Below are 71,389 nucleotides of genomic sequence, written 5' to 3' on the forward strand. Positions count from 1 at the left end.
CTGAAATCAATAAAAATATATTTTTTAAAAAGAAGCTATTTCTAAATGAATAAAATAAAATAAATACAGGATAAGTATCATTCAGAACCACCTGGAAGCTGGATGAATGGAGCCTACAACTAGAGACATAAGGAGGACAGGGCATGGTAGTTGGGGCGGAAGTACAGAACGGGCTGGTCCGGCATGTGAGGTTTTCTTAATCGGGAGGGAGACTGTCTCTCTGTGGAGGTCCCCTGAGAGGAACATGGGTCCCAGCCCCATGCCAGACCCCCTGCCCCGGGTTCCAGAGCTGCGAAGGGCAGGCCTGCTGGCTGCGATGAGGGTCAGGGACCGGGGTGACTGGGGACCACCTGGAGCCATGGAGTGGAAGCCACTGTGGAGCAGCCCCTTGTTCCCACCAGCTGGTCTGCCCCGGGGTCCCCACCGGGAAGGATGGGAGGAAGGAGATGCACAGACAATGGACTCTGGCAGCAGGAGACCTCACAAGATAAGAACATTGATTTGTCTCTCCCAACCCCTCCCATCTAAGCACGTCAGAATTCATTGAACATGGTCCAGCACCCTTTCTTGAGGTTGGCCAATTCCAGGGAGACCGGAGACCTCAGTGGAATCAGGGACGGCTTACCCTGGATCCTGATGATCAATCAGCCCACAAACGTGTAGTCCGTCCTGCTCTTGGGCCTGGTACGCCGTGATGGCTGCAAATGCCAGGCTAGGGCCCAGCCAGTGGGGGTCAGTGGCTGAGTGTTGACCTAGGAAATAGGGGGTCAGGGTTTGATTCCCTGTCAGTCACAGGCCCAGGTTCAGGGCTCCATCCCCAGTGAGTCATGTGCAGGAGGCAGCCAATCCATGATTCTCTCTCGTCATTATTTCTATCTCGCCTTCTCCCTCCTCTGTGAAATCAGTAAAGTATATATATTTATTTAAATAGATAGAATTCCATTAAAACATAGCATTTTTATGATATTTAACCCTGAGAAACCTGTCCAAGCAGTCCCCTCTAAAGGTTGCACACTTAGTTCTGAGAGGTGGCTGAGAAGGCTGCGGCATCCTGTTTTGGAGAAGAATTCAGGTCAAACCCTAACCAGGACACTGAACCTAACCATAGGCCTAGGCCTAAGCGGAGACGTAAACCTAATCCTGTCATAACTGGGCCCTAGCCCTAACAAAAACCATAACCATAGACCAAACCTAACCCTAACCCTATCCCTAACCCTAACCCTATCCCTAACACAAACCCTAACCCTAACCCTGACCCTATCCATAAACCTAACCCTAACCCTATCCCTAACCCTAACCCTATCCCTAACCCTAACCCTAACCCTAACCCTATCCCTAACCCTAACCCTAACCCTAACCCTATCCCTAACCCTAACCCTAACCCTAACCCTATCCCGAACCCGAACCTGAACCCTAGCCCAGGGTAAGGTGAGTGACAGGTGACTCCATCACCATTGTTACAATTTTTTCTGGAACTTCTGTGTCCAGGGGTGAGCTGCCTTGCTTGCGGGGCTGGTTCCCAGCACCCCGTGTCACCTCAGGGACCGAGGGAGGCTCAGCGGGTGCAGGCATCCCGGCCCCGGAATGTCTGCAAAAGGAGCGGATTGGCATCACCTCACGCTCTGAACACTGTCCTGTCGCAGGCCCCCCCGCCACGGGGTCGGGGTGCGGTGCAGAGGGCTGTGGGCGATCGAGGCCCTCCTCGGGGTGAAGACTAGCGGGCAAACCTGCCCTGGGGATCTGTGCAGAAGGGGGCGTGGGGGCCTTTTCCTGAGAATGCGGGGCGTTTCCAGTGAGAACAGGCCCCCTCCCCGCCCAGCTCCCAGAAAGTCCGCCCCCCTGGCCCCAATGGGGTCTGCGTCCCGGAGTCGGACGAAGAGGATCAAGTTATTTCCAACAACTTGCTTTCTGTCATAAACTGATTGGTTTTCTTATGGGGAAAAACACATAAAAGGGGAAAATAAAAATGACACTTGACGCCCAATTCCTACTGAAAACTTTAGGGTATGTTCTCCGGTCTTTAAAATATACTCTATGCACAGGTTTCCTCTCCAAATCGTCCACTTAGCACAACATCCTGGTCACTTCCCCATATCCTTAAATAATATCCTTAATAATAATAATAATAATAATAGCTGAGTAACAGTCTGTCTGGGGGGTGATAACAGCTCTAATTCCTGGACGTACAGGCTAGCCCCCAAAACGCTGAAGTAACTCCGAAATGGGACGCCTTTGAACCGAGCCTCGGCGGGGCTGACTGGGGCGCGCTCGCAGAAACAGGAAAACATCCTGAAAAGCCACGGCTGTGCCAAGGCTCTCCATTCACTGTTGTTTTGCAGTTACATTTTGGTTCGAGTTACATTCTTTAATTCATAAATTTGAATATTATTTAATGTTTATTGAATATTTGTACTTTATCTTCTTTGCCCATGAATATTGTTCATTATTGTCTTCTCACTGTTTTGCATTCACCTTTCACACAAAAATCAGGTTAACTCTGATATTTCCCACCAACACCTTCCGATGTACGACACGCAGTTTTCGTGTTTCTGTGGTCAGCCCCAATAATTGCTTATTTATTAGCCTCTCTTTAAGCATTTGTAGCGACAAAGCCCTCTTGCTTTTGTTATTTTTGCATAACTGTTAAATGCACGTGGAACTTATTTGGTATATTGGGAGAGCTGGGGATTATCTTTAATTTTTTCCACATGGTTGGTCCTAACATCATCTACTGACTAATCTCATTTTCTTCACGGGCCTTTACCGAGTATTAACTCCACCAGGGTCTGTGCTGGAGGCGTGGTGATAGCCGTCACCTGTTGATGGTTTCATTTGGCGACTGACATTTTTTTTCCCTTTATCCCCCTCAATGAGATAATGCTCTTAATGTACTTCTTTCCCCAAGTATTCTGGGCTGGATCAGCCTCCCAGGAGTTCCTTAGAAGGAGCACCATGCTACCCACAGCTCGTCTGAACACAGCGCGTGTTCAACTGAGCAGCGCCCTTGTCTCTGTCATAAACTGATCTGGTTTACAACTGCTCCCTGGGAAAATGCTCTTCAGCTTTGTGTGTGTGTGTGTGTGTGTGTGTGTGTTTTAATATTTTTTTTTATTGATTTCAGAGAGGAAGGGAAAGGGAGAGAGAGAGAGAAACGTCAATGATGAGAATCACTGATTGGCTGCCTCCTGCACGCCCCACACTGGGAATGGAGCCCACAACCCAGGCATGTGCCCTGACCGAGAATCAAACCACGACCTCGTGGTTCATAGGTCGACGCTCAGCCACTGAGCACGCTGCCCGGCGGAAAACGCTCTTTTGGAGCAGAGAAGCAAACAGGGCGGAATGGATTCAGAGCGAGGGCCTTGCTGGGCCACGGTGACAGAAAATTAACTCGTGGCCTGTCACCCTCTGAGGAAAGGCATTCTCTGTGCTTGGCTGGCCGCAATGGCTGCATTTAGCCACGTCCGTCTTCACTGCTCCCGGCAGAGAGACACCGGATGGGAGACACGCAGCAAAGGGTGTGAGCTCCCCGGTCACGGTATCAGTTCTCTCGGGTGCTGCTGCCTCCCCATCTGCAAAATGGGCTTCCAGACGGGACACCCTTCCAGCTCCAACACAGGGCAGCTGGCTGCGGGCACCGTCCACACCCTCAGAAACACTCACGCAGCCGCCGTGTCTTCCCTGAAGCCGGCGTTGGCCAGGACTTCCCAATAGCTCTAAGTTCAGCCTCTCAGCTTCCCAGGCGTTGAAGACCCCAGGGATGAAAGCTCCCCAAAGTGTGAAGCAGATAAACAGCAACAGTCGAATAGAAGACCAGGTTGTGGGCTTCTCCCCTCCCCCCACCCCCACCCCTCCATCCTCTCATTAGTCTAAGTTCTGACTGATTTAAACACTTGTTACACTTTTCCTGGAAACCTAATAGTTTGATTTGGAATATGGTCACGGAGCAAAACTTCTGCTGAGTGTAACGCAGAAACGGGGTTGCTAATGAGCGGGCCTGACTGAACAGGAAGCAAGGAAGAAAATACAAATTTTGGAAGAAAATAAGCAATTTCACAATGTTTCCATTTGCTCCAAATCCAACTTCATTGCTTCAAGGGACAGCCTGGAAATTTTCTCATGAAAGCGCAGTAAATATTCCTGGAGACCGTCTGTTTTCTGGCCTGCAAGAAATGGGTAGAAATGACAAATTTCCTAGAGCAACTTCTGGGAAATTTGTGTTGGTGCTACCTCTGTTTTAAACTCATTCTTTCCTCCAGCAAAAAACACACCAAATCATGCCACAGCGCAGAACAGAGCAGTACATCGCTGCTTCTTTAGTAAAAAGTGTATTTATTTATTTATACATTGTAAGTCTCTGTGGTTGCGGTTGCTTGTGTGTGAATACCAGTGTGTTTTGGGTACATTTTGGGATCATTTAAAAAGCTATTGCAAAAACCTTCCACCCCATTCTGATTTTTTTTAAAGGAAATTCTGATTTTACACCATTAATTGGCATTTTCAAAATGCCAAGCACCCAGTTTGAAGTCTACAAATAAAATGCGAGCCCAGCTGCCGCTGGCGCTTGCCTGCATTTAACACTTCATAAGCAGCTCGTTACACTGATAACACGTCACACAGTAACCCTGGCCTTCCAGCCCCGTCCACCAGGTGGGACTCTGGGCTGGGAACCCCGGCATTTACACTCCTGACCCGGGGGGTCTCCTAATTATGGGCACCCCGGGCTCCAGCCTGCACAGGGACAGGGGGAGGGGCAGAACCAGGGACGCTGGGAGCGGGTGGGAGGGGGACCCAGGACCACCCAGCACAGCCAGGCTGGCCTCACCCTTTCCCGACCCCCCGGGTCGCAGCGCAGCCCCTCGCTCTCCAGGCTCCTTCCTCTCGCAGAACCAGTTTCCCAAGAGCAGGCCTCGGTGATCCCGGGTCTGGGTGAATGCGCACCGCCCTGTCGCGGTCTGCAGGCGCCTCTCTGCCCACGTGCGCGCAGCGGCTCAGGAGCCAGAGAAGGGCGGGGCTTGGCTTTCGGATGCGCCGGCCCAGGTACAAGCTGTGCGAGCGGCGCCTCCAATGACAATCGGGGCGGCGGGGGGGGGGGGGGTCCCCCCTTCGCGGATGCTGACGGGCCCGCCCGTCCAGTCAGCAAAGAGGACGATGCCCCCCCCCCCCCCCGCGCTGTCAGCCTTTCCCAGAACCCGCTCCTTCGCCCCCCGCACCGGCCAGGGTCCCCGTCCCGCTTCTGCAAAAGCGGAAAACGGGGGCCGAAAGGAAAGGCAGGGATGGAATCGGCGTTCAGGTCCATCTGGGTCTCAGGACAGGCGAACACGGGGTGCGCACAGCGAGTTAGAGGCTCTCAAAGCCGGGCTCCGGGGCGTCACCCCCTCCCCACGCCACCCCCAGGCGGCGAGACCCCGGCTCCTCTCGCTCCTCCTGCAGGGCCCACGCCTGCGGACCTGGGGCGATTTCCAGGCCCGGGAGCTGGTGGGTGACGGGGGTGGCGGACCCCCGGCCGGTGCACCTCCGCGGGAGGCGCGCTGCAGGCTCCGCAGCCGGGGGCGCAGCGCCATCGCGTGGCCGGGCCGCGCAGCCCAGGCCGCGGGCTCCGCCCCCCACGGTGGTGAGCTGGGCGGCCGCGGAGGAACTAGGGTCCCTTTGGGAACCCCCTGGCTCCGCCTGGGCGCGGGCGGCCTGTGGCTGCAGCAGCAAAAGGAATGGCAGGTGGGGCCCTGCCTGGCGGGGACTCCTTGGGGGCCCTCACCCGGCGGGGCCGCGGGTTCGTCCCGCAGAAAAGGGCTCCCCCGCAAAGGGCCACCTCCTCCCTGGGACATGCGGGGCCCTGAGCCTCCTCTGGAACCCTTTTTGGGAACTGTCATTGCAGCGGACACAAGGCCAGGCCGCATGAAGGCTCTGCCGCTGGCCCGTTCTCAGGCGGCAAACACGTACCGAGCACCTACTGTGTGCCAGGCCCGAGGTGGGAGCTGAGGTCCGAGTGGCGCCGCCTGGAGTTTAAACCCGCAGGGAGCGCTCAGGAGCAGAGCAGCCGCTGCCCGGGCTCCTGGGTTCAGACTGTCCTAACCCGCTCGGTAGCCGCGTCCTAACCCGCTCGGTAGCCGCGTCCTCTAACGGTAACCCGTGAGGCCGGCCCGCAGACCCGCACACTCACCGCGGGCCCGCAGACAGGGATGGGCGACCGCGAGTCCGGTAACTGCGCCAACGCCCTGCGACCGGAACCGCGGCGCCCCCTGCTGGTGGCATCCCCGCTCTGCGATGTCCGTTCGCGGTTCCTGTGAATAAGGGGGTTCCTGCCTCCCCATCCACACCGCGGGCCCCAGCTTCTGTCCGCAGACCCCTGGGTTAGGAGGCGGACGTGAGCGGACAATCCCGATGCAGAAGCAGGTGCGCATGGACGTGCTGGCGTCAAACCGGAAGGAAAGGCTGAGCCAGGAGGGCAATCTGGGGTCCGCACTGCGAGGAGCCTGGTGCAGAGGTAGGCAATGGCCACCAGGGGGCCCAGCTCAGCCCGTAACCCCACCCCGTCTGAACACTTGACTCGCCTGCTAAGGACCCCAGTCTGAGCCCCACCCCCCAATTCTAAACCCAGACAGACTCATTTCTGTGCCTGCCTGGGTCCCGAAGGCACGGGGATTTGCAATGTTGCCGCTTGGGGCAACCCCGTCTGACAACAGCCATCGGCCGGGGGAGCAGAACCTCCCGGAGCTGAACCCGCAGCTGAAGCTCAGCATCTGGGTCCTTCCAGCCTCCGCCCACGTCCATCCCCTGGGACCCGGTCACTCCTGGGACCCGGTCACTCGAGGCCAGCAGGGAGGCACCTGTTCCCACCACCGGGCCCACCGGCCGCAGCACCACAGGCCGCCTTCTGGGGTGGCCGGGGAGCGCAGGGCTGGGTCGGAGGTGCCGTGTGGTTGGGTAGGAACCAGCGAGGCAGGCTTGTGGGGTGAAGTCAGAGCTGGCACCGGCAGGAACAACGCTGTTGACAAGAAGATTAACCAGACGAACTCGGTGCCCATCAGTTACCGCGCCGCCTCCTGGGGTCAGCTCGTCAGGCCTTTGCTAGTTTTTTCCCGTCTTTTTAAAAGAAAGCTTAATCTTTAAAAGGCAGCCAGCACACAGCTCACGGCGTGCCAGAGAGCAAGTCCCTGCAAGCAGGTTCTGGGAAGGGTTCCTGGAACCGCGGGCCTCGGGCTGGCACAGCCCTGAGCCGGGCGGGCCTCCTACCTGCACAGACCCAGCCCCGGAAGCTGGGCCCCGAACCCCCCACCAGGGACGCCCGCTGTGAGCTCTCCCGGTGGCTCCCTCTCTGCCGCCCACGGGTGAGTGTCCCTTGAGGGGCGGGCAGCGGCCACGCCGGGCCTCCTGGCTTAGGGGCTTCCACCACCAACACCTCCCTCGTTTCAAACGTCCTTTCTCCAGCACGCCCGCCCCACGTCCATGAGGACACGTGGCTCACCCGTCATCCGACAAACACGCACTGGCCTCCTCTGTGCCGCGACACGGGGGGCGTGACCTCCACACGCTGGGCCCAGGCAGGCCTTGCAGGGGGCGCCGAGGGGCACAGCAGCCAGTCAACTACACGCAGACGAGCTGCGTGCGCCTGGGTGGAGGCCTGGAAGGGCAGCCGAGGGGATGGTGGCGAGGGCCTGAGGGGCAGCGTTCGGGGAAAGGCCCGGGGGGCGGGAAGGTGCCTGGGGAGGGACAGGACTCTGAGGTGCGGCAGGCAGGGTGCTCTGCGAATGTCTGTTGACTGGATACAAACAGGCTTCCCACTTCTTGGTTCCTTTGTGTGAACTGGGTTCTTGGGGCCTTGTTAAAACGCAGACCCCAGCTCCACCGACTCCGCAGGGCCCAGAAAGCTGCACCTGAATAGCCCCCCCGTCCCCCCTCCCACCCCCGGCTGCTGTGGTTGGGCCTGCCTGAGGCTCCGGCCTGCCCAGGCAGCCCTCCCCTTCCGGCTGCGTCTGCCCACAGCCCCCTCCAGGCAGCCCGCTCAGTCCTGGGTGCTGCCGTCCTGCCAGCCTCCGAGGCTTGAGGCTGAGAAAGCCTCCGTCCAACTGTGGCCTCCCACCCGTCCGCAGCCCCCGGCCAGGCCCGAGGCGGCCGTCCGGCTCTGCAGTCTCCGGGCACCGAGGCTCCCAGGCCCAGGTCTCTGTCTGGCACGCAGATCCTGGGCCTCTGCACACCTCCCCGGACTGAAGAGACAGCGGCAGAGGCACAGCTTGTCTCTGAAGAGGTGTTGGGGGCCCTGGGGCCTAACATTTATAGGGAACCCCCTTTCCCAGCTGCACATGGAGGGACCAACCCAAAACACTCATGCCCCTCCCACGCCCATGGCCCTGGGCCTCCGGAGCCCCAACCCCGGGAGGGAGCGTCCTCAGGTCTGCTGGCCGGTCCCCTCCTAGGACAGGAAGCTCCCCGGGCTGACAGGCCTGCGCATCCCCATCCTGGGGCCACGGCCTCTGGGGCCGTGTGCAGAGGGCTGTGAGGCCACGTGGACGATGGGCATCGATGCTCTCCCCCCTACGCTGCCAGACAGACGTTCCAAGGGCAGTTCCCCAACGGGGAGCTCAGGGCTGCAGTGAGGCCACACCTCATGTCCCCGTCTCTGCTGCCCCCTGCTGCCCGGCGCAGGCTGGAGCGAGGCAGAAGCACGCTGGAAGGGTCTCTTTTACCCACGGGGAACCTGAGGCTCAGAGTGGGCAGGGGTTTCCTCCAGGCCACACAGCACGTCTCTGGATAACGGATCCTACAAGGAAGACGCGGGATGGGCAGCATCCGCCTGTCCTGGGAACTGGCTGACAGGCCGCTTCTGGCCCCACGTGGCCCTCGAGGTAGGAAGGTGGGTGGGGCTCCGCCTGGGCGGTTCAGTCCCAGGGATTCCCCTGCTCTAGGTGAGGAGTCGGGAGCAGCGTGGACTCTTACCATCCGACGCAGCTACCATTAAAACAGGATGGGCACGACGGGAAAACGCAGGAGTGGGAGGGGAGCCCCGTGCTTTCCTTCTACGTGGGCAGGTCTGTGCCGGGGAACGGCGACTCCCAGGCGCACAGCGGGCTGGTCGGAGCTTCTGCGGAGAACAGACTCCTCTGGCGGGTGGGAAGTTGTCTGACCTGGGCGACGCGGGCGCCACTCCGGGGAGACAAAGAGCCTCCCGGGGTCTCGGACTCGGGCGACAGTCCACGCAGATGTCAGGTGCAGAGGCTGGATCTCCCCAGACAGCGCTGATCTGAGCTCGCTCCCTCACCCACCCACTTGGCAACCGTTCCCTGAGCACCAAGCATGTCCCCTGCAGACGGAGCGAGCTGTTCGCGGCTGGTTCCTGCCCTGGTTGTGGGTCGGGGGTCGGGGCTGGGGGAGAGGACAGACGGTAGACCTGCAGTTGCACATGAAGTGAATCAACGGAGGGTCACTCGTCACGGAGCCTGAGGGGGGCAGGCGGTGCTCGACAGTCAGCCGCAGCACAGCCCTGGGAACACGCACGCCCGGACGGCCCCTCATGGCTCCAGTTCCTCACCGGAGGAGACAGGCCTGAGATCCTGTCTGCAGGTGGGCGTACGCCTGGGAGGGAAACCTCGAGAATGCGACCTCCTCCTCACCTCTGGAAGCCACACGCCGAACCCGCTCCGGCGACACAGAGCAGAGGCTCAGGGTCCAGGCGCTGGGTCCTGCTGCGAGCCGCACCCTCGGACCACAGCCTGGGATCTCTGGGTTCAGCGCGCGGCCTGGACTTCGGGGGGTGGGCGGCCGGCCGGACTCCTGAGGAGCCAGCACAGCGCCCGCCTCAGGCTCAGAGAACACAAGGCCTGGCCGGGACTTCCTGTTTATTTCTCGTTTCTGTACGTCATGGACATTGAATTCTCAGCAATAATTTGCAATAGTCACATCTCATGTTAAGAACAGAAAGACAAAATTAAAGCACAAAGATTTCAAAAAGGAGGCTTCCATAATGCGTCACAGGAGTTAACATTCAAATATCGAAGACCCCCGGTGTGGAACCGCGCACACAGGGTGAAACTCCCCGTGAGCTCGGGCGAAGCACGCGATGCAGGCCCTGCCGGGACTGGGTGCACGTGTGCTCCAGGTGAGGACACAGGGCGCTTTGGTGACCTCGGCACTGCTGCGCTCTGTCGTCTGTATCCTAGACGGCCGAACATAAGCACAGGCACACCACAGATCTGAGAACAGGTCTCCCAAACTCACCACAGGTTCTCCAAACATCTCTAAATGTAGCTGATGAGAAAAGTAATTCAGTTGCTTGAATTTTAAGTTTAAAGAAATTGAAAGTCTTTCCAGGGACTCTTAAAGCTCTCTCTCCACAAGTATAAAATGGTACACTCTCAAAATCGGAGCGCTCTCGCTCGCTCTTCTCTGAGACGCAGCTGTGCACAGGGGCTGGGGAGCTGGGGAGCGCTCGAGGACCTGGAGCGAAGTGTCCGTCAGTCTGGGCTGTGACCGTAACCGTGACCTCGGCCCGACGACGCCCGCCTCACCGGGCTGGCGAGGTCAGGTTTCCTGGCGCCTGCTCACCGGTCACTCTTCTGCCAGTTCCTGTTTGGGGGATTCCAGCTCATTCAATAAGTCTCTGCCGGCGGCTCCAGCTTTTGAAGCGAAAAGAACTGCTCCCTGTTTAAAACCGAGGCTCTTCAAGCTCCGGGCGTAGGGCGGAGACGAGTCTCTGTGAGCCGCAGTCAAGGAGCTGAAGGCGGCAGGCCTGCCCCCCCTACCCCCACCACCCAACTTCCCAGTGGGGAGGGCCGGCTCCACCCACAGGCGGAGGCACTGAGCCACTCCTGGCGTGACGTCACCGCACAGCACCAGCGGGGCCCATTCCTCCCCTAGAACAGCGGTCTCCAGCCTCCCGGACCTTAGGCACCACCAGTGTCCACGCTGGTTGGCGACCGCCGTCCTAGAAGATCCGCTAACGTCCTCCCAGGTCCCACGACCCAGCACAGCCCCCCGCCCCCCCCCCCCCCCCCCCCGGGAGAAAGCAGGAGCTGCGTGCCCGTCCGAGAGGCTGGCGTCTGGGGCAGAGAGAGGGCCAGGGAGAGGCTAGTCCAGGCCTGGCTGCGGCAGGAGCCTCATCTGGGCTTGGGGCTCCGCTGGGCTGATACCGCAGTGGCTCCCAGAACCAGCCGCTTCACCAGCACCGGGTGCAGGGCCCTGAGGAAGCTGGTAACAGAGGCGCACAGAACACGGTGTCTGCGGTGCAGTGAGACCACGTCACCGTCGAGGAAAGAGCAGGGACAACAGGCAGGGCCGCACACGGAGGGAGCGGGAGCCGGCATCTCAGCCCGTTCTCGTCCGAGAAGAGGCGGCATGTGCCCTGCTACGGGGACAGGCCGCCCGCGTGGCCCATGGCGGAAGCCCATCCACACCGCGGTCACGGTGGCTCCCCCATTTACTCCTGGAAATGTTTCCAGAGAAACATGCAGCCTCTCCGGAGGGCAGTGATCTGAAATAGCGCCACAGTCAAGTAGCAGGCTCCTTGCCTTCCCTAGAGGACCCTTGACCTCCTTTAAAGCTCAAACGTGGCATCACTGAGCCCGAGACCCTCCCCGACGGACTTCCTGCTCCCAGAGCTGCAGCAGCAAGGCCACCACCCCTCCCCCTCCTCCCCTCACGTCCCCTCTCGGCTCGGGGATCAGAACAGGATCTTTCTCGAGGAAATACAGCCCCTGCCCAGGCAGCGCGCCCGAGGGGTTCTACACCGACTCGTCCATCGCTTCCTCCTCAGCATCACCACCGGAAAGGATATCTGTGTCCTGGCCGACCTCCAGGGCCCCGTACTGGAGACAGGCCTCCACAAACAAGGCGGCGCGGTCGAAGTATCTCATGCTGCTCGACAGAACACACAGGGCAGGCCGGTCACTCGGCCTCGGGCAGAACGTCCGAGGGAACCCAGGCGCTGCGCAGTCTCACCGGCGCCTTTCTAAGCCCGGCTTCCGAGGAGAGGAGGCCCACTCAGCCCTCACCCGAGCCCCCTTCCACCAACACTGAAGAAGTGAGGAGTGGCCGAGACACAGAAACCTTCAGAGATGGGCCAGCGTGCCTGCACCACTGTCCAGGTGTAACACATCCTCTCTCCCCGTATTCACCTCCCCAACCTCCGACCTCTTAAACACATGAAATGTCCCCTAATGAGTCCTGGGCAACGCTCTTCAGACTCTCAGGGCGACCCTCCCCCTCCCCGCTGTCCCCTCCCCACGGCTCCCGGGCCTTCCCTCAGGTGCTCCACTCAAAGCTGAATGTGCCCACGTCTCTAAAGACTTCCCATATTCTTCAAGAGGCACCGTAGGTCTGACCAGGACACAGGCAGGAATAGAGCATAGCTCCCAGAGCAAACAAAGGGTTAATAGACATGGCCCTGCCCTGGCTGGTGTGGCTCAGTGGATAGAGTGTCAGCCTATAGGCCAAAGGGTCCCGGGTTCGATTCCAGTTAAGGGCACGTACCTTGGTTGCAGGCTCCTCCCCGGCCCAGGCCCTGACCAGGGCGCATGCAGGAGGCAACCAATCAATGTGTTTCTCTCACATCGATGTCTCTCTCTGTCTTCCACTCTCTCTAAAAATCAATGGAAAAATATCCTCGGGTGAAGGATTATAAACAAATAAAAATAAACATGGCCCTGGCTGGTGTAGCTCAGAGGGTGAGCCTCAACCTATGAACCAGGAGGTCACGGTTCGATTCCTGGTCAGGGCACATGCCCAGGTTGCCGACTCGGTCCCCAGTAGGGGACATGCAGGAGGCAGCCGATCAATGATTCTCTCTCATCATTAATGTGTGTCTCTCTCTCCCTAAAAAATCAATAAACTATTCTTTAAAAAAAAAAGTAATGACTAAACAATGGACCATCCCACTCCTTTTAGGGTGTTTAATCGATCTGGGATGCAAGCCTCTCCCCTCACCCCGGGCACTGAGTACCACCCCTCCCGCGTGGAGCCCCCGGGCGTGGGCAGTGACGGCAGCACGGGGCCCAGCCCGGGAGCGTCCGGTACCTGTGCAGCATCTCAGCCACGCTGGAGAAGCAGCCCAGGGAGAGGAGGACCAGGAGGGCCTTCGACTTCTGGTTGACTTGGGGAGAGCAAAGGTGGTCCACCCACCGCTTCAAAACATCGGCGCACTCTTCCGAGCTCAGACGGACCTGGAGAGACGCCGTGTGAGAAGGACATCTGCACAGACACAAGTACCGATCACGACACCGGTCCCGAGAGACCACGGCTGGGCGTGGCTTCACTGGCAACGCCCTGATGCCGCTGCTGACCACACCTGGGAGGGACAGGGCCGGCCTGCAGGGCGTGAGGCCGGCACCACGGCTGCAGCCGGCTCACACACCAGCAGGCAGAGGCGGCACGGCTCTCGCTCCAGCTGCGGTGGGAACTGCATCTTCCAGTGAGAAGCAATGCAGTCTGTGCTCAGGAGAGCAGGAGGGTGAGTTATAGGAAAGTATTTGCAAAGCAGCTCTGCAGCCAAACTGCTTCTAAATCTTGAGTATAAGGTTCAAGATTAAAGTTTCTACCCACGTGCTCAGGGCACCCACAGGAGCCCTACCTTTGCGAGCCATGCGGCCCGGCTCCACTCCCCGTAGGTCTGCAGGTAGCGGCAGGCATCGGCGGCCTTGTCAATCAGGCAGAGCAGCTGCACACCCTCTGGAAGACCCCAGGCAGTCCCGTGAGCCCCGCGCCCTCTGTCAGCCGCTGACAGTCAGATCACGCCTGACTTTACCTGGTCTTGTCATTTCACCTGCTGGAGACCCCTGGCTCAAGTTCTACGATGCTGCCACTCAAGTGGCCAGCAGGAAGCACAATCCAGCCCCACAAGTGAACAGGTCAAGCACTCCTCCCGCTCTGGTTTCAGCAGGTAGTCTGATTTGCCCAGGGTGTCCGATTGGTGCCCATTGTCTTGGCACTTATTTCCAGGGCCCCTTTCACTCCTAGAAAGTGCTCTGGCCCAGGCAATTAAATCAGAGCTATCTCCTGAAGAGCCAGCAATAACCCTCTGCTTCCCCAGCACCCATAGAAAGGCAGAAACGCCCCCAATGATCTCATCCTCTGCTGGGAGCGGCCCGACTTCCCAGGGCCCTGGTGAACAGGCCCCAGCTCGCTTACCTGCCAGCTTGCCGCTGGCGATCATGTTGGTGGCCACCAGCTTGATGGTGCTCTGGGAGGGGCCGGAGGAGGTGACGGTGGTGACCAGGCAGGCCTTCAGCGCATCGCAGTAGTAGTGCTGGTTGTCCGCGCTCGTCTCCAGCAGCAGCTGCACGGCCCTGTCTGTCTGGCAGGGACACGGTTCCTCCAATGACTCTCCTCCAACACCCCCCTCAGGCTCATCACCTGGACACTGACCCTCACAGCTGCAAGGGGACTTTCCTTTCCGAGAACTCCCAATGCTGTTTACGAGACGAACACTGAGCGTGCTCCCCGCTCCTCTGGGCAGCGTGACCCGCCTGGTCTACAGGAGCACCATCACGCTCAGCTGTTCTCTGCGCCATCGGCTCAGGCCACCAACACAACACACCGAGGCCTCACGCAGCACCATGAGGCCAAAATCACAAGCTGGGTCACCCTAGTTTCACTTTCTTAGATTTGCTGGTCTTACTTTGAGAGAAAGCCCACATTTATACTTATACTTTCAGAGAAATGCTATGGTATGTGTGCATGTACGAGAGAGAGAGAGAGAGAGAGGAGAGAGGAGAGAGGAGAGAGAGAGAGAGAGAGAGAGAGAGAGAGAGAGGGAGGGAGAGAGGGAGAGAGGGAGAGAGAGAGAGGGAGAAAGGGAGAGAGAGAGAGAGAGAGAGAGAGAGAGGGAGGGAGAGAGAGGGGGAGAGAGGGAGAGAGAGAGAGGGAGAAAGGGAGAGAGAGAGAGAGAGAGAGAGAGAGAGAGGAGAGAGAGAGAGAGAGAGAGAGAGAGAGAGAGAGAGAGAGAGAGAAAGAGGCGATGCTCTGAAATACTAATCAACCAGCAACTCCATGAGCATGAAAAGCTATAAAAACTGACGTACTTGTCCCAAGAGCAGAAGCTGGTCCGTGCACTTGCGCGTGTGATCGTAAGTTGACCGTTTCACCTCCTGCAGATTAACCCTTTCCAGCTGAAATTTCTAGAGAGGGGGAAAGGGAGAATTGAACCTGGATGAAAAGACTTTAATTATTTAAATTTTACTATACTTAGTAACTTTATTTTTACTGACGTCACTGACTTCTGAGTTATTAGCCAACTTTGCGGAAGGGCTGGGGCAGGAGCAGGTGAGCCTGCCGCCCACGCAGGCTGCGCTCAGACAGCACCTGCGGAGGGCGGGCGGGAAGCCCAGTGAGCGCTGAGTATGCCACAGGTTAAAGGTCAGGAAGCTGCCCTTTCGTATATAAAAAGCACATTCAAACCAAGAGAAAGAAATATTTGTTATTTACAGAAAATAATAAAAGAGAGAGAATAAACTTAAGTTAAAAATTTTTAGGCAAAGAAAAAAATAAAAGACTGCTAATAAAATATCCATGTGTATGAAAAAATCTAGAAACATTCATAAACGTTTCAAGTCCTGGTCCGGCCTTTTTTATGCAAATGTGGGCACGGGCGCATTCTACTTTGCGGGTTTTAACTTGGCTCCAGTTTCCCAAGTTGAAGAGACTCAGAAACACGGAAGTGATGGGGGACAGTGCTCAGGGTTTTCCTGTCTGCACTACGGCACCTGGAAGTAGGCGTTCTCACAGAGCACGTCATAGCAGATGTCCAGCGGGTTGCTCGCTCTGTCCCGAGGGGCAGCTTCCTGTGCAGCCGGGGTGCTGGCCGACGTCTCCTGGGACGAGCTGTGCAGGTAGTGGGCGGCCACGGTCCAGAAGTGCAGCTCCGACTCATCGCCGTAGAGCCTGCGGAGGCCAAGCCAAGCGTCCACTGAACCACCCGGCAGACGGCTGGACAGGCTCAGAGCACCTGAACCCCTGGGCTCAGTGCTGCCAAGTGAACCGGCGGTGGGGGGGGGGGTGGGGGAGGGGGGGGCGCGGCTCGAAGAAGGTGCTGAAGCAGCAAGTCCTCCAGCCCGGTGCCCGGCTCAAATACAGGGGCCTGGCCGCAGAGGGTCCCCTCAGCCCCAGACCTCTCCGTTCTGTGCCCAGAGCAGTGCCACCTAGAAGCCTGGGCCATAGCGCCTTTTCCTCGGAGCCACAGCACCACACGGAGGAGGCTCCTCTGGGTTAACTTCCTACACGAGGTCTGGGGACAACGTCAATCTGTCCTCCAGGGAGTGGAGGGAAGTGTCTTTTTCACAGGTGACAACTCCACTGTGCGGTGAAAGTACCGGTGATCGACTCCAATGTAACTCATCGGTATACTGAAGTACACGCCCTTTATAGCCGACACTGTAAAAAGCTGTCTGAGGAGGGAGCCTTTTCAATAGATAAGGCCTAGATCTCACGTTCAAATGTAATGTTTTTTCTATTTGTGTTACTACTTTAAAAACTGTTATATTAAAGGATAAACTACAATATATTTTTCTAATCTAAGAGAGTTTGGTCTTAACTAAAAATCCATAAAAGAAATGAGTTAACCAATTCTGTCTCTTATACAGAACTTTTTTTAAATATATGTTTTTTTAAAGATTGACCTTAGAGAGGAAGGGAGAGGGAGATAGAAACATTGATGAGAGAAACATCCCTGGGCCGTCTACTGCAAGCCCCCTCAGGGGGTTAAGCCCACAGCCCAGGCCCGTGCCCTGACTGGGAATCAACGCCACCCCTTGATGCCAGGACAAGACTCAGCCAGCTGGGCCACACGGGCCAGGCTCTCCACAGAATTCTTCAGAAAGTGTTACCTTGAAACCAGCAGGCATCTTTGCAGAAGAGTGAATTCTGGATCAAGCAAGAGTTTCTTTATGTCACTGCAGACGAATCAAAGGCAAGAAAAAACATTTAATTGAACAATAAAGCAAGGGGATAAATCAATAGGCTCTAGAAATGGAAATCCCACTCAAAGGCTGTGTTTAGAACTCATAGAAGTTCCTTTGCCACGTTCCTGGCATTACAGACACTTCCGGAGCCTAGAGTGTGTGTCTGGCCTGGAGAGGGTCCATCACACACAGGGCTGAGGCTCTGACTGTGGCTGACCTTCTTGCGACACTTAGACTCAGTTTTGAAAAAGGGAACAGCTGCCCAAGTACAGGAACGAGGATGTCGCTGACGATAAGACGACCCGCTAGTCACCAGCGGCAGCGCGTGCCTGAGAAGCGCATTCATCATTTGCTTCTGAAACTATCCGACGTAACATATTTAAGGAAGAAGGGCTAGTGTTTTTATAAACTGATATTTCTAAGATAGCAAAATATATATTCATAAAGGAGAGATATTCTTTAAACCTATCCTTTTCCATTTAAACACAAATGTTAACCTTTGACTAGAGCAAACAATAAGGTAATTATTTGGCATTTAACCCCAATAAAGCATTCTATTGTGGCGAACTATTAACTGTTACAATTAAGTGTAACAGACTCCAGATTGCACAAATGTGTTCGGTGTTACCAGAGCTCCTCTGGACCCGATGCTTCCGCTTGCTTTGCAACATCATTCCTACATAATCCACCTGCTCTTGGCTCACAGAGCACTGACTTCCTCGCCAGACTGTGCCCGGCCCTGGACGGAGAGCCCACTGTATGGAAGTGGGCACACAGACCGCCTGGGCATGTCCTCGCATGAGCTCGCGGGTTTGTGGTGGATGCAGCCTGAGCCAGGGGACGCTCGCCCCAGCTCTGCTCCTGCCCGGACAGGAGACCAGGGCCCCGGCCCCCAGGAACGTGCTGAGACAGGTCAGCGTCCCTTCCCAACCACCAGGCCCAGGGACACAAACCCCTGGGGGACACATGTCTCCCGGCCACGCTGTTTCCTGCACTGCAACTTGTCCTAATTTTAAACGGCCTAACGTACGGCAGGTTTTCTTCTCATCTTCTCATCTTCTAATAAAACATAACTGAGTGCTTACTTGGACAACGAATTCAACTGCTCTTGAAGGAGGCTCTTTATTTCTTCATTTTCTGGATAATCACTGCACAGAAGAGATTTTGAATGAGTTCATTATTTCTTCACTTACGACCATTTATTTATTCGCCAGAAAAAAAGTTGTGTTAATTAGAGAAATAACCTCTTTGTAGTCCTTGGTTAAAACCTGGCTGCAGAGCAAAACAGCAGCACTGTTCTCAGGGACCCACCCACCATCTTTGGTGTCGGCTTCTTCCTCATTGCGTCAAAACGAGGAAACGGGTAAAGAGAGCCCTCTGACTTTCAAGAAACCAGAAGACTTACCAGTGGGCGCCAAACCCACCAGGTTTAGATCATGTTAATAACAAGTTCAGCGATGACGAGCGGAGTGTGCGCCCTCCGCTCCACCAGAGGGCGCTCCTTCCAGGCAGACACTCCCTGAGAGCAGGCCTGTGGGAGCACCAGGTATTCCTTCCCCTGGAGAGAATGCCTGCCTTGCACCCCACACGGCACAAGTGCAGGGACACGTGTGGGTTTACACACAACTGCCAACAATCCTTCCTGTGGGTTCTTTTTTACAACGAGGCAGGTATTGAAATGTATGAAACAAAATACCTGAGGTAGGCCCATGCTTGGTGCTTTTAAAGATTTAAGCCTGGCCCCAAACCTCTCTTGGCCTCCACCAGCCGTCTCCACCCTCGTGATGCCTGCTCAGATGTGAGGGGCCACAGGGCTGCCGAGGGCAGCGCGGGCACCCGGCCCTGGCACACCCTCGGGGAGACCGAGGGCCAGGACCAGCAGACTGGCGGCTCGCTCCATGTGGTTGAGGGCCCAGCCCTCTCAGGTCCTGGAGTGCAGCCACTGCTGACTTTCACGGACGTCCTTCAGCCCCAAGGAGATGACAAAGGAAAACAGAAGTGCAGACACTCACACATGAGAAATATCCAACGAGTACTGTCCGCTCCATGGCTGGTGCAGCAAGAAAGCCTTCAAGGCGAGGGAGGCTCTTGGGACAAGGAGATACGGGCACCACACAGGCTCTGGGCACACACACAAAAAGTTGGTTTAAGATAACACAATTGTTATACTACTACTAGAGGCCTGGTGCGCGAATTCGTGCACCAGTGGGGTCCCTCGGCCCAGCCTGTGGGATTGGGCCGAAACTGGCTCTCTGACATCCCCCGAGGGGTCCCGGATTGCCAGAGGGTGCAGGCCAGGCTGAGGGACCCCACTGGTGCACGATCAAGGCCGGGGAGGGACGTGGGAGGTTGGCCAGCCAGGGAGGGACCACAGGAGGGCTCCAGGGTGTGTCCAGCCCATCTTGCTCAGTTCCAATCAGCCGGACCCAGCAGCAAGCTAACCTACTGGTTGCAGCTCTGCCCCTGGTGGTCAGTGCACATCATAGCAAGCAGTTGAGCAGCCTTAGCATAGCATTAGCATATTATGCTTTGATTGGTTGAACGGACGACCAGACGACCGGACACTTAGCATATTAGGCTTTTATTATATAGGATTAAACTTTAGCTATAGACAGTTTACAGAGTATGGTGGCAGGTGAGAGAGTGTGGCTGAAATAATCACCACTTAGACACACAAGTGGAGAGATTCTTCCTCAAACTAAAAATTTTCTCTTTCAAAGACCTGGTGTCCTGAGTGGTACAGGATAATTATCCCACCTGAGTGAAAGACCCAATGCAACAATCCAGCAGGTGCCATACCGCTCATTACTTGACCATTCTAGCAACCACACTCACCCATGCCATCTTCCCATTCGATGGCTGCTTTTCTGAGACCATTAAACCAGAGTGGCCCTCGCCCTGAGCTGCTGGCTGCAGGGCCAGGCCACTCGGGCCCAGTGTGTGCTCAGGCCTCACTGAGAAGGGGCCCTTGAACAAAGCCCCATCTTCCCCGGCTCTGGGCCCTGGAATCCCGACACGCAGTGGTTGGCTTACTTAGGACACACCAACAATCTGCCTGTTTTCAACAAGTTCCTGAGCAAACAAACAGGAGATCCAAACTCCAACCCCGACATCTGGACTCTGACTCCCTGCCGGGCCGCACCCCCACTCCCGCCTGGAGACAGTCCTCTGGGATCCGCTGCCCTCCCCCCCCCGCCCCCCCGCATCCTGCAGAGCCCTCTTCCGGGATCCCGTGGACAGGTGCACCCACAGCAGCAACAGGAATCCACACCCGTGCTGCCTCCCTGAGAGACGCAGCCCACGTGTGCTGTCCAGTCCCAGCCCCGGCCTCTGGCTCCTGAGCACCGGGAACACGGTCATACGGGGAAGCAGGTGAACTCGTCTCTCATTTAATTTTAATTAATTTACACTTAAAATATAACACCCGGCCAGTCATCTAGGAATACTGGGAAGAGTCTGGCTACAGCACTATGCTCCCAGCGGTAAGTTTTATAAAATCTAAATACGACTAACACGCATTTCAGCTGAGAACCGCCTCTGAACTGAGATACGCTCTACATGAAAATACACCGGAGTTTGAAGACTAAGTCCTGAAAAATGTAAACTATCTCATTAGTAATTTTTAATAATGATTTTATGTTAAAACGATATAATTTTATATATACTGGCTTAAATACAATTCTTATTAAAATCAACTTCATCTGTTTCTTTTTTAATGTGGTACCGGGAAATTTAAATTTATGTGGTCCGCTGTATTTCTATTGGACAGCACTGCTGTAGAACACTTTGTTCTATGTAGTTAAGTATAAATTAAGTCACAGATAAAATATTTTATGTGGACTTTTCAATTTCGAAGTTGGAAAGTCGTCAAGAGTATTTCTCATACTACTTTTTCCCACAACAGACAGTGTTACTATTGATCCAATGAAATTACCCAAAATGCAGTTCACACTCCACAGTCCTCTGCGACCCTCACGTCCCCGAGAGCTGTCTTCCTTTCAGAAACCCGGGGCCTCGTCAGGGCCCCGCCTGCACTGGCTGTCCTGTCTCTCGTCTCCGAGGCTACAGGACAGACCTCCCACTTTGCTTTTGATCTCACATGATGTTTTCATTTTTAAAGAGTCGTAAGATAGGCATCAAAATTCATTAACACTCTGAACACTTTCCAGAGCGACTTTCCAACGACAGAGGGTTGCCGGGACATGAGGCCGTCACTGCGAAGCAGCAGCCCACCCCAGAGCTGTGCCCTCTGATGAGCGCCCCTAAATTCCGAGTCAGCCCTTTTTGTGAATGCAAACTTCTCTCATCTTTGGAAAAAGATGACCCAGAAAAGGGTCAGAGAAGGCACGTGGGAAACTGGAGTTGGGGAATGACTGACACCTGCAATTACAAGAGCCCAGCATCTCCGCGTAGCAGCACCCCAGCTTCAACCCCTTCAGCCAGACCTCGGGAAGCAAGGACTGAGGGAGCAGAAGCCGCTCTCCCCCACAGGGAGCACCCTCCACGGAACAACGCTCCTTCCACAGAGTTCATACCAGTGAGCTCCTGCTCGTCCACCCGGACGCTCGTGGACTTCATGGACATCTCCAGGACGCGGAGGCACCCGTCGTCGGACGCCAAGATCACTTTGTCGGACGTGCACCAGTCCACGTCCAATATCCGGAAGGTCACGTTCCTTCCGCTCCTTAAGCTGCTCACCATCTGCACCTTCAAGAGTGAAGTGGCTGTCATTTTCAGGAGGAGCAGGGGATGCTCATCTTCTGACTATCGTCACAGCAAAGGCCCAGGGCCAGGTCAAAACTGAGGACTCTGGCATTGTCTGCCTCCCACATGCAGGCTGCACTTTAAAGGCCCCAAAGGCAGTGCTAACATCTAACGTCCGTTGAGCCGTCCCCTTTGGAACAGAAACACTGAAGGAAACTGTCAGAAGGAGGAAACTGCTCTAAGACTGACAGCCCACGTACAGTGTCACCTCTGAAGCAGGGGTGGCTCCCTCCGCGGCGCCCGCGCTGGCCTACCTCCTTGGTGTCCCACACCTCCGCTCCGTCGTTGTACATGGCAACCAACTTCTGGTTCCCTTTCCCAGGGGCAAAACGGATCTTCCTCACCCAACTGCGGTGGGTCGGGACCCCTCTGAGGACACACAAACAGAGCACAGTGTGAGGAGAGATGGACATGGGAGCTATGCCCAACGTCCCTTTCTATTTCTGCTTTGGACAAGGTCTGTGATGGGAGAGACACTTCCCTTCCCGGGACAGGGCGAGCTGACAGAGTGTCTGCTCCTTCCCAGCAGCTGGAATAATGTCCCCGCACCTCTGTGTGGACTGCCTGCAGGGATGAATGATCCAGAGGCGGGCTCGGCCCAGGGCCTTCCTCCCAAGTTCAGTGACAGGAGACTCATCTCAAGAGGCTACTTTTTTAAAAACCAGATAACAAGAATGCATTCTTAGATCATACCTGGATACTCTGCCTTTCAAATCCCAAAAATTTAAATTTCCGTCCATATCTCCAAGGACTAACATATCCCCTTTCCAAGCGATGCAGGTAATACTGCCCATGCTTCCCTAGAAAAGAATAGCAACAAGTACACATACACTCTACTCACAAGCTGTCCTAACAGAACAATGGTTTTACTTAATAACCGTGATAAACTAATATTTTAATAATACTTATAAATGGTTAGCTTTATTATGCATGCAATCAAATCACTAGCATATCACTTTCAACAGTGAAAAACCAGATTTCAACTTGGTGGATATTAAGTTATCTGAACCTGCTTTATAGAAAAGGGATGTCCTTGAGAAAGAACTATCTGAATGAAAAGAAAAGACAAAAGAAAGAGAAGGAAAGGAAACCCTGACCAGAGAGCTCTGGTCTCCAACTTCTCTCTCACTGCACGAGAGAAACACATCTCCAGGGGAAGCCAAAGCGGTTTCACAACAACTGGGCAGCGATTTTTCTACTGAGGCAGAGGATCCAGGCTGTGGCTCCGGGAAAGTGGGGGTGAAGAGACTGCACCCCACACAGGCACCTGCACACGGGGACCCACAGAGAACCGTGCAAAGCAGGCACGTGCAGAGACAGGGAGGTCAGACCAACACGACTGGGCCCTCGAGGTGGGAGGACCTGCAGCGGCAGCACAGACCCCGAGGCTGTGGGATGGGAGCCGAGGAGCCTGGGCTTGAACCCCAACTTGACCACGTAATTGATGCGTGATTTGGGCATGTTCACTTGATCTTTCTGTCTTGGATTTTATCATCAATAAAGTAGGGCAAGTCATGAAACTTAGGAGTTCCCATTAGTATTAATAAAAGTATACAGGTCAAGGCCTTAGAATAATGTCTACCACACGTAAAGGGTCCACACACATGAGCTATTAAATAATATTATTGCTCAATTACTTCTTTATTAAAAAGTATCTTGTGTTTGCTTCTATAGAGCAATATAAAAACCCACACGTTCCGTTCTCTAGGGAAGCAGCACATGGCAGTACTGGACCACAGCTGTAATGCTATGGCAGCATGAACAAGCTCAATCAAGGATAATGTCTCCTTAGATACTGAACTTATTTACATTAAATTTTCTGAAATAGCTTTCCAGCTTAGGTATGGCTTCACTGGGTATGGAACCAACACAGTCTCTGACAAGAACGCTCAGTAAAGACGTGCTCGAGGCGGGACTCACGTCAGGTGGGATCCGAGCGCTGTCCTTCACGGAGTTGCCCTCGACAGTGAAGTGGTAGACTTGGCCGTCGTTGTCCGTGAACACGAAGTGCTCCCGGGCCGAGATGTTCTGACTGAGCTCAGATTTACTCTCCGCCTCCTGCAGCAAGCTTTGGGTAAAATGAGATAAAAATATTTCATCTCCTTAGAGTGACACCTTGAATAATTAACTCATCCAAAATGCAGATGCATTAACGGGGGAGGAGGGTATATAAAACCATTTTTAAAAAAGCTGAAGCTAATAACAGGAAAACACAAGCCACTCCCTGGTAGTCCTCCCGGGCAGACATGCACCGCGTGGAGGAGGGGCCTCCATCCACACAGGAGACCCCTCCTCACTGCTGCTCAGAGCTCTCTCTGCAGTGGCGGGGCCTTCCCTGACCCATCATTCTCTGGGGCGGTTTTACTGGGAAAACTGGTGGGGATGGGTGAGAACAACACTACGTGTAGAATTCTGAATGTTTTCTTTGGTGCACATAAATGACAACATGATCTCTGCATGTTCAAGGCTACGCTCATTTTATGTCAGAAGCGGACGGTATGGGACAGAACAATCACTTCACGAACGGACATGACGAAGGCACTGGCTGCGCTGAGCGGTGCGGCAGCCACGTGACTCAGGAAGCTGGGTGGGGACGAAACACCCAACAAGGCACGTCCAAGGCAGCGGGCACCGTGCCTGTGGAGAGCCTCGGAGGGCACTTGTCAAGCTCCCCCCGTGACCCGGGCATCACAGGTGGCAGTGGCAGGCAAGGGCGCACACACCTGATCACAGACGACTCGGCGATGCTCAGCTCGGCGTCCGAGACCACGGTCTGGCGAGCCATGGCCTCACGGGTGGCCAGCTGCTTCTTCCTCAGGCTCTTCAGGTTGTGAGACGGGGACCACTCCTGTGAAGTGAGAGACACCGGCACGTGCTCAGTGTCCTTCCAGAGCAGCGGGCTCCTGGTGGTGCCAGCGTCACTTATTATTAATTATAATTAACAAGCACTTATTATAATTAATAAGCGTTATTTACTATTGCTGCCCATGAGTTACAGTTGTTCCTGGGACTCATCTATTTACAGAAAGGCCGAAGGAATGCATTTTCATTACAGCTTAAGGCAGATGATTTTCATAATCTACCTCTACCCCTTGCTACCTCTCATCTTTAATTAGAGCTTAAGGTAGAAGAATTTAATGGCTAACTTCTAAAAAGTCTAACCCTATGATACTATCTTTTTATGAACTGGAAATAATAAATTCAATAAATTCAAAGGCGCACTCTCCACCCCACAGCCTTGGTGCCAGGGAGAGATGACAGTGTTCTCTGCTCACTGCATTATCACCCGCAGGTCCACCTCCAACCTCTCCCTTTATTTATTGCTCCTGTTATAGGCCTACCTACTTTAATGCATTTAGTCTAATATTGCCTCATACATATAAACTAGAGGCCCACTGCGCGAATTCGTGCACCAGTGGGGTCCCTCAGCCTGGCCTGCAGGATCAGGCCAAAACTGGCTCTCTGACATCCCCCAAGGGGTCCCGGATTGCGAGAGGGTGCAGGCCAGGCCGAGGGTTCCCACCAGTGCATGATCAGGGCCGGGGAGGGGCGTGGGAGGTTGGCCAGCTGGGGAGGGACCACGGGAGGGCTCCAGAGCGTGTCTAGCCCATATCGCTCAGTCCCAATCGGCTGGACGCCAGCAGCAAGCTAACCTACCGGTCAGAGCATCTGCCCCCTGGTGGTCAGTGCACATCATAGTGACTGGTCGACAGGTAGACTGTCCCCTAGTGGTCAGTGCATGTCATAGCGACTGGTTGACTCTCTGTACCCTGGTAGTCAGTGCATGTCATAGCAAGCGTTTGAGCAACCTTAGCATATCCTATATAATAAAAGGCTAATATGCAAATAGACCGAACGGTGGAACAAGTGAACAACCGGTCACTATGATGTGTGCTGACCACCAGGGGGCACGCACAGAACATGGCAGGCGTTGGCAGCAGGTGGCAGAGCATGGAACATGGTGGGCATCGGCCGCAGCGGGATGATGAAGCAGGTGAGTGGGGGTGCCAGACCAAGCGGGGTGCCAGTAGCTGTCATTGGGGTGAGCCTCTGGTGGTTCATGAAAATTCTTTGCTCCCACGTGCCACTGTCACGCCCGGCGCTCGCACCTGCTGATGGCGCCGGCCCCGCTAGCATCCACTGCTGGCGCCCGGCACCGACCCCGATCACTCGGCGCCATCAGCAAGTGCAAGTGGTGGCTGCCGGCCCCGATCGCCCCTCAGGGTTTCTCCACCTTCCCCTGCTCCTAAGGGGCGATCAGGGCCGGCAGCCGCTTCTCACACCCACTGCCGGCGCCAGCCCTGTTTGCACCCGCTGCTGGCGCCGGCCCCGATCGCTCGGCACCGTCAGCACGTGGGAACGGTGGTGGCGGGAGCAGGGCTGCTGGCAGACAGGGAACTGGGGGCTGCAGTAGGAGGGGCTGGGCAGAGGCACGAAGGATGGGCCGAGACCAGTCCCTGTGCCCACCGTAGCCTCGCAGCCCACAGTTCCTTTCAAGGTGCACGAATTCGTGCACTGGGCCCCCTAGTTATTAGCATATTATGCTTTGATTGGTTGAATGGCCGACCGGACAACCAGATACTTAGCATATTAGGCTTTTATTATATAGGATTGGCATGTAGTTATTTTGTATGCATTTGTAACTTACATAAGTAGCACTGTGCTATCCATCCTGCTCCTCAAACATCTGAATAAAATTTGAATGGGAATTGCACTAATGTAGTATTAGCTTAACACATCCAAGAATAAGAGCTATCTTCATTTATTTAGATCATCTTCTTTGGACACACATTTTTACAAGAAAACACATGGCAATCACGATTTCAACTCAAGCTAAGAAAACTATTCACCACACATACCCATCCCTAAATAAACGGTTTCGTTCTTAAGGTACAACTTACCAAAGCGGTTATCCCAGGGAAGTTTTTGGACATTTCTCTAAGAATGGTACAAGTCCTAACATCCCATAACTCCAGCGGTTTATCTTTGAATACAACTGCCAAATACTGCCTAAAACAAACAAAATTACTAAATAAGTGCCTTTTTGCAAAATTTTCACATACGTAGTAAAGTAAAAAGTTCAGTAAATCAAACACCTCAGCTGACACACCCTAACCAGACAATTGACACTAACGTTTCGCCCTCGTGGGAACGGCCATGGAGGGAAGCTCCACGACGACCTCGGAGCCGCTGAGCCCGCCGCCAGGAGCCACCGAGCCCCGCCGGGCCAGGAGCCGGCACAGAAGCAGGACCAGGGAAGGCAGGAAGGAGTCCACCTGGAGCCGCGGCGCTCACACCTCCCAGGCGGTGCGCTCACACACGACAGAACACCCCTGCCTCCGAGCAGAATGGTGCAGGCGATGGTAAAGGTTAGGGGGAAGTTACGCCGAGTCTCTATCCTCTGACACTGGGGACGTGTGACAGCAGGAAGGTCCCTTGTGCTCAGTGCATCAGAGGCCTCGGGTTCACCTGCTCAGGACCACGTCGGCCACTCGACAATTCTGTGGCTTCAGACAAACCCTGTTCCGGCTCACCTGCCTCGCTGACCGCCGTGAGGAGGAAAAGGGACAGCCCACGGAGAGAACTGTACCACCTCAGTGGACTGTACGGTGCAGGGCTCCCTGCTGATTATAAAGGCATCTAAGGCCTGTTTGTAAATACCTAACAAAAGACAGAGTCTGGTAGATGCTAGAAAGACCACTGTGAAAGAGATGTATTTTGACAATAAGAAAAGGGCTTTCTGGCAGAGTTACAAATATGACAAACGGCAAAAAACTAGAAAGGACGCAGGGCGTTTGGGGGAAGCAGCGACCTAAGAGCAGCGTTTCAGAGAGCAATCAAGCACGAGAAAGAAGACTGAATGTGAATTCTGGATCGCGATTATGGAAGACCTAAAGCACCCCACGTGCCACGCTGGGTGTGCAGAAGCTACCCTCTAGAGAACGGGGTCTCTGGAGGCTTTCAGGTCAGGGATAACGTGATCCGCTGTTAGATTTATGACTTCAGCAGGCACACGTGGCGTCAAGACTGACGGCCACAGCAGAAATCGGAGCCCAAACAGTTCAAATGAGCAATTCCCAAACTTTTTGGTCTCGGGACTCCTTTACATTTTTTAAAATTATTGAGAACCTCCCCCAAAGAATTGTGTTTATGTGGATTATAACAACTGATATTTTGCATAGTAGAGATTACGCCTAATAAATAAAAACTACATTAATTCATTTAAGATGAAAAAACTGGCAAAATGGTCACTTTAAACATAAGCCACTTTAACTACATTAAATATAAATGTCAGAGCAAAGAGAAAAACAAGCCCCAACTATATGCTGTCCCTAAGAAATCAACCTTACATATCAGTGAAGGGTTCGAAAAGATACACCCTGTAAACACTGATGAAAAGAGAGCTGGAGTGGCTGCCCTGGGCAGACAACTCCGAATTACTTTTGATCAGAGAATTACCAAACACAAAGAGAACATTTCACAACGATAAAAAAGTCAATTAACCAAAAGTAAGTAGCAGGACAGACCAAATACGGATGTGCCTAATTCCAGAGCTGTAAGACACTTAGTAAGTTTAGGGACTCTATCCCCTCCCCACGTGGGAGTCTGACGTACATGTTCTTCAGTAAATTTCCACCTTTGCCATACCAAAAAAAATAAATTAAATACTCAAAGCAGTTTAGATCTTCAAAAGAGAAATAAATCCGCAAGTTCAAAACTGCAACACTCATCTGTCTCTTAGTAACAGATAGGAAAGCAGACAGAAAATCGTAAGAACACCATAAGCCACCCTGAACCGACATGTACGGAATATTCTAATCAGCACAGAACAGACGGCCTTTCAGGTGCACATGGCACAGTCACTAAGGTGGAGCATATTCTGGGCCATGGACCAGTGACAGGAAATTTAAAAGGACTGAGGTAGAATAAAATGCTCTCTGACTCTAACGGGAACTAGAAGTGAAGAGAAAAACACCTGGAAAACCTCCCAACATCTTGGAATTAAACAATGTATCTATAATTACCCCATGGAAATGTAAAAGCATTATAAAATAAATTAAAATGAAGAATAATCGTATCAAAATAAATGTAGAGTACAGGAAAAATAGTGCTTATTACAGCATTAAATGCTTACTTTAAATCTTTCTTTAAAGAGAGACCTTACTAGTTCAATCATCTAAGGTTCTACCTTAAAAAGAAGGATGTATTAAACCCAAAGTAAGCAGAAGAAAAAGAAAAGATAACCATGGCAGTCAATGAAATAGAAAATAGAAAACCACGGAAAAAAAGAAACCAAAGGAGTTTCTTTGAAAAGATAATGAAATTGATCAACACGATTTATTGATATCAGGAATGAAACAGACATCACTCAGATCACAGACATTAAAGAATAAGAGAATATGATGAACAAGTTAATATCTATAAATTCAACAATGTCAATGAAATAGATTACTTGAAATACAGCAACTACCAAAGTTCCTTGGGGAAAAAGAAATTATATAAAGGGGTAGGGAAAGTAGGTTTACAGTTGTGCATACCTGAAACAGTTTATTCTTGTATTATTATTAATTATTATATTACTAGAGGCCTGATGCACGAAATTCGTGCCAGGGGCTTGGCCTCGCAGCCCTGGCTTTGCCTGGAAGGTCATCCAGATGGTCCTTCTGCTGTTCCCTCTAATTATCATATTAGCTCTTTATTATATAGGACTTCCCATATGAACAACTGTAAACCTACCTTTGCCTCACCCTGTATATATAAATTATATTCAATTTCCTTCATGGACACAGAGCTCTTCCCTGGTGAATTTCCTCATCAAGGAAGGAATTATTATCAATTCCACACAAACTCATGCAGAAAAAGAGGAGCAAATCCTTCCCAATGCAGCCACAAGGTCAATCCTCCTCACTCCAGAGCCAGGCCAATACCCTTCATGAACATAGATGCAAAAATATCTGATAAAATATTAGCAAATCAAACCAGAATTTATTAAAATATTAGCAAATTACATCCAGTAACACATCATGTCCAAGTGGAGTTCATTCAGGAATGGCCAGGTGGTTTACTGATTACTGACATTAAAGAAAACCTCAGGAAGTAGAGAGATACACCTCGTTCATGAATCACAAAACGTAAGATGTCAATTCTTCCCACAGGATCTATGGGTTCAACACCACCCCAATCTAAAGCTTTTTTGGTTAAACAGACAAACTGATTCTATATTTTACATGGAAATGCAAAGATCACAGAAAAGGTACAGTAATTTAGAAAACTATTTTAGAGAGTTTACTACTTCTGTCTTTGATCTTTCAGTTTTCATTTAGTCTTTATTTTTAACTAGAGGCCTGATGCACGAAGATTCGTGCAAGAATGGGCCTTCGTTCCCCTGGCTGCCAGCATAGCCTTCACTCTGGCCGCAGCTGCCTTTCCACTCGGCCCGGAGCCGCCTTTCCGCCTTCCCACGCTGCCCAGAGGCCCAGAGCGGCTGGGGCGGTGCGGAACACCTGCGTCATCACCATGGCGATGACGCAAGCGTCCCGCCCTGCCCCCGGCCGCTGGGCGCCTGCATATGCAAATTAACACACCATCTTTGTTGGGTTGATTTGCATACTCACTCCTGATTGGCTGGTGGGCGTCACGAAGGTACGATCAATTAGCATGTTACTCTTTTATTAGGTAGACTAGAGGCCCGATGCATGAAGATTCGTGCAAGAATGGACCTTCCTTCCCCTGGCTGCCAGCACCACTTTCGCTCGGGCAGGAGCCACCTTTCCACCTTCCCACATTGCCCAGAGGCCCGGAGCGGCTGGGGCAGTGCGGAGTGGCTGGGGTGGTGTGGAATGCCTGTGTCGTCACCATGGCGACAATGCAAGCATCCCACCCCTGGCCGCTCAGCGCCTGTGTATGCAAATTAACCTACATCTTTGTTGGGTTAATTTGCATACTCACTCCTGACTGGCTGGTGGGCATCGCAAAGTTACGGTCAATTTGCATCTTTCTCTTTTTTAGTGTAGATAATCCTGCTGAATATCCCCCCTGGAACAAAAAACTTAGAAATGTCCTGGAGGTAAAATGGGTATAAATTACAAATAAAGAAAGAGTTCTTTCACTTAATAAACCACAATAAGGTGGAAGTACAAGAGAATTTCATCATCTAACAAACTGCCTTTTCTTAGTGGCTGGCAGGATTTATGTCAATTTGCATCAGAACAAAACGGGGCTACTGGTTTTACCAACCTAATGAACTATGATCCACACAAGTCCCCTCATCTCTGTAGAAGTGGAGAAATAGAGACAGCAACTTGTCTTAGCTGGGTTTGGCTCAGTCCTGCAGGCTGAAAGGACCCGGGTTCGATTCCAGTCTAAGGGCACATGCCTGGGTTGCAGGCTCGATCCCCAGTAGGGGGCATGCAGGAGGCAGCCAATCAATGATTCTCTCTCATCATTGATGTTTCTATCTCTTGCTCTCCCTTCCTCTCTGAAATAAAAATATATCTTAAAAAAAATAGAGAGAAAATTAATTTTGTGATCAAATTATTTCCTTTGATATGGCTGCATGTCACCATTTGCTAACATGAAGAGTTCCCCTGTGGACTTTAGCACATCTCACTCTTAAAGAGGACAGAGATTCCTTGAGATTCCACTGCAATACCACAATAGATGTGTTTAGGTTGATACTTACTTCAAATGAGATACTTTAATCATTTCGATGGGCGATTCATCATTGCCTCGTTCTCCTCGAAAAGCAATGCTCCTGCCTTTGATTGCAAACGTTAAAGACAACGTGAGAGAACGGCCCATAAAACAGGAAACTAGGAGCTACACCATGTACTCTGACCCGTGCAACCCTCTTCTCCCCTCTGCTTCTGTCTAATAATCAAATTCAAACCATATTCTCAAAAGTATTACAAGTTAAAGACCAATAATATATTACTTATATTCAAACTCTATTTTATAAAAAGATATCTTCACTTGTTATAGTTTCTTATATTTCTTCTGTGGTTTCTTTCAATAATTTAATTTTAGAAATTTATAAATATCAATTTCTAAAGTTTGAAGGCATTACAGGAGAGCAACTGTCACTGTAAAAACTACTGTACATTCAAAGGAATATAAACATTCCCATGCTTACAAAAACTAACGAGTGGGGAAAAGATGACAGGTATTGAAGAGTTCTTGTTCCAGGTGCAAAATACCCAACTGAAATATTTTGACATGTTCCTATCAAAAGTTCTCTACAAACTAAAACTGGGGAATGACAGGAACTAGTTAACTGCCGAAGAAGACAATGACTTTCTCTAATTAAAAAAGCGTGCCCAGCTGGAGCGGCTCAGCTGGCTGAACGGCATCCTGTGCACAAGGGTTGCTGCTGGTTCCCAGGCAGGCACACACCTGGGCTGTGGTTCGATCCCCAGTACAGAAGGCAACCGATGGATGTTTCTCTCTCACATCGATGTTTCTCCCTGCCCCGCCCCCCCCCCCCCCCCCCCCCCCGCCGCCCCCTCAACCCTCAGCATGTCCTCAGGTGAGAATTTAAACCAAAAAAAAAAAAAAGCAAATTCTACCTTATATCTGAACAAATATATTTTAATATGTTTTCCTAGTGTTTTATTCACATTAATCAAGAGAGAACATCCTCAATTTAAAGACAACTGACGCCTGCAGGCCTCCCTGCTCTTCATGCCGTCAGTCTCCCACTTAGAAACGTGTTCCTCAGAAACAGACTGTAACAGACAGATGCAGTTATCTACAAGTCCTGAACCTGAGCCGATGGAAAAAGTGAACAGGGTTTTTGGTTTGTTTGCTTGTTTTAGTGAACGACACTAGAGAGCGCCATTTCATCCCAGCGACCTTGTGACTAGAGACCAGCCGCCTTGGGAATCTGGGACTCAGTCACTTCCAGGGACGCGAGAGCAACACTGGCCTGCAGGTGGCGCCAAGTCCCTGAGGGTTAGTAACACTGATCCGTACCTTAGTTGTTCTCAACTCTATCTTGGAAATGCACATTGAGAATATAAGGAAGCAACAATATACCTGATTCACCAACACACATTACACACACACACGCATTTTATTGGTTAAAACCATCTACATATATTCATATTGCTATGGCATTTTAAAGAAACCACAATTTTGTTAAAAAAATTTATTTGAAATCAATGCATGTGCTATAAAATAATTTGAAATCCTCACCTTATTCTATTTTCAAGTTTTTCACTTTAAAATTCTTTGGGCTGTAGGTTTTTAACAATTCTGAACAAGTTACTTTACAGGAAGTTTCCTGTTGTAAAGTCTTTAAACTCCCAAATTAAATCTCCCTATTTAGTCAGCCAGAGACTATCAACTATCTTAAATTTGATCATTTAGAAACAATCCTTACCTGTAAGTTTTTTAATGATTTCCTTTAAAGTCCAAAATTCTGAAATAGAATCTAACTGAGTTGAGCGACCTGGATTTATTTTAAAACAGTACTTCTGGCTATCTATCTGTAACAATGTGTAAAGAAGAACTGATGTCATGTATTTATGAAACTCCTGTTCGGGCCAATGGTGCTCCCTTCATCACACACCTGTGGTGACACCATTTGCACACAAACAACGCCGAGTCCTCCCCAGGACACGGTGAGAGAACAGCAGCAAGACATGAGCATACAGACAGCACACAGAGCTCCGTGGGGAAGCAAGTGCTTCAGAGCGCGTACAGGAATGGCAATGGCTCTGATCAGCATGACCAGCCGTCGGCACCGCAACAGGCCCAGTGCACAAACCTGTGGGAAGGTCACACACCTGTGGGAAGGTCAACCAGCTGAAGCTCGTTCCTCACCAGCCCCATATTGTTCGGTGTTGAGGTAGCAAAAGAAAGGAAGCCAGTCAAACTCGTCCACTCAATACCCCTAGAATGAGAAATTAAACAAAGATTAATCTAATAAATTTTCTGTCTGAAAAAGTTATTTGACAAGTAAGTTTTTCCCAAGACCTAAATTATACAAGTTAATTAAGAAGTAATATTAAGCCGAAACCGGTTTGGCTCAGTGGATAGAGCGTCGGCCTGCAGACTGAAGGGTCCCAGGTTCGATTCCGGTCAAGGGCATGTATCTTGGTTGCGGGCACATCCCCAGTGGGGGGTGTGCAGGAGGCAAATGATCGAAGTTTCTCTCTCATCGATGTTTCTAGCTCTCTATCCCTCTCCCTTCCTCTCTGTAAAAAAATCAATAAAAATATTTTTTAAAAAGTAATATTAATATAATCTCTTATTTGAGCCTAAATTACCATATATTTCCAACACATATGAAATTATTTCTAGTTAAAACTTTATCTCCAAATACTGACAAGACAGTTTGGTTATCGGCATCGGTAGCAGCAATAAAATAACTTAAAATCTGGTAAAGGAGTCACGCTGCAGTGGTTTCTGGGAATTCCTCTGCTTAAAAACAAGTGGTATAGAAATATTCTGAGCAGACTGCTTGAAGTTGAGTCCACTTAGGAATTTTATCAAATTTTATCAACATTCTTGGTTAGGAGGCATAAACTCCCGAAGCAAACAACACAGTGAGATTTGGAAGAGGCCTCCCCACTTGTTAAATGCAAACCACACCTCCGGTGAACACAATATGACTTGGTTAATTACCACTGGGAAAGTCCCTTTGTCTCCTGTTTCTCTTTCTCCTAACGTGTAACATCTTCATTAAGTTTTCTCCTCAGACTGAACTAGAGGAGAATCAGTTTGGACTCATTCTGCTCTTAAGTCTGAGGGCTTCAGTCAGACAGAAACCTCAGGGCACGCGCTCCAAGCCTCGCTGCTGGCGTCTGAACCGCTTGGGCTCCACACAGGAAGGCCACTGTCGCTGGACACTAACAATTCCAGCCTGCCAGTGCTCCACTCCGTGTTTATAAAAATACACCTGCTGAGTACCCGGTACATGCTGGTGGGTGTGCTAGGCCATGGGAACGCGGCTTGAACGAGGAAGGCACAACCGCTGCCCTCCGGAGCTTCTGATGCAGCAGGAGCGATCACACGGTCCGCCTGTGTTCCCGAGGACCAGGAGAGGCTGCAGAGGTCAGCAGGAGCTCTCAGTCCCTCGGAGCAGGCGAGGCTTCCAGGACCATAAAGCTGAGACCCAGAGGGCGCACAGGGCTGTGCCTGGAAGCCTGCACCACCGAGGGGACGAGGGGACGAGGGGACGAGGAAACAAGGGGACAAGGGGATGGGGGGACGGGGGGATGGGGGACGGGAGGTCGGGGGGACGGAGGGATGAGGGAAGAAGGGGATGAGGGGAACAAGGGGATGAGGGAACAAGGGAACAAGGGGACGGGGGGATAGGGGGTTGGGGGGGCGAGGGGGCGGGGGGACGAGGGGATGAGGGAAGAAGGGGACGAGGAGACGAGGGGAACAAGGGGATGAGGGAACAAGGGAACAAGGGGACGGGGGGACAGGGGGTTGAGGGGGCGAGGGGGCGGGGGGACGAGGGGACGGGGCAGCTGGCTGAGAAACGGCATTAGACCTAGACGTACTCTCTCTCTGAAGGGAGGTGCTGTGCCGGCGCGTCTCACCAGGCACACGACATGCTTACACCGGTGGTAAATTCCTCAGATTAAATGAGTGAGGTTGAGAAAAGCCTCGCATGCTGTCTTATGTTGGTCCCACACATATTCAAGGAGTGCCTGCCCCATGGCTTACAGGATGTCCCAGGGTTCAGACATAACAGAACGGGGTGGCTGTTATTTGATTTTGATTCTAGCACCGGGCGTGCTGCCTTTGAGCCGATTCCAGCAGCAGCTGGTATATCCATCCCACACCTACTGATCAACTGCAGAGAAAGAAAATCAGGTGGGACCTCAGAGTAGATGAGATGAGGGGATTATTTCTCAAAAGAAAAGAACGAAAACTCTTGTCAGACACAGCTGAACACCCCAGTGCTTGCTCTAAGGATTAGAAACCATTGCTTAGGTTACACTGTGCACTGAACTTCACCCACAATGGGAGAGCAGCAGCTCACTCTCAGACTCCATCCAGGCTTATTCTGTAGGATCCCTAACTACTGAGCAATGTAACCTTATTGGTGGGCGTCTGGGGTTCTGACCCCCTAAGGTTTCCAGATGGGCCTGCGGACCCCCACTGGGGATGGATGCCACCGTTTACTTCTAACTGCGGGTGCCACACTTCCTGACAGGCCCTAAAGTTCTGGGATTATATAAAACGAACATCTGCAAATTTATTGAAAGACAAAACAGAGATCATTTTACTTTCCACAAATCACTCCATTTCCTCAAAATAACACTGAGCCAGTCAATGTTCTGATACCCATATAAACTACTGTTCTAATAATTTCTGACACTGAAAATAGTACTGAGCTATCTATATATATAAAAGCCTAAGCGATCTTTGCGACCGGTTGCCATGATGTGCACTGACCACCAGGGGGCAGACGCTCAATGCAGGAGCTGCCCCCTGGTGGTCAGTGTGCTCCCACAGCCAACCTCCCCCGGCCGACCCAGATCAGCCCCGATCGCGGGCCAGGCCGAGGAACCCCACCCATGCACGAATTCGTGCACCGGGCCTCCAGTATTATTATAAATCTAGTCTACTGGACAAAGACACAAGCTAATAATCTAAGAAAACCGACATGTATCCACTTTACCTACTTCCAGGAATCTTCCAACAGATCATGAGCCACACCTGTCTGTTTGCAGGCACAGAAGCTGCTCAATACCTACTTGCAAAGGTAACTGGTTAAAACACCATGGCTTTCAAAGACCACACAGAGGCAACTTGCAGCTGGGCGACCCTGGCCGTGAGCGTGCATGAGATTCAAGTGCTTCAGACCAAGTGGTTTTACACAACACATTCAGCACGGGGAGAAAAAAACACCTTTCTAAAAGCTGGCCTTTAATTTGCATGTGAATATCCAGAGTGTACTGGGTTGATTGCTAATAAGTTCGGCAGTTTTTATAACACGCTGTGAGATTTCCATAATGGCTTTTATAATTATGATACTATAATTGCATTAATTGAAGCACAGGACAGCAGGATGTTAGCATCTTCTTGGGTACCATCTCTGAATATAAAAGGTGAGTTATCTTCAAAATGGCAATTAAGAGGGAGAAACCATATGAAATAGGGTGCAGGTCTGTGTATCCTTCACACCAGCCGGTGTGAGGAGTGTACCCCTAGAGTTGTCTGGAATCCCAGGTAACAGTTTCGAAGCACTTTCAGTGTCACTCAGTAATAAGTATCACCATAGCAACTGTAAGTTATGGACTGACCGACATCTAGGACCCAACGGAGCAAGGAGAACAAATCTGACGTTAAGAAGTGAGCAGCTCACTGGGACTAGCTACTGCCTTCATTCAAAATGTCGGTGTTCAGAAAGAAGGAAAATGTACTTGATTTTCCAGAAGCCTGGACCAGAGTCCTAACATGGATCCTGGCTCAGTCAAATTTTTACCTTACTGTCAAAACGTCTCCTGCTCACCCAGGTGCACACACCATCCATCCACAGGAGGCCTCCCTGATTCCATCCAACACCTCCCAGTGAACTGGGAAGGACAGGCCTCCTGCCTGGAACTGAGTGGCGGTTCAATGGGAGGAATGCCTGCCGAGTGTGAGGACCGAACCTGAGAGCAAGCCCTGGGCAAGTGGAGAGTCTGGCTGCTGGTGCTGCCACCGAGGAAAGGTGGAGCCTGTCAGAGAGCTGTGGGCAGGGAAGGAAGAGGAGCTGTGGGCAGCATGGACTCCTGAAGAGGAGGAGGCAGAGGCCAGCTTTTGGAGACAATCCGCTCCACGGCGTGTATCAGGGAGACACTGAAGGGGACGCACAGGGTGGACAGTCACCCCGGCTGCGCCACCAAGCACTGCACCTGGGAGGAGGCGGCCACGGAAACGCCTCAGGAACATCCATCCCCATCAGCAGCTCAGACACCCGGCAGGCTAACCTCTGCCCCTTCAGACATGGCGTTTACTCAGAACAGCGTGCTCTTTAAGGGTTCACTAAGAATTGTAACACAGGCGTGGGACCAGTACTTATAATGTACAGAGGACAGAAAATGGTCTTTCTCTGTACTTTTGTTATAATATCATCAACAATACTGGCAATTTAATGACTATATTATACAGTCCATCCTTGCTCGGGCATAAAAGGGAAACAGCCATACAATCAGCAAAGCAAGGCCATGAGAAGAGAGAAAGCTAGAGGCACGCACCCCTCTGTCACCTTGGCCCTCCCTCCCTTATGTCTGCACACTCACAAAAAGATCACATCTCGAGATTTTACAATGCTAGCGTTCGGTCCTGTTCTCATGGTGCTTAAACAAAAACATAACTGAGATTAATTATTAAAATGACCTTATTCAAATTTTCATCAACAGTCCTACTAAGGGATCTTTACAGAAATGAAAAACCAGCTGATAAACCTGAACAAGGAAACGCAGTGATTTCCAGTAGGAAAACAGCCCGAGCCTCAGGAGAAACAATGAGTCACAGTGACAGACGTGCGGAGCGGCGCTCCCTGCACGTGCCCTTACAGAAGGCAGCCATCGGCGCTCATCCTCACTGAGCGAGCCACTGGCTGACTTGACCACTGACGGTGCGAAGCTCTCAGTGGCGAGCACCCCGTGCAGAGCGCCTGGGTGTGATGTGGGTGAGAGCGCCCCGGGCAGAGCGCCTGGATGTGACGTGGGTGAGAGCGCCCCGGGCAGAGCGCCTGGGTGTGATGTGGGTGAGAGCGCCCCGTGCAGAGCGCCTGGGTGTGACGTGGGTGAGAGCGCCCCGTGCAGAGCGCCTGGGTGTGACGTGGGTGAGAGCGCCCCGGGCAGAGCGCCTGGGTGTGATGTGGGTGAGAGCGCCCCGGGCAGAGCGCCTGAGTGTGATGTGGGTGAGAGCGCCCCGTGCAGAGCGCCTGGGTGTGATGTGGGTGAGAGCGCCCCGGGCAGAGCGCCTGGGTGTGATGTGGGTGAGAGCGCCCCGTGCAGAGCGCCTGGGTGTGATGTGGGTGAGAGCACCCCGTGCAGAGCGCCTGGGTGTGATGTGGGTGAGAGCACCCCATGCAGAGTGCCTGGGTGTGACGTGGGTGAGAGCGCCCCGGGCAGAGCGCCTGGATGTGACGTGGGTGAGAGCGCCCCGGGCAGAGCGCCTGGGTGTGATGTGGGTGAGAGCGCCCCGTGCAGAGCGCCTGGGTGTGACGTGGGTGAGAGCGCCCCGTGCAGAGCGCCTGGGTGTGATGTGGGTGAGAGCACCCCGTGCAGAGCGCCTGGGTGTGATGTGGGTGAGAGCGCCTCGGGCAGAGCGCCTGGGTGTGATGTGGGTGAGAGCGCCCCGTGCAGAGCGCCTGGGTGTGATGTGGGTGAGAGCGCCCCGGGCAGAGCGCCTGGGTGTGATGTGGGTGAGAGCGCCCCGTGCAGAGCGCCTGGGTGTGATGTGGGTGAGAGCGCCCCGGGCAGAGCGCCTGGGTGTGATGTGGTGACACAGGACACTCACCTGACTTCACACGAGTGGACGCTCAGCTCCTTGTGCAGCAGCCCGCTGGTCAGGTGGTACACCAGGACAGAGCCGTTACCTGTACCTGCACACACAGGAGAGCATTCACCTAGCGGGAGTTCCAGATCTTTCCAACATGAGTCTTTTCTCAAGATTTCAATCATTTACAACATTTCTCTTTTATAAAAGGGACCAAAGCTATGTGATAAAAAAATTAAAATTCTGTCTTCCTTCCTATCAAAAATGGGCCTGATCTTGTGTGCTCTGAAATCTTACTGAACCTTAAAATTCAAATCACTTTCAGAAGATAGTAATGAAAAAATGGGGAAAAAAATTTGCCAAATAGCAATATTCAAATGAACCATTAGTACTCACATGTCAGCCATTAAGCTGACATACTAGCATAACTCAGACATACCAGCAACAAAATAAATGTGGTCAGGTTTTCATTTTAGAAAAAAAAACCCACAAAAACACAAAGCACATGTTCATAGACCTGGGGAGAAAGCCAGAGGCCAACAAATCACAGCTTTAAAAAAAACAATTTCACTTAGCCTCTTCCTCTTTCTTCTCAAAGATAAACAAGGATTTTCCAGTAACTAGCAAAGTTAAAAGTCTTATAAAACATGCATGATGAATTTAAGACAGACCGGTGCTTGCCCTGGCCGGTGTTGCTCAGTGGGTTGGGCATTATCCCCTGCACCAGAGGGTTGCAGGTTCAATTCCTGGTCAGGACACATGCCCGGGCTGCAGGCAACATACCCAATCAGGAGGCAGTGATCAATGTTTGCCTCTTAAAATCAATGTTTCTCTTTCTCTCTCTCTCCCTCTCTCTAAAAATCCATAAAAATGTCTTAATAAACAAACCAACACACAAAAACAGGTCCGATACTCACCAACCGCAAGCAATGGCTGATACATCTTGATGTTCTTTGTGGTCAACGGGGGACACATGCGGACAGTGAACGGCGGCGCAGGCAGTCCTGAAATCAGTCCCGTGAGCAGGAACTTGAGGTGCACTTCCTGCAGAGCGGAGCCTTTGGGATGCTCTTCCCCAGCAATTGCGCTTTGCCCTGATGGGTAACCAACAGCAACACATCAATTACAATGTATGCGATCTTCAGGGGAAACACTGGAGGCCCAGAGAGCACACTCAGGTCCGGAAGGTGAGCTGTGCACCTCGGGCTGAAGCAGGACGGCGGCCCTGCCCTTGGCTGTGGGCCTTGCCGTGCACTGCCTGGCGCCTCGAGGCAGATACTCCAGGGCATGCTTCCAGAATGCAACCTGTCTCCTAAGAAACACTGTGTCAGCCAAAGCTCCTGGAATGAGGGCACCAAAGACAAACCAAGGGCACTCGGTTAGAGGGCAGTTTCTGTGGAGTGACTCTCAGTCGATGACTTGGTAAAAGGCACCCAGAATCAGTAATCACACACAACAGGTTCAAGAACTCACATGGATTTCTAATAAGAAATCCTACAAAATGTAAGCTTTACAATTAAATCCATTATATGTTAATATATAAAATGTATATTACATATAACCTGTAACTGCCAAGAGCTAGGTATTAAATGGCATAACTTTCAGATATAGCATTCACACTTAGGAAACCAAGTCTCAAACTAAAAAGATGACTCCAATAAAAAAACGAGTGTAACAAATATGTAGACTACAACATCAATACTGTCTACTAACAAGGGTAAACAAACTTTCTTCCTATAAACCACTACTGATGACTGGATTAAAATGTCAAAAATACTACAGTAAAGAATATGTGAGTGCACATATGAATACACACATACATATACTGTTTAACACGTTAAGCGCCCAGCCTGTTTTGTCTTCCTGACCGAAAGTACAAATACGTGTTAAGGGAAATATGTAAATACTAGGAGTGTGTGCTAAGACTCTGAATATAATCTTTCAAAGCTATGAAGTTCTTTTAATAATAAGTTGTTTTAAAATCCGTAAGATATACAGAAAAAAATGGCCATCAATTTAATGCAAGTGATCCCTTAGGATCAGTCCTACAATTAGTATCAGTCTTTGGTTACAAAAGACGGATCTAAAGGAATGGGAAGTTCACAGGCAACTACACGCTCACCACCCCCAGCATCATGCAGCGACTCCCAAGAACTGCCACACGACTGTGCAAGCACCTTCCACACGTCTGTGCAAGCACCTTCCACAGCAGCAACACACCGGCAGGGCAGAGCAGGCCTTAATAAGCAGCAGCATTTACCCAACAAATAGAAATCAGGCCTCTGTATTTAACTGAACTGCTTTCAATTATCATTAAGGACATAGTGAATTTAAAATTAAAAGTTTAATTATAAGTTTTAATTAAAATGTTTTCAAGTAACAAAGATTTAATACTTTTAAATCAACTACGCTGTCAAGAACTAGGGCACAATCTATATCCTTTTGTCTCTTGAATGTGTAATTTGTATCGCTTAGATACTTAAACAGCATAAAATCCCAATGTCTTTCATATTACCAATTAGTTCTGTGCATGTGTGTGTTCGTAATTCTTTTCAATTTAATATTTTTATCAAGTGCAGATAAGGTCAATTAACTCAGAAAATTGTGTTACTGGTAAAATGCATTTTGCAAAACGAGTACCAGTATGTGTCCAAACTTCCTTCTATGGATTTATGCCTGGAAGGTAAGAGGAAGAATTTGAGATATAAAAGCGTCACTGAGCAAAAGGACTTGACATCTTCAGGAGCCATGAGAAAGCCGAGGCTGGAGGCTCCGGTCCTGCCTGCAGTCACAGTGGAGCAGCCAGGACTGGAGGCCTCGGCCAAGGAGCAGGCTCCAGACCCGGTGAACAGGCTCGCATTGGCTCTCCCACTTACTGGTTGTGTGGTTCTAAGAAAGTTAAAATCTCTCGGGGTCTCAGTTCCCACAAACATAAAATGGAAATAGCATCACCTACCTACAGAGCATTTAGCACAGCACTTAACCTAATGCTGAGCAACCAATAAATGTCATCTCTGATTAAAAAGATTAATAAGTGCCTAGCTGCTGTGGCTCAGTGGTTGAGCATCAACCTATGAACCAGGAGGTCAAGGTCCAATTTCCCATCAGGGCACATGCCCAGGTTGTGAGCTTGATCTCCCGTAGGGGGCATGCAGAAGGCAGTGGATCAATGATTCTCTTATCATTGATGTTGCTATCCCTTCATCCCTCTCCCTTCCTCTCTGAAATCAATAAAAAAAAATACATAAAAAAGATTAATAAGGTAATGCACTTTTCTTGTATATCATTTATCAAGCATTTCAACAAAACAACCTACTAAATAATAGTGATTTTCAATTACATTATGGAAGAACAAATAATGATACAGAAAATCCTTTATAAACCACAGCTACAATTTTAAAAGAATTAGACATCAAAATTGCTTGGCATACAGTATTTATAATTTCTAGTTGTATAATATCTGAAATCACAAATCTTTATTCTTCGTTTAATTTATACTGGCCCTATGATAATGGAATAAGTTGGAAGCAATACTTTAACTGCAAATAAGCGTTTGAAAGTAAGGCTCACCAGCATGTAAACAAGACAATGTGTGTCTCCAGTTAAAATAATCCCTCCACTCCTTCCCAGCTCGTTATTGCTCCTCCAGTCAATGTCACCGTGCGTCTGGGATGCACAGAGCTCTGGCTCTCTACACTGCCGCTTTCTCAAGTATTAACTTCGCCTTTATAACTGCAAATCCTGAGACTATTAACTTTGCCCCTTAGAAAGAATCCATAGCATGAAAGTCAGGGAACAACAAAAGCTCACCGATCATGTTATCCAGAGAGAGGTCGGGGAGTTGATTCTGCAGCACCCCCACCGGAGCCCCACAGAAAGACACTGGGGCGTACAGAGGCGACACACCAGGGCCACTGCAAGGACACCGTGATTAGCTGGTTCACATCCTTAAAATCTGCATCCCATGACAGCAACTAACCAACCACTCATTTCAGATCATGGCATTCAACTTTTCTCACCCACAGGTGAAACATCTCTAGCAGGTTTACATAAGGTCTTAATTATCACTTTAAAATATTTTTAATATCTTTAAAAGTCCCTGATATTTTTATATGATTCTGGCAATTAAAAAAAAAAAGAAACAGAAAACAAAGGAACAGCCCTACTGATTGACTTACCTGTTCCGTGCACTTCGATTGCAAACGGCAGACTTCAGCTCCCATATCATGACCCGGCCGTCGCTCACCACGAGGGCCGCTGCGTTCTCGTTGACGGGGCAGCACACCATGCTGAAGGGGCGGACGGTTTTCGTCACGCGGATGGCGTCGCACTGGCTGCGTAAGTCGTAGGTGAGCTCCTGGACGGGATCTGCATCTGAACACAGTGGTGCCTTCTTGTCAACGTCAGGAAGCAACCACATCGCCATCACTCCTCTTCCCTTTAATTCAAACTAAACCTCCACGAAGAAGGTTCCAGTCCTTCACTAATGAAAAGTCTGTCAAGAATGGCTTCTCTTTCAACAATTTCATCAGAATATATAGATAATGACCTTATTGATTGTCTACACCAAGTTTCATTTCCAAAATGACAATTATAATCAAGATAGCTTGTTTTTTGCCTTAGCTGGTTTGGCTCAGTGGATAGAGCGTTGGCCTGTAGACTGAAGGGACCCGGGTTCAATTCTGGTTAAGGGCACATGCCCAGGTTTCGAGCTCGATTCCCAGTAGGAGGCAGCCAATCCATAATTCTCTCTCATCATTGATGTTTCTATCTCCCTCTCCCTTCCTCTCTGAAATCAATAAAAAAAAAGATAGCTTGTTTTTTAATGTTTCTAAAACAAAGAAAAGGCTCTGAACAGTAATATATGATTACACCATGAACAGTGCACTACAGACCATCCTAGTTTACATGTCTGTAATAAGCCTGCAAATACCTGTACTTTACAAAAGACATTAACGTCACTTTGTGACTAGTACGTAGTACATGACTTCACAAAACAATTGTTCTTCTCCAGGTTAAGACAGAGACTGACAACAGAACGACCTAGAGCCTTACTTACCTGTCACTTTACAGGGAGATTCCTGAAGCGGAGGAAAGGTCAAGGGAGTAACAAACGTGCACACAAGGTTGGGCTTGTGCTAAAGAAAAATTCATAAAACATCACAACTACTTGGCCCCTGGAAGCCATCAAGGAGTGACACGTAGGGGGCACTGTCGCAACACCAGGAGATGCTCTAGGCCTCACATGGTAACACATTCTGCTTTCTCAAGGCCAGGATTCTCGTTAACTCTAAAATTTGGCTGGTACTTGCTTTACAAAATAATTCGGAAAAAAAAGTAATTAACATTACTGTGAGAAACTCACCTGGTTCCTCATTTGAAGTGGTGAAAATACTATTATAAGATCTTCGAACACGTAAAGTTATGCAACCATTCTCATGTAGGCAAAATAAACCATCTCGTTGAAAGCAGGGTATTACCTTTAAACAGATGATTCATTTATTTTTTAAAACAAAATAAAGAGTATATACTATGGAATTCATAAGTTCATATGTAGAGAATATAGGCTAAAAGAAAAAAACAAACACAAAAATATACTACATAGTTCCCAAGTTTTAAAACTAAATGAACATTTAAAAAATCCATTTATAATCATAAAAAATTTGTCTTTATCCATGTAACTTAAATAGTTCAGTAAATATCTCCAGATCAGTCAGAAGAATTTCTAGGATACATCAAGTCAATCAAAAGTGTAAAAAAATAAGAAATGTACAATAACACTGTTAATTTTTAATAAACAGAAAAGAGCGAGTCGAACTAAGGCCCTTTGCATGGTTATACTCTTCCCCTACAACCGACTTCTGGGGAGGCAAAGATCAACTGCCGATACCTGCAGAAACGGGACGCCCGTGCGCTCTATTGCAATCACGCCCACTGTCTGGTTCACCTCGAGGTCCAGGATTAGAATCTCGCGGGGATAGAGCAACAACATGTGGTTCCTTTTGGAAGGCAGATAGGCCAGCTGCAGGCAGTCGTTGAGGGTTATGAACTCAGCACTAAAAAAATCAAAGAAATGAGTCAAAGATTTATTCATATCAGGCAAAGCTAATAAAGAATTGCATTTTGTACTTTCCACATAAAACTGTCAATGAGAGACCTAGCTGGTTTGGCTCAGTGGATAGAGCATCAGCCTGTGGACTGAAGGGTCCCAGGTTCAATCCCAGTCAAGGGCACATGCTCAGGTTGTGGGCTCCATCCCCAGTAGGGGGCGTGCAGGAGGCAACCAATCAATGGTTCTCTCTCATCACTGATGTTTCTATCTCTCTCTCCCTCTCCCTTCCTCTCTGAAATTAATACAAATAAATTTTTTTAAAAAAACTGTCAATGAGAATGTACAACTGTTTATGAAATGACCGACAGAGGCGAGTACCTAAAACGTAAACCTCCACTACGTGCCAAAACCCAAATTATGACAATAATATTGTATAGGCTGAGTGAGATGTGTTTCTAAATATTTAAAAATATAGAGTAGTAAGAGTAAGTCTATGATATAAGATGACAGGTTAAGTCTATGATAAGTTACTAGGCATTCATAGGATAGTAGTTTTATTTTTACTTGCAATTAGAAGTACTAACAATGCTGAAATCAAGACTCAGGATAAAACAAAACATTTAGAGTAACAAGGGACACTGGACCAGGAGTCCGCGGACTGTGTGTGGCCCTGGGCAAGTCACTTCCTCTACTCTGTCTTCATTTCCTTCTTAAAGAAAATATATTTATTGATTTCAGAGAGGAAGGGAGAGGGAGAGACAGAAACATCAATGATGAGACAGAATCATTGATAGGCTGCCTCCTGCACACCCCTTACCGGGGATCGAGCCCACAACCTGGGCACAAGCCCCAACCAGGAATCAAACCTTAACCTCCTGGCTCATCGGTCAACACTCAACCACTGAGCCACACCAGCCGGGATTCTTTTCCTTTTAAGCTGCCTGAAATCTTTTTTGAAACAAAGTAGGCCAATTTACTCATTTATCATAGCATTTTCTTCTGTGTAAATAAAATATACACAACTCCATGAGGATTGTAAAAGATTGTTAGAGTCTCAAAAAAGCATTTTAGTAATCTGTGATTATTGCTTGTACTTAATCATAACCTTTTTATAATAAATATATTTCAATAAGAATAGGCATACAGTTATATTCTATTTTCTACATAATAATACTATTAAAAGGTTTTGAAATTTAAAATAAAGTTAGAGAACTAGAGAGAGGAATATGGACTGCATTAAACTCCTGGCTCTGCCATTTCCTGTTTGTGTGAGTTGAGTAACACTTAAAACAATGTGCGACACAATTTCCTCATTTATAACATGGGACCAGTACTACTGCCCAGGATTGTAGCAAGATTAAAATATAATAATGTATGTGAAAACCCAAAGCACTTCTATTTGAAGGTGTTCATAATTCATTTCCCCTAAACTCAAGGTGAACATGATTCATATGAGAAAAAATGTAATACATATAAATCATAACTTATAAAACTACTCAGGCCACAAAATAATTATTTCTTTATGAGACAGAATCAATGAAAAATAAATATAAAGTTCTCATGAGCTATTTAAGGAGCTATCTTAAATTATTTTGGCACAGGGTGGGGGGTAAATTAGTGAACTTAACCAGCCTGTAGCTTAATATATAAAAATGATATTTACATATAAATTAAAAATGTATTTGTAGAGCAATTTGTATTTTACCATATATTTTTCAGGTAATTACCACAAAGTCTAGATAGAATAATCTTAGCATATTAAAAGTAAAGGCTCTTTTAAAATAAATGCCAAAAAAACTGCCAAGGCAATAAAAATAAAAGTATAATCATGGCTCTAGGAAGAAAACAGAAATCTACTTCTAATGCATAAAACTAGTTACGTATAATGAAATCTTATTCAGTGCAGTTTCTGATATGAACAATAATAGCTAGGATTTACCAAGTGAATGCTCATGAAGGATCAGCCACTGTGTTAAGTACTTAAGTTTCTGCAGATTAACCCTCACAGCATCCCTGGGAAATCCCTAGAACACGAGGTTAGAGACTGGGAGAGTGAAATCTGAGCAAGACGGAAGAATTTCCTGAGTCAGATAGCTACCATTTCCTCTAGCATCCTGGCCCTTAACCAGTCTGAGAAACATCTTTACGTGCATAAGAAAAATACCCATATTTTACAGCTCAAGGAAGTGCACAGCATTTAAGTCAGGAAAATTTATTTAAAATAAAAGCCAGATTTTGTCCTCAAATTTCAAATATATTCAATAGCCACAATGTTAGAATGTTCATTCAATATTTCAAAAGTAAATATCAGAAGTCAAAAATGTTAATCAGTAAAAAGTCAGCGGGGGTCGGGGGGTGTTTGGCACAATGAGTGGAAACAAAGGAGCCACGTTAAATGCCGAGTCTCCTCTAAGGGGAGGAGACAAAAAGAACATTTTTCCTCTTATAAATTCAAAAGTGGAAAGGAGAAAGGGTGAGATGAAGAAAATCAATCACAGTACAAGTTCAAAACTGATTTTTTCAAGAACAGACGATAAACAGATGTTGTTGTCAGCTTCACACCTTTAACTTACCTAGGTTTCTCCTGCGTGATTAAGATTTTGACTTTATTAAGTGCCTTCTTAGCCCCCGTGGCGGCAGCCAGCTTGCTGTGAGCTGGGCTAGAGTGGGGGCTGGATATGTAGACTTTTTTCCCAGGGCCTGAGGGAGGCTTGGATGGGGAGAAGTCTGAGATGAACACAATACCCTCGCTGGTAAGTACTGTATGGAGAGAAGCAAACCCGATTCAAGTTTAATGAAGTTTAGCCTTGTTTTCTCCAACATGATTCTGAGAGCAAGGTAACGATAATTTTAACAATACAGAACTGGCAGTGTTTGCAGTCATAGTGTAACGGGAATGTTCTCCAAGTTGAAGTGAAACAGGTGGCCCGTTACGATTCATCTGAGGCCTCCAAGCTCAGCATTCTAAATTAATGTTTTATATTAAAAAGATACCAGAGCCCTAGCTATTTTGGTTCAGTGGATAGAGTGTCGGCCTGTGGACTGAAAGGTCCTGAGTTCGATTCCGTTCAAGGGCACATGCCTGAGTTGCGGGCTCCATCCCTAGTAGGGGGAGAGCAGGAGGCAGCCAGTCAATGATTCTCTCTCATCATTGATGTTTCTATCTCTCTCTCTCCCTCTCCCTTCCTCTCTGAAATCAATAAAAATATATTTTAAAAAACAGATACCAGAAGGTTCCTGGCAGAAAAAAAACAAATGTTTGTTCTTTCAAATAATTCAGTGCATGGACTTACATTAAAAACCTTCCCTCATTATATCCTATAACTGCAACATCTAAGTACTTTTCTGAATATAAAATCACAAAAATCCCATATATACAGGGTGTCCCCCAAAAACTTATACACACAATGTAGATTCTATTACATTTCGAAAATGAAATGTATTTTAATAAACACTGCCTTTATTCAAAGTGTGTATACACTTTTTGGGGACACCCTGTATATATGAGGCCCTGCCTATCACACTTAGCTAGGTTCAAATATTTGACTTGATGATATAAATTTATGATTATCATGAACTACTCAGTCTAAATATATGTCTTTTTCTTCTTGATCCTCAGATGGAATCTTAGGATGTCTAGAGTTCTTTTTCTCTGTGGATCTCGAGTAAAGGTAGAATACCAACAGGGGCCTACATCCAACACAGCTGGCCCACTCTCCACCCCCTTCTCATTTGTTCCCTTTATCCTGTTTCACTCTGTTATTCCACCTACAACCTCTTAATACACTAGACGTTACTAACTCATTATGCTCTGAGGTTAGACCTGACTCCCTCTCACTAGAATGCGAACTTGATGAGGGCGGGAGTCCTTGCCTTGTCTCACAGATATATTCTAGGCCCCAGAACATGCCTCCCATATAGTAAAAGCTCAAGAAACATCTGTTGGATAATTGAATAAAAATGTTTTCTAAATAATTCAGTCATAAAAATATCTGTCTAAAAACAAAACCTAATTTATCCTGTTTTACTTTGCACGTTGGTAAAAGCAACTTCTGCAGGAAAAAACTCCCTTGGGCTTCCTCTGTTCCCTGCATGCATCTGGTTATGGCACCGGTTAGAACAACGTTTTTTAAAAAAGGAAGGACTGAATTTGGCCAGATTAAATGAAACCCTTAACTCAGATTCTTTAAATGTTCCAGAAAAAACAAGTTTAATTAAATTTGAGTTAGAACAGCACAGCGACTCTCTCTCTCTGGCTAATCTAATTCTATTCACAAATTCAACAAGTGGGGTCCAGCTGCTGAATCAAACGTCTAAGTATCAAAACACCTGCCAATGCTGTGGGTTAAGACAGCACCTGCATCAGCAGTGGCAGGTTACGACTCACGTCTGTAGGAGGAGCTCGGAGGGTGTCTCCCCCTCTGCTCAGCTGCTTGGACAGTGTGGGTGCAGAGCGTATGTGACTTATGTACACAGTGTGACTATATTATAAACACCTCAACTCGTTATTTTCCACAGGAAACCATCACTCACAAGTTAAATGGGAGGAATCAAAAGGGTCGAAAGAAAAGGAAAGGATGTTGTCTGCATAGCTCTTCTTCCAGAGCTTGGTGCCGGTGTCCGCGTTCCAGAGCACAATGTAGTTTGGCGGGTGGATGGCGAGCAGCAAGTCTCGGGAGGCATCTTGGCTCCATAACCACTGAACATCTGAAAGACCAGACCAGGGCAGAGCTCAGTGATCACCCACCTCAAAATACTTGGATACTGACTGTCCTTGATATTTAGTAGTGTGGTGTTTTTTTACAGAATCCTTAAACTCTTAACTACCCTCCCACTCAGGGTTGCATATATGTGTCTATGTGTCAAGATTGCAGAGGAAAGTTAATTTTATATAAAAATTAGATGTGTGGACATTGGCATCTCAAGGTCAAAATTGGCAAGTAATCTGAAATATTACTTCAAAGGAAATACAAGGCTATTTGCAGAAATCAATACTTAAAACTTTACGTCAAAGACTGTCCCGGGCATGATCTCTGGTGCCAGGCTTTCCTAATGTTTTTGTGGAATTACTTTATGGGGCTTTGCAGTTTCACGTTTTTTCACAACAACAAACCGGATAAAGATCTAGCTCAGTACCTAATACATAGGAAGTACTCAATAAATATTTTTTAAACCGTCTTTTTAAAAAATTCACTCATTCAAAACAGCCCATCAGTCAGACTTGAGTTCATAGAATACTCTTATTGGTTTTAAGACAACAAATAAACAAGCAAACAAATTATCTATATAAAAATGAAAATAAAATTTTGATCATCTCTATTAATGGAAAGTAAGACCGAGGGCTAATATAAAATAGCAGTTTGGCCAAGTTTACTTATCCTATAGCTTAATTTACAAGATTGTTTATCGCAGCTTAATTTTTCTCATCAAGCTTGACTGAGGCAGATGTTAAAATTAATGCATTTTACAAAAACTCAAATCAGCCAAGATTTGAGGAAATATGCCCAGAAGTATATTAATAAGGATAAAAAAGAACAACTAGATTCAGATCCGGAGACCAGGCTAAACACAATCAAGAGCTAAGTGGGAAGTGATGAGATTAAATGAATGGGGGGCGGGGGGGAACACACTAAGAGAAAGTGCATGAATGCAAAGAGCGGAGCGCAGCCTTCCCTCACCCTGGATGGGCTTGGCATGCTCTTGGATCTCACACTGAGCCACTCCGGCTGCTACATCCCAAACGATGATTTTCCCACTGGCGTCAGCAGAAGCGAGGCGCAAGGAGTACGGTGAGCCAATGTGATGGTGGTAGTTCTCTCTGGCCCACTTAACCTGGCAAGAAGAAGGCGGGTCAAGCAAACACTTGCGCTGGATGAAGTTAAACACGTGTATCCCGTCCTTTAGCCGTGTGCACACTACTTCCCTGGGTGTATATTCGTCCTCTTTCCCGCCCTGCTCCTCCCCAGATTTGTTATGTGCCTACCTACAGTTCACAGGGCCCTGAAATGCAGACTTCCGTGATCCTCCAGATCCCTACCACTAGGTAATATGTAGCCCCTTTGTCTCCCCACAGTGCATTATGCACGTCTCACTCATCACACTGTATTTGTGTTTTCCTTCTTCCTTGCTAGACAATGAATTGTTTGAAGGCTTTCACCTCTCTCTCCTTGGTACATGCTAAGTGCTCAAAACTAATAATGAATGAGTGGTCCAGCAAATAACAGCACTGGTGTTTTCCATCAGCTTTAAAACAACCTAAGAACCAGCATTTCATAGCTCATCCTGGAATGACATTAAGTCATATGCATGGAAGTATTAGGTTAACCCCAAATAGATTATTATAGTTCAAAGCTGTCCAACATTTATACGTATGACTTAATGAGAGTGTAGCGATATTTAACACTTTAGAACAGACAACAGGTTACAGGGCCAAAGTGGAATCGGACTTACCTTGACAACATCAGCTTTATGCTTTTCTAAAACTTGAAGGGTTTGGGCAGTGCTGGAATCGATCACCACCACAAGGGAATGACAACCATACGCAATTAAACCTTGCCAGCCCCTAACAAAACAGTAAGGGGGAAATTTAGGTGAAGCAAAGCAAGAGGCGTCCTAAATAAACGACAGATAACTAATAGGTATTAATTACCATGAGTAACATTATTATTTAAGCCCAAAGGTCAGCCTTTTACATGATCTCATCTACATAACATGTTTGCCTGAGCGCAACAAATGCTTGTTGGAACTCGTGTTTCATTTGGGTAAAAAGGCTCCAGGAGAGGTGCACACAGAGCCGTGAGGAAGAATAAAGCAGCTCCTGTCCTCTGTCCCGGAGACCCTGCTCCTCTTCCTCCTCCACTTGGAATCCTCAGCATCCGCCAAGCGCCTGGGGCCGGGTTGCGTGAGGTCTGCGATCAGTCCCGGTCCTTCCCACCAGGTAACCAGACAAATGGGGGCCGGGAGGCGGCAGCCCTCTGGCCAAAGTCCCCAGCAACCTCCGCACAGCAGCCCGCTGTCCACTAGTCTAACTGGCCCCGTGGGAGCCGCCGCGCTTTTACAGTAACAGGTGACAGGGAAGTGAGGGGCAGGTGCGAGAACAGGTGCCTGGCCCGGGGTGGCGCTGGCGGGATGAATCAAGGTCAGGGGCAGGGACAAGAGTGAAGGGAAGGGCGGACTTGGGGGAGAGAGGTGGGTAGGTCAGCGGAGGGAGACACCTGGGGGCGGGAGGGGGGCAGAGGAAAATGGGGCGTTTCCGGCAGGTGTGGGGACAGAGAAACAAAGATGCGAGGAAATATATGTGCCCACGGCAAGTGCCCACACGAGGCATTTACTACTTTTAGAGCAACAACAATCCAGCGGCGGAAGAGAAAATCTCCATGATGGGAGGGCGGCACCCCTTCTAGGCGAGGCCAAAGGAATCGGGGTGACACCTCGGGCTTCCCCTTCCCTCAAACTCCTGGCCGCGCCCGGCGGCCTGGGGGCCCGGTGCCCTCACCAGTCCACCGCCGCCTTGTTGTGGGCGTTGAGGGCCCCGGTGAGGGTGCGGGCCGACACCTTGAAATTCACCGTGAGCGGCAACATCGCTGCTGCAGACTTGACGCTCGGGCCAACCGGCAACCCGGAAGCGGGGGCCTCTGCATTTCCGCTCCCAACACAGTCCGGGCGGCTCCGTGGGCGTCGCCACTTGGTTCCGCAGAATCCAAGGTTCCACCGCCCCTGGATATCCCTGACCTTGTTCCGCCGCTCCCGGTTCCGCCTCCTTCAGGTTCCGCCTCCAATGAGGGTTCCGCCTCCTTCAGGTTCCGCCTCCTTCAGATTCCGCCTCCAATGAGGGTTCCGCCTCCTTCAGGTTCCGCCTCCAATGAGGGTTCCGCCTCCAATGAGGGTTCCGCCTCCTTCGGGTTCCGCCTCCTTCAGGTTCCGCAGCCCTGAGGGTCCTGCAGCTGTTTTAGGCCTGGGATGCGCCTGGGAACAAGTGTGCTCCGCCCAAGTCAGTCTGTTTTCTCCAGTTGGAGACCGCCTGGCCTCTGTATCTTGCTGGAAGTCGTGAAAAGAAGAGCTAGACAGGCCCAGTTAGCCTTTCTGCCTTTGGCCAGTCACCTCCGGGCAATGCCAGTGCCAGGGCCCTGCAGGCGTGGGGGAGCGAGGGAGACTGCAGCCCTGTCCTCCAGTAGTTCCTAGAGGAAGTGAGTGGACGGGTTAATTGGATGCTGTGGAGAAAGCGAATTAGATGAACGGCTTGAACATAAAAATGTCTAAGTAGGAGAACATTCCACGTCTGGTTTGGAAATACTTGAAAAATGCATGATTCCCGAGCCCAGTGCCGGCTTGCCCGTTGGAAGAGTTTTCATTTTGCAGATTCTCTTTGGCTTTCCTCTGCTCAGACGCGTTCCTTTATGCCCCTCCCTGCTGCTTTCCAACCATGATGTTCGCAGACGTCTGGCTCTCCCCTAACACATTTAGTTCCTCGGTATTTTGTCCCCCCAGGTCCTGTGTCCGCCTTGTCGCTCTGATACAACAGCTTCCTCAAGGATCACCTGTGTGGACCAAAGGAGCCACCTGCTAACCTGACAAGCTCAGGGGAGGCCTGCGTGGCAGTCTTGCAAACTCAGAGACCTGAAATAACCCCAAAAGATGGTCTGAAAATTAAATATTTAACTACAAACAGGTTATAGTGGGTAGTCATGCCCTAGGCCGATATTTTCCCTGACAAAGATCAACTTAGATCTTTACTGAGCCCATTTGCCATGTCTGGGTAACTTGTAACTTCCTTTTTACCCCAGACCCCTCAGGGCACTGTTATTGTTATCAAATTAATTGTCAACTGTTAATTACGTTAAACCAGTGGTCGGCAAACTCCTTAGTCAACAGAGCCAAATATCAACAGTACAACGATTGAAATTTCTTTTGAGAGCCGAAAACCGACTTCTGCGCATGGGCCACGAAGTTTCAATCACACTGTACATGCGCGCCCGCACGTGGTATTTTGTGGAAGAGCCACACTCAAGGGGCCAAAGAGCCGCATGTGGCTCGCGAGCCGCAGTTTGCCGACCACTGTGTTAAAGTATCCTGTATCCATCTCTGTAAGAGAAGCACATGTCCATCATTTCACTTTTCACCCTATCCCAGAGGTTTCCCCGCTTTGCTTTATCCCACCTCCTTAATCTATCACCAGTGAATTTCATGTAACTCCCCTACATCCCTTTCCTTTGATGGCAATGTATAAATACAGATGTAACCCTCCATTCTCCGAGCATTATCTCAATCCATTGAGGTTCTGCTTCCCGGCATATGTCGACAGTTTGGCTCAAATAAACTCACAAAATTCTTTAGAGTCCCGAATTATTTTTTTTTACGTTAACACCTGCAATACCCACTCAGTTGTTAAAGACAGTGAACAGGGTCTGGCTCTTAGTTGTTCTCTGGCAACAGCACACCCTGGCTGCTCCCTGCCCTGCTGTTCCACCTTCCCTGCACCACACCCTTCCCTCTGATGCCTCCGGGCCAGCAGAGATGCCCATAACCACAGGCCTAAATGTATCACTCCCTTATTAAAATTCTTCGATGCCTCTTGTGACCAAAGATTGCCAAATTCATTCTCCCCTTCTCTCATTGGAACATCACCACAGTTTGTATCCAAAAGAGATGGCCACACAATTGACCTGCCAACACATCTCATTCCTGGGGCCACTTAGCCTCTGCCTGGATGTGCTTATCCAGTTATTGACCTTTTAAAGGAAGAATAAACTGGAGGACTCTCTTATTTGATTTCTCCTTCAGCATTTTATTAGTTCAAATAAACAGTGTCTTAACATTGTTACTCATGGATAGCACTTCCTAAATTCGATTAACCGAACCAGAATGCATCTGATATGTGATCATGATTTCTTAGGGAAAAAGTGATTCTATTGATTTTTCCTCTTAACAAGCTTGGGCTTCGGTAGAAATAGATTGAGAGACATTCTCGCAGGTTTAAGAAGTCCATTGTCTGCTCTTTCACAGAATCCTCCAATTGTTGCACTTATAAATAACCGCCAACTCGCCACTGTTTCTTTCAATCTCTGCGTGTCATACTTGTGCTTCTACCCCGGGTAAGTGACCGACTTGTAATTTAAGACATAACTCGGGACTAGTGCCGTGATTCAAACATGCCCTCTAGCAAGACTTGAGTGTGGACAGACTGAATCAAGCAGCCTGCATGCCAGGAAAAGACAATGCAGGTCTCCCACTGCCCCGACCTTTGCCGAAAGTGCTTGCTTAGAGGCCATCTCATTAGACTCTTCTGCAATATGAAGAACAATATAAGAACTTAAAAAATATATCCACAGTCTTCATTCACTATGTAATTCTTTTTGTGTTTACACATTTCTCCCAGTTCTTGCCAAATGAAGATATGTTTTATATAGTTGCATAGTACACGTACATCTTCAGTTTTTACTTGAACATTCTATCAGAATCATATTTACAATATCTAAATCTGATCATAATTACTGATTGAATGATTTCACAATATTTGGTAGAATGGATATACAAGTTATTTAGCTATTCCACTATTGCCCGATATTTAAGCTATTCCATTTTTTTAAAAAATAACAAAGATAAAGCTACAGTAAATATTGTGCTTCTAGTTGGTTTTAATTCTATGAAGTTACTTCTTAAAAATAATTCACAGGAGTGAGTATAATATTTTATACTATTAAATGTCTTAAATTATAAAATAAATGCTTATTGCAGAATATCTGGAAGTTTCAGAAAAGCATAAATACAAAAAAATTAATTATATGATCACTGGTAAGAGTGACTTCTTTTAACTGACTGTCTTCCTTTAACAATGAACCTGATTTATTTTTTATAAACCGAGGTCACACTGTAAGAACTATTTTACTCTCCTCTTTCCCACCCAGATGTAAGCATTTGCAAGTAGTTTCCTAATTTAATCTCCCCTTTATTTTGTGAAATTTTTAAAAAATACATAAACTTAACCTTTTCAGTGGAGTAAGAGGCACTGCCCACTGTATGCGCTTTCACACACTGAAAGCATGTCTTTCATCGCCGGACTGCCAGACGCCGTTCGACCGCAGGATGTTCTGTGTTGGTCATGGCAGTCCGACTCCAGGCCGGTGACCGTCACCGGAGCTGACGAGAAGGAGCCCTTTCTGAAGGCGCCAGCTGACTCCAAATCTGAAGCCCAGCCAGGTGCCAGGCCTGGAGCCACAGCCTCCTTCCCTCCCTCCCCACCCCCGCTTCTCTCACTGGCCTGCTCCGTGGGGGGCCTCAGGTGCAGCAGCAGCTGACTCCCCGAATCTATATTCACTACCTTCACGGACCCTCGGGCAGCCCGGGCTTCCCATTCTCCCCTGGCCCTGGCGTTCCTGGTCCAAGGCAAGCCATTCAGCCTCACCGCTGGGGCGAAGGAGGCGCTCCAGGTGGAGGGGAGAGGCTGCCACCGACCACGCCCCACCTCCAGGCAGATCTAGACACCAAGCCAGCAGATCCCTGGGAAGGGGGCCCGGCCTCTGAGGGCGAAGTCAGTGCCCGCGGGTTTCCGGCCAAATTAATTAAGAAAGTCACACCTGGCCTTGCTCTGTGCCAAGCTCCTCACATGGGTCCCATTGGCATGAAGGCTCGCAGTAGGAAGCAGAGAAGGAAAGTCATTAATCTTCCTTATGCTCAATGTTAATTCCCTGGAGGAGTCAGGCCTGCATTTCACATTTAAGTGACCTGTTCCCTTTCAGGCATTTTAAGAGGGAAAGCCACTAGGATTCCTGCTTAGTTGTAGGAAAGGGCATTCTGTGAAACTCGGGGAGCTGAACAGCAAAGCTGTTTCTTGAGAAACAGTGCAGTAAGTGGAAATTCCTATTTCTGATTTTATACTCCATGTCCATCACTTATATGTGTATGTAAAGTCACAAATACAAACATTTATGTAAAAAGCACTGTAGTTCCTACCCCAGCTTTCCACCCAGTAAGATGGCAGAGGTCTTCAAACGTCCTTGTTCTGCGTCGTGCGTTTTCGGCTGAGTGCTCGCGGCTGAAAGCCAGGCCGGAGGGCGATGGGGCAGCCGCGGTCGGGTCGGCGCGGTGTCTGTGGGAGGACCCACGTGTCTCTGCTCTACTCGGCCCATCAGGACCCAGTTACGTGGTAACGAGTTCTTGTCGGGTTTTATTGGCCTCCGCCCATTGCATGAGGGCTCATTCATCTACCACAGGAGGCAGTCTTGACGCGAACGTTAGTGATTTAAGGAAGTGATAATAACACACCATCAATTTTAACACCGTGGGGAAACGGTCTGTCCCTGAACAGGACCTGTTTCTCTAAAACAGAGCGTGTCAGGTGCAGTAAAAGGCTCCTTAATGCTTGTAACACCACGGGGCTCCCAGTGGACCCGGGGTCTCCTCTGTCCTCCTCAGCCATGGGCCCCCCTGCCTCCTGCCCTGTCCTCCCGCCTCCCCCACCCCATCCATCCTCACTCACCACACGTGTTCACAGAGCACCATTCGGCCGGGGCGGGCTCCGCTGGAGGCCACTGCCTTCCCCTGACCCCTGGGCTGCAGCGAGGAAGCAGGCCGGCTCCTGGGGGTGAGCCAGCCAGGGTGACGCCTCTTCGCCCACTGCTGGCCTTTGTCTACCTGCTTCCTCCACCCGGACTTTTTTTGGGGGGACCTTCCTCTTCCTCAGATCTGGCCCCGCTGGAGTGGCTCAGTGGTTGAGCGCCAACTTATGAACCAGGAGGTCACAGTTCGATTTCCGGGGTTGCGGGCTCGATCCCTAGCATGAGGTGTGCAGGAGGCAGCTGGTCAATGTTTCTCTCTCATCATTGATGTGCTCTCTCTCTCTCTCCCTCTCCCTTCCTCTCTGAAATCAATAAAAATAAAAAGATCCTACAGAAAAAAATAGAGGTAAGAAAAATGAGTGTGGTTCTTTTCAAAAATGAGTGTGGTTCTCTTCAAAAGAATTGTTCTTCTCAGCTTCTTATAAACCCACAACAAATGGGAAGTTGTAGCCTGGGGTAGCTTGTAATCGCTGTTCAAAGAGGGATTGGGAGTCTCTCGCTTGCGCTAGGCCCGTGGTCGGCAAACTCATTGGTCAACAGAGCCAAATATCAACAGGACAACGATTGAGATTTCTTTTGAGAGCCGAATTTTTTAAACTTAAACTTCTTCTAACGCCACTTCTTCAAAATAGACTCGCCCAGGCCACGGCATTTTGTGGAAGAGCCACACTCAAGGGGCCAAAGAGCCGCAGTTTGCCGACCATGGGGCTAGGCTATAAGGAGCAGAGCGGGGGGCGGGGGGGGGGGGTCACTTCTCTCGGGCCAGGTTCGTGCTCAGGGCTCCAAGCTGGTCACCTCGTTATCCTCACAGCACATGACGGGTCGGCACCCCACTGTCACAGGGGAGGCCACAGAGGCTCACTAAAGTAGCACACCTGCCTAAGCTCTCCTCGTGAGTGAGGGGTGGAGCTGCTGGCACCGCAGGTGAGAGGCCCTCCCCCTGTGTGTGTGTGTGTGTGTGTGTGTATGTGTGTATGTGTGTGTGTGCGTGCGTGTGTGTGCATGTGTGTATGTGTGTGTGTATGTGTGTGCGTGTGTGCGTGTATGTGTGTGCGTGTGTGTATGTGTATGTGTGTGCGTGTATGTGTGTGTATGTGTGTGGGTGTGTGTATGTGTATGTGTGTGTATGTGTGTATATATATGTGTGTGTGTGAGTGTGTGTATGTGTGTATGTGTGTGTGTGTGTGTGTATGTGTGTATATATATGTGTGTGTGTATGTGTGTGTGTATGTGTGTGTGTATATGGTGCGGGGGAGGGGGTGATGCAGGGAGCTGGCTGAGAAGCTGCTCACCCTGAGGACACTCCTGTCTGCCACCTGCAATAGCGTCCAACTGACCCCACGGGGATGTTTGCAGATTGGGAATTCCTTGCTCCTGCCATCCCTGCCCATCAGGAGAGCCAGCAGGTCTGGGCAGAGGGTAGGCACGTGGGCTTCCTCCTTTGTTGCCCAGGTAACTAGAAGCCACCGTCTGCCCAGGCCCCAGCACCTGCCTGAGGAGGCGCTAACCACCCCACCACACGCACGGCACTCCAGGCTTCCGAAAGTCCTGGGTAGATTTTTCTCTCTGACTAATCAGTGGCGCTATTTTTATTTTCATTTTCAGATATTTGACTTTCAACCACAAGCACATCATAATGAAAGGAGTGGATTATTCCCTCCAGGTCTTATTGCACTGTCTTCCAAATTATATTTACCGTCGTTACTGATTCCCTCAATAGCCCACAGAGTGGCTAGTTCCTGTCCCAGCCTCGTCTGTGCCAAAGCTGACAGCTCATCAAAGAGTCCGCCCCACGGCCCACTGCAGCTTATCTGAAAGCAATCATGGCTTATCATCGTGGCCCAGACGATCACACAGCCACTGGAACTCCTTTGGGGATGGCGTTATAAAGATGGGTTTGTGCTATGCGAGTGGAATTCAGTTTATACATTTTCAGCTGGGCGTCGGGTAGCAGAACTTTCCCAGTGTTTAATGGAGCCGTTTGTCTGTACACATGAGCCTCATGCGATGTGACCAGTGGAGACCTCGGGTCCTGCCCCTTTTCCTGGCAAAGCACCCCTGGGGAAGGGGCCCTGGGGTAGAAGAGAATCAATGTGAGCGCTGTTCCCGGAGACAGCGTGACCCTCTGGGGGACGCAGGGGCAGCAGACGGCGCATTCTCGTCGTCAAGGCCCCCGATTCCTGATGGAAAACATCTCCTCTGTGTGGCTCTGGATTTAGGGGTCAGACCCCTTTAACACGAAGAATGCCTGAGACGTAGGAGAGATGCTGGCCAGGAGACTAGCTCCATCACAGTCTTCATAGAGCAATTGCTGGGCTGTTATTATTCTACGTCAGTCGTGGGTAGAAAATTTAAACTGCTTTCTAGTCACTTTAGGCAGAAAAACAAGAGCTGCCTGTTGCCCAAGAGCGTTCAGATTGCTGCCAACGAGGGAAGGCCGCGCTGGTGAGGCAGGAGCCACAGGAGAAGCTGATTACAGGAACGAGAGCAGGTGCTGCTGCACAGGGAGGACCAGCCACCGCCCCGCGGCGCTCGCTCAGGCCAGTTAGCTCACTGGCCCCCGCAGCCGCCTGGGAAGGCGGGAGGGGGGGCGGGGGGGCCCTTTTCCACTGAGGACGCGTTCCCAGACCCCGGGGTGCGGAAACGGCGACAGCATGGCTCAGCGCGCACTGTTTCTTCCTGCACACACAGCCCTTTCCCTCGCAGGAAGCACGCACAGCTCTCAGCACCGGGAGTCACCAGCACCGCTGCGCTTGCGCTCTGGGGCATGGTCATCCCTGTGTCACAGGTGCAGGCGCTGCCGCTCAGAGGGCGTCAACTAAACAGGTGTCAGCTCAGCCAGAGCTGCGGGCACAGCCGGGGCGGCGGGCACAGCCGGGCGGCGGGCACAGCGGGGCTGCAGAGGCACAGCCGGGACTGCGGGCACAGCTGGGGCTGCGGGGGCACAGCCGGGGCTGCAGAGGCACAGCCGGGACTGCGGGCACAGCCGGGGCTGCGGGCACAGCCGGGGATGCGGGGGCACAGCCGGGGCTGCAGAGGCACAGCCGGGGCGGCGGGCACAGCCGGGGCGGCGGGCACAGCCGGGGCTGCAGAGGCACAGCTGGGGCGGCGGGCACAGCCGGGGCGGCGGGCACAGCCGGGGCTGTGGGCACAGACCAGTCCTGGTGAGTGCAGCTTCAGGGACGATCCCAGGACCACGAGGGGCTCATGTCCTCGACGTGGACACCAAAGGACCGTCCACGGGACCTGGGTCCTCGTGTCTGACGACGGGTTGACACACTTTAGTCCTGGGCTCGTGGCCACGCCGTGACTGTCGCCCTGGGTGTAGTTGAGGTCGGACGCTGGGAGAGGTGGTGGTGCCGGGGCTGGGCCTTACGGGCCATGGTCTCAGGAATCGGTGATGCAGTAAACATGTGCCCACTTGGTCACCACGTCGGATACCCGGGGAGCAGCCCAGGGGAGCTGTAGGCAGCTCCAAGCCCCGCAGGCGACGCGTCAGGGTTCCATCAGCCTGTTCGGAAGGAACGTGGCTCCCACAGCGCCTTTCAAAGCCAGCAGCCGTTCAACCATCGAGTGGCTCCGCCCAGGGTCTGACTCATATAATGACATCGACCACCTTCATCGCTGCACTGTCACCAGGTGCCTATCACGTGCTCCACACGAGTTAAAATGCCATATCTGCCGTGTCTCTTTAATGCTGACAACTGCCTTGAGAGGTGGGGATGGTTTTCTACCCATTTTACAGGTGGGAAAACTGAGGCTCAGGAAGGTTGAGTAACTTGCCCAAAGCCACGCCGCAGTCAGTGACTGGGCCACATTCTGTCTGACTCTCCGTGTTGATGCTGACCACCAGCCTGTCCTTCCAAACCCTGAAGTGAGCGCTCCTCACCCCGGACTCAGGTGCCGCTTCAGGCGCCATGGCTGTCAGAGGCGGGACCTGCCGTCCTGTGCACTGAACCCGACTGTGAGAGGCACCGAGTCAGCGGCTCTCACACAGGCGGCCTCAGGTCTTGGGAAAGACGTGTGCTGCCTCCCAGCCCGCGATCGGGGTGCGGGGACGGGGGGCGGGGGGGGGGACACTGATACAGTGAAAACGGGGTGTGAGCTTGCTGTGGAGCTTGACCGCCCATCCCTGTAAGTCTGTGATGAAAGAGGGACATAACGCCCGGCCGGCGTGGCTCAGCGGTTGAGGGTCGACCTAGGAACCAGGAGGTCAGGGTTCGATTCCCCGTTGGGCACAGGCCCGGGTTGTGGGCTCGATCCCCAGTGTGGGGTGTGCAGGAGGCAGCCGGTCCATGATCCTCTCATCATGGATGTTTCTGCCTCTCTCCCCCTCTCCCTTCCTCTCTGACATCAATAAAAATATATTAAATAAATAAATAAATAAATAAATAAAAGTGCCCCTTATAAAAAAAGAGGGACCGAATGCGCTGTGTCCCTCCTTCAGAGATAGTGAAGCTGTGGACCGGGGTTGCTCATGGGCGACCGGACAGGGAAGATGGATGAGCCGGCCCCTCGGAGAGTGTGTAATGGCGTCTCCTCCTCCTCTGCATCTCATTTCTCTCGCCACAGACCCCGCTTCCCTCTCTCCCGGGCTGAAGGGCACTCCCTTCCGGCTGCGGAGGGAGGACGTGCCAGCGCAGTGGGCTGTGTGGACTCTGATCTGGACCGGAACCAGCTGGCGCAGGAGGGCAACCACGGAGCTGAGCTGGCCTCCTGGGGGGTAGGGAGGCCTGGAGGGCTGGTTCACCGATCAGCTTTCTTCCTCGTCTCCTCCTCTCAGGGCAAGTCAGTCTGTCTCCCCGGCCCCAGGACCGTCCCTCTGACTCAGGGCGTAGCTGCCACACTGCAGGGACCCTCCAGGCTGACTTCTGTGGGTATAGACCCTCCATGGCGCCCACTGGGCAGCTGAGACAGGGAGGGGGGCAGGAATGGCTGGGACACAGCCTGTGACCCTCAGCCTGCAGGAGCTGAAAGCACATCCTGGTTGAACCAGTGGGTATGCTGAAGGTAGCAATGTTGCCCCCGTGTGTGCACACAGGAAATGCCACACTAAATCCACTGTCGCCCGCTCTGAGCTCCCACCAACCCGACTGGTGGGATATTCAAGCCCAACCCTACAGGACAATCTCTGGTTTTAATGAGAGCGTCAGAACTGGCCTATGGCAACCAAGGAACCCATTTTACAGATGGACACACGGAGGCATGCAGTGCCTTGCAGACGTGTGATGAGAGATCCGATGGAAGCCAAGTCCGCTCTGAACCCGGCCTCTGAGTCCCCGGGGCCGTGCTGGCTTCTGATTGTTTCGGGCGGGAAGTGCGTGAGTCAGACGTGCGGTGCTCGGGGAGAAGATTAATGTGGTGTCATTTCCCCGTGAGCTTCGCTTTAATCTGGGACGTCACTCGGACCCGCACTGCATTCCACTCCTCACGTGCAGCTCTTCACGCTGTAATTCAGAGAGTCCTTCGCTCCTGGCACCAATATGTGGCTTCACAGAGGGATGCCGTTCTACGGGTCCTGCTTCCCTGCAACTTAGAAAAATAAATCTAGTAATTTATCAGCAAAGTCCTCGGGGACGCTGTGCTTGCCTTTGAGACACACGGCTCGCCCTTCCAGCTCTGAGTCCTCCACGCAGGGTTATTGCAGTGAGGTGGCCTGGCCGTCCTCTGTCTGCTGTCCGTGCCCTAGATCCTGACCCGCGTGTCTCTTCCCCTCGATCTGATTTTACGTAGTTGGAGGCCGTCTCGTCCGTTTCCCTTCCGTCTCTATTTTCATTCTCTCCCGTCTCGTTTCAGACCCACTCAGCCTCTCCGCTGGCAATGGAGGCAGCCAGGTGCACTGCGCCATCTAATTGCGGGAGTTATTGAGAGCATTTAATTCACATAATCGTGTTTGATTAGAAAAGAATGACTAAATCTGGGATCGAATCGGCCGGGGCGTAACTATTTTAGGGCTCGTGATTAGGGACTTAAATATGACTGGGCAATTTCTTCTGCCTGTTTGAGGCATCCGTTTTCACTTGTAATAATGAATCTCCTTGTCAGACCCTCTAAAAGGGTCGCATTTTACACTTCACCGGGGCTGGCACGTTTTCTGTGATGGGATCGCCTTCATGTTTAATGTTCCGGATGCTTTTCCATCAGCCGTCCAGGTTGGTGAGGCCCACAGGACCTGCCCAGCGCTTGCTAGCCGAGGCGGCCCCTCCCCTGGCCCTCAGGTGTCAAGGTCAAGTCTCCTCCGCTGCCATGGCCAGGCCAAGTTCTCCCTGAATTCGCTTTTCTGTTTGTCTTCAGACAATCTGGGAAGGAAGCTCCCTGCCTCCCGGAAGCAGGGCCTGGCTGCTTGTTCTTCAACAATCTCTGCAGGAGGAGGAGGCGCGGAGTGCCCCGCGGAAGCTGGCCACGCTGCAGAGTCGTGGCCTTTAACCTACGACCTGCTCCCCTCGACGTCCTCGCTAGGATGTGGGCATCAGCGTCAAATCACCATCAATACTTCCTGCGAGATCAGTGACTATTTCCCCTTACTGTGGTATCTTTTTGGAATTGTTGTAGATTCGGGGTTTCTAAACCTCGGCCCTACTCACACATCGAGGCAGACGTCCCTGTAGGGGGGGTTCCGAGGACGACAGGACGGTTAACAACACCCCTGGCCGCCACCCACCAGATGCCAACAGCGCCCACCTCCCCGGCTGTGACGACCAAAACCGTCTCCGGGTGTCGCCGAGCGCCCGGGGGAGGCCACCCCTGTTTGAGAACACGCCTGTCAAAGATGGAGGCACCAAAAACACCGTGTTCTCTTACGCGCGACGCCTCTAAACTCAAGACGCGCAGTTACTAGAAGCACCGGTATCTATAGGTTCTCTTTCCAACGGAGCGAGCAGTTCAGGGAGAAGTGACCACCGAGTGGATTCAAACGTAACTCCGGGGCCCGGTAATTAAAGGGGCTCTGAACTGCTGCCCCCCGAACCAGCACAGCCCCGTGCCTTCCCCCTTAGCTACAGAACGTGTCTCCCTCCAGAGACGCCCCCTCAGCCGTCTTAGAACTGGGGAGTGAGAAAGCCAGCCCGCCAGCCTCTCGGCTGCGCAATAAACACGTTCCATACGCCTCAACCCGATGGCTCCGACAGTGTGATCCTTCTGCCGATTTTCTTTATATAATTTGAAATAAAAGAATCATTTCTGGCAGGAAAATAGGGAGGTAAGGCTCCGGGTAAGGAGGGGTAGATGGGAAATAGCTCATTTCAATACCAGCTGAGCACACACACCCCTCCCCCCTCCCCCCCCCCCCCCCGGCTTAACCACCCCCACCCCCCACCCCAACCCCCCATCCCCATCCGTGCTGCAGGCAGGTTCTGCCTGTTTAGAAAGTTGCCTGGAGACATGGGCCACAGCGCTGGGTGCGGAGAGAGGCAGGCACCAGGGGCCAGGCCCATGAGAGCTGTGGGGACAGTGGGAGTTTTCAGATCTGAATCCACACCTTCTCCCTCCAGACGGGTTTCCTGAGTCTGTTGTGTACACCTGACCCGCAGGTGGGCGGGCGGGGGCTGCAGTCCTCAGCTCCCTGGTTAACAGCTGTTTTCATCATTTCCCACAGAGCAGGTGTGAGCCCAGGTGACCTGGGACGCTAATCACCCACCTGGGATGCTGGTCACCCACCTGGGATGCTGGTCAGCAGTCTGCTGTCACAGCTCACGCCTCCTGGCAGGATCTACACGGTGGTGTTGCTCAGACGGAGAGTCCGGGAAACGTCTCCAGAGGAGAGGGAGAGAGAAACATCCATGATGAGAGAGAATCATGGATCGGCTGCCCTCTGCATGTCCCACACTGGGATGGAACCCGCAACCCGGGCGTGTGCCCTGACTGGGAATTGAACCATGACCTCCTGGTTCAAGGTCAACACTCAACCCCTGAGCCACACCAGCCAGGCCCGCTCATCTTTTTTTTTATTTTAAATATATTTTTATTGATCTCAGAGAGGAAGGGAGAGCCCGCGCATCTGTTTTTAAAGGTGATCGCCAGAGACAAAGAACTCTTGCAAATCCTCACCCACGACCTGGGGCAAGACAAGGAAGTCCTCCGAGCACCTGCTCTCCGTCACAGGGTGCCCTTTGGAGGCTGAAGGGGATGTGGGTACACGCTGGGCTCCCCAGGGACAAGCCTGCGCAGAAACAATGATGGTGACCCCCCCTCACTGTGGCAGCCGCCGTGGCCTGGGTGTGGCTGGGAGGGCGCGTGGACGGCCGGTGAACGACAGCAATGAGCAGCGCGGCATCTCCTGCTCCAGCCACTGCAGATGAGCCTGCAGGTGCAGTTTCAGATACAAAATTAATACCCAGAAATCTATGGCCTTTTTATACACCAATAATGAACTCACAGAAAGAGAAATGAAAAAAAACAACCCCATTTACCATCGCAACAACAACAAAAAATTTAAAATACCTAGGAATAAACTTAACTAAGGAGGCAAAAGACCTGTACTCAGAAAGCTACAGGGCATTGAAAAAAGAGATAGAGGAAAACATGAACAAATGGAAAAACATACCATGTTCATGGATTGGTAGAATCAACCCACAGCAATCTATAGACTCAATGCACTCCCCATTAAAATATCAACGGCATATTTCACAGACCTAGAACAAACTCTCCAAAAATTCATATGGAATAAAAAAAAAAAAGACCCCAAATAGCTGCAGCAATCCTGAGAAAGGAGAACAAGGTTGGAGGAATCACAATACCAGATATCAAGCTATATTATAAGCCACTGTTCTCAAAACAGCCTGGTACTGGCACAAGAACAGACATATAGACCAATGGAACAGAACAGGGAACCCAAAAATTGACCCAAGCCATTATGCTCAATTAATATTTGACAAAGGGGGCAAGAGCATACAATGGAGTCCAGACAGTCTCCTCAATAAATGGTGTTGGGAAAATTGGACAGATACATGCAAAAAAATGAAACTGGACCACCAACTTACACCATACACAAAAATAAAAAAAAAATGGATAAAGGACTTAAACATAAGATGGGAAACCATAAAAATACTAGAGCAATCCACAGACAGCAAAATCTCAGACATATGTCATAGCAACATCTTTACTGATACAGCTCCTAGGGCAATGGAAACTAAGGAGAAAATAAACAAATGGGACTGCATCAAAATAAAAGCCTCTGCACAGCAAAAGAAGCCATCAACAAAATAAGAAAGCCCAGTGCATGGAAGAACATATTTGCCAATGTTATATCTGATAAGGGTTTAATCTCCAAAATTTATAGGGAACTCACACAACTTAACAAAATGAAGATAAAAAAATCCAATAAAAAAATGGGCAAAGGACCTAAATAGACACTTTTTGAAAGAGGACATGTAGAAGGCCAAGAGACATATGAAAACATGCTCAAAGTCACTAATTATCTGAGCGATGCAAATCAAAACGACAATGCAGTACCATCTCACACCTGTCAGAATGGCTATCATCAACAAATCAACAAACAACAAGTGCTGGCGAGGATGTGGAGAAAAAGGAACCCTCGTGCACTGCTAGTGGGAATGCAGACTGGTGCAGCCACTGTGGAGAACAGTATGGAGTTTCCTCAAAAAACTAAAAATGGAACTCCCATTTGACCCAGTGATCCCACTTCTAGGAATATATCCCAAGAAATCAGAAACACCAATCAGAAAGGATATATGCACCCCTGTGTTCATAGCAGCACAATTCACCATAGCTAAGATTTGGAAACAGCCTAAGTGCCCATCAGCAGATGAGTGGATTAGGAAACTGTGGTACAGCTACACAATGGAATACTATGCTGCTGTAAAAAAGAAGGAATTCTTACCATTTGCAGCAGCATGGATGGACCTGCAGAAATTTCCAGTCAGAGAAGGGTATCACATGATCTCACTCATTTATGGAATCTAATGAACAACATAAACTGATGAACAAAAACAGAGAAGCGTGGAACAGACCGTCCAACCTCAGAGGGAAGGTGGGACGGGGCAGGTAAGAGGTCAACCAAAGGACTTGTATGCATGCATATGAGCATAACCCATGGACACAGACAGTAAGGGGTGAGGGCATGTGCTGGGGGGTGGGAACAGCCGGGGAGAGGTCAATGGGGGGAAAGGAGACTCATGTAATACTTTAAACAATAAAGAACTTAAATGAAAAAAACAATTGGTTTCAGCACAAGGTGCGTGCGTGTTAGGACTTAACTAATGACAAAAGGGACAAGCTCCCCCAGACCCGTGGGTTTCAAGTTCGCGCACACACAGGGAGACGGCGAATTGATGGTGACTTGATTCTCCGGGAGAGAAACCACTGAGCTAGTTGGTGAAATAATCCCAGGACCAGGCCTCTGAGCATCAGGAAAATCTCTCCTCCCGCCACCAGGCGGCGCATGGAAACTAACCAGGCGAACCTCAGCGCTGTTTCTGGAACTTGGGGTGTGCTGTGCCAATTTCTTTTCCAGGGTCTGGCACACCACGCCCCGCACCGCAAACACTGATCCCGGGAGTAAATGCTCGAGGGTGAGCTCATACGTGCAGTCGGTGCCGAGGGTCGTTATCAGGATCTGAGCCTGAACGAGGCGCCCCCAACCCCATCGCCTTTGTCATGGGAGATTCATTCCTTTTTCTGTTTGTTTTTGTTTGTTGTTAATCCTCACCCGAGGATATTTTTTCCATTGATTTTTTAGAGGGAATGGGAGGAAGAGGAAGAGAAGGCTAGAGAAACATAGATGTGAGAGAGAGACATCGACTGGTCGCCTCCTGCACGCGCCCTGCCTGGAGCCGGGGATCAAGCCTGCAACTGAGGTCCGTGTCCTTGACCGGAATCCAACCCAGGACCGTTCAGTCCACAGGCCAACGCTCTATCCACTGAGCAAAGCCAGCTAGGGCATGGGAGATACATTTCTTTAAAATATATATATTTTTTATTGATTTCAGAGAGGAAGGGAGAAGGAGAGAGCAGCATCAATGATGAGAGAGAATCATTGATTAGCACGCCCCACACTGGGGAGCGAGCCCACAACCTGGGCACGTGCCCTGACTGGGAATCGAAACATGACCTCCTGGTTCATAGGTTGATGCTCAACCACCAAGCCACACCGGCCGAGCCAATTTATTGATTTTCTTTAGCGATATCAGGATGGGAGTTCACGGTGAGGTCAGTGCATCAACCACGTTTCGCCTTCTGCCCCTGGAGGGTCACGGCGCATATCCATCTATTCAGCTGCTAACCGCTCAGATGTCACCTCTTCCAGGAAGCCCTCTGTGAATTCCCTGCCCACAAACATTTCCTGGGCCAGTTCCCTTATCTACCACTGCACTGAACACCATGGATTACAACTGCTTTTTCGGTTGATTAGCCCCTGAGGGCATGGACTGTGCTCATCCGTCCTCGTTCCCGGCACATGCCTGGCTGTAGACGGAAGCACAGGGATGAGTTGCTCTGTTAGCAGGTAGAAAGCAAGCTGTGCTCTTCCTGGGGTTACGTTTCCCAACCTTTGTTTCACAGCTGGTTCGTCTGCTTGAAGGTTAAAAAAACACACGCACACATTGGATTCCATCTATGTGACAAGAAATAACCAGGTGATTTCGTCAATTTAATCAACAACCGAGCAAAAGAAGAAAAAACAATTATGTGAGCTTTCAAAAATTAATGAGTGACATTTTAATTTACTAAATGTTCTCAAATGTGTTATTTGTTGCTTCTTAGAACAATCCTATGGAATGGGTTCAATTGGGATCATTTCATAGACGACGGACTCAGAACTTAGAGAAATGAACTGACTTGAGTTACCGAAGGCCCCGTCGGGACAAGCTCGCCTGGTGCCAGACCCAGTGTCCTCTGGATAACACCAAGCCCAGTGCCTGCCGCCCCCCGGGCAGGGACCGCTGGCTGCCGGACAGTCCGGCCTGTGGCTGGCTGATTTGACCAGTGAAGGTGGTATTCCTGGGCTAAAAACCTGTTTTTCTCCTGGCTCAGCCTTAGACCTTAAAAAAGTCATCAAAACTTTCAGTTTCTTAAAGTCAGGATAAAAAAGTAAAGTTGGGGCACATCCATATCTTAACTCTTGGGTGGTTAGGAGGCCTAGCTTCATCCATATCACAATGATAGCAACTGCCATTTCTTCTGTCCTATGTGCCCTCACTGTTCTCACTACTTAACACGTAATAATAACTCATTTCAGCCTCAGGACAACCTAAAGTAGGTACTGCTATTGTACCCATTTGACAGATGCAAAAGCAGAGGCATAATAAGGGTAAGTAACTCAACCACAGCCACACAGCTAGTCAGTGAAGGAAGGATTAAACCAGGTTGCCAGGGAAGCATGAGCATGATGTCTGACACAGCGATGCTGACTCAACTTACCTAGTGGTGTTGTTGTTGTTGTTGTTATTATTATTATTACTAAATGCAAGTCTTACCATCTTACTGGGGAGGCCCTACATGAGTCTCATAGTCAATGCCCAGGGGGCACAGAGCTCATTTACCTGGAAAGATGAGAACTTTGGGGGCGCATGGGGGCTGAGCCCCACCCAGCTTGCCCCTGCCTGAGGCCCGTGTGCAACCGCTGGGATAATTCCCACCTCTGCTCACAGAACCGTGCAGGCAATCAGCGCCTATCAGGCTGCTATTAAGTTATTTTTGTAACAAAATACTGTCTTCCTTTAATATCCATGCAAATGCGAGGGAGCCCACACAAGTATGTTTATTTAAAGACGTTCTTGGAGGAATGTAATTTGTCCTGTTGAAGGGGCGACAGGAAGGCACGGAGATGAGCAGGATGGCGTGAGCGTGTCCTGAGCTGCTGGTCAGTTCGCCCCCTTTCAGTCTGACAGCAAACCCTGCCCTCACCTGGCCCAGGACAGAGCGCAGTAACTCCCAGGGGAACGTCCGTCCGGGCGATCGTCCACGGAGGCAGTTCCCGTAAAGTAACTCCGGGCGCACGTGTGGTCGCTTGGAAGATTAGACCAGGGACTGGGTGACAAGGCACGGTGTGGTGCGTGCTGCTGTTCTCCGATGCCCCCGAGAGGGGTCTGGGAAGACGCGTGGGAGAGAGGCCCCGGCCCAGCATCTGCAGAAGCAATACGAGTGGAAGCAATACCACTGAGCTTCGGGCCGGCCGCCGGGGCCTGAGCCGGCCACACACGCACCGACTGGTGGCTGCCCTGAGCCTCGTGTCTTTTAGAAACAGCAATCACCATGACCATTTTTTTTAGTTACGTTCATTTTGAAACACATGACATAGAGGTCAGTGGGCAAACTGTAAGATACCATGTGAACTGCAGGCGTTTTTCATTCGCTCTCCGAGGCGACACGGAGCGTGGAAACGCCGAGGGTGGACACCGGAATGACGGCAGGTAGTCTGCTCGCCTTTTCCCGGGAACACCTGGCTCTTGCCGTGCTGACTGTACCACGTCTGTGAAATTACGTTCAGGTGACTCCATGCAAATTAGAGTCAGGGACGAATGTGCTGAGCAGAAAACAGTGTGATCGCACATGGACTGGAACAGGCTCAATGGGCAGCGACACCCGAGAGGCTGGGTTAGGCTCCTAAGCGATGGTAATAGAAGAGACCGCATCCCACTCAGTTCTGGGAGGAAAAGACAAACTCTGAATTTCTTAGGAGAGAAGCTTGGGTTTCACGGTGGCTTTTGGTGAAGGCCTGGTCGCTGTTG

The 71,389-nt window shown here is 50.3% G+C and overlaps 1 protein-coding gene across 1 annotated transcript; it reads right to left on the reverse strand.

Moving 5' to 3' along the window:
- Positions 1-9,818: 9,818 nt before the first annotated feature.
- Positions 9,819-52,746, reverse strand: WDR11 (WD repeat domain 11). The gene is made up of 29 exons (XM_079793792.1): positions 52,646-52,746; positions 51,601-51,712; positions 50,829-50,982; positions 49,684-49,857; positions 47,724-47,910; positions 44,989-45,154; positions 44,464-44,578; positions 43,277-43,472; positions 42,909-43,012; positions 40,016-40,192; positions 39,120-39,204; positions 33,434-33,540; positions 31,330-31,405; positions 26,549-26,657; positions 24,371-24,495; positions 23,568-23,715; positions 22,341-22,447; positions 21,902-22,016; positions 21,419-21,590; positions 18,896-19,004; positions 17,969-18,031; positions 16,809-16,874; positions 15,690-15,867; positions 15,009-15,104; positions 14,116-14,281; positions 13,559-13,656; positions 13,006-13,151; positions 11,753-11,847; positions 9,819-10,685 (listed from the first exon to the last, which is right to left on the reverse strand). Exons 1-29 carry the CDS (start codon positions 52,729-52,731, stop codon positions 10,543-10,545), a joined length of 3,675 nt encoding a protein of 1,224 aa, XP_079649918.1. The 5' UTR covers positions 52,732-52,746; the 3' UTR covers positions 9,819-10,542.
- Between the last annotated feature and the right edge of the window lie 18,643 nt (positions 52,747-71,389).

This window comes from Cnephaeus nilssonii (assembly GCF_951640355.1).
Source record: "Cnephaeus nilssonii genome assembly, chromosome: 16".
NCBI classification, from domain to species: domain Eukaryota; kingdom Metazoa; phylum Chordata; class Mammalia; order Chiroptera; family Vespertilionidae; genus Cnephaeus; species Cnephaeus nilssonii.

Excerpts from the sequence above, each read along its gene's own strand:
- WDR11 (XM_079793792.1), bottom strand. The coding sequence starts at position 52,731 with ATGTTGCCGCTCACGGTGAATTTCAAGGTGTCGGCCCGCACCCTCACC. Across the intron at positions 40,193-42,908 it reads CTCTCTGGATAACATGATCG|GGCAAAGCGCAATTGCTGGG; the intron begins GTGAGCTTTTGT and ends GTTACCCATCAG. Across the intron at positions 26,658-31,329 it reads ATTAAAGTATCTCATTTGAA|GCAGTATTTGGCAGTTGTAT; the intron begins GTAAGTATCAAC and ends TGTTTGTTTTAG.